General features: G+C 38.8%; 1 protein-coding gene across 1 annotated transcript; it reads left to right on the top strand.

The window, feature by feature from the left end:
* The first annotated feature begins 6145 nt into the window (after positions 1–6145).
* PCBP3 (poly(rC) binding protein 3) lies at positions 6146–44421 on the top strand. The gene is made up of 15 exons (XM_053471131.1): positions 6146–6188; positions 7971–8078; positions 23430–23541; positions 24257–24280; positions 24961–24993; positions 26400–26516; positions 27986–28117; positions 29518–29646; positions 31195–31338; positions 34065–34106; positions 36975–37053; positions 37408–37467; positions 40155–40207; positions 42844–43013; positions 44153–44421. The coding sequence occupies exons 3-15, from the start codon at positions 23473–23475 to the stop codon at positions 44187–44189; spliced, it is 1089 nt and encodes a 362-aa protein (XP_053327106.1). The 5' UTR covers positions 6146–6188; positions 7971–8078; positions 23430–23472; the 3' UTR covers positions 44190–44421.
* Positions 44422–60948: the final 16527 nt, after the last annotated feature.

The raw sequence follows: 60948 nt of genomic DNA, 5'->3' as shown, positions 1-60948 counted from the left end.
GCTGCTATTTGGGAGTAGTAAAGAGAGATTTGCATAATATGAAGCCTCCTGTCTTGACATAAAATTCAACCTAAACAAACAGAATCTTCTGACTCACAGTGAGAAGTCATAACCAGGGCAAGACTTTCTGTTTTTACTCATTTGGAAGTCCACATTGTAAACAATTCTATAAAATTAATCTTATTCATTTGGACTGCAGTGTCCTATTTAATCTCACCGATAGAGCGTATGATAGCTGGAGTATCCTGTTAAAGAGGACAGAAATACTGAACGCACCAAAGCTTTTTATACATATACATACCATTGCACCCACAGAATGTTCTATTGCACCCATATTGCAAAATGATGGACTTGCCACTGCACCCACTTGCACCTCCATTAATTGTACCTGCATCCATGTTGCAGGAATTGTTTTATTCTCCAGTTCTCCGGGTCAAGACCCGAATCCTCCGGGTTGCAGGAGCGGGGTCTTGACACGCCCTGCTCCCCGCCCATTTTCCATGTGAATGGGGGTGTTTCCCGCCGACGTCAGCAGAAACTTCCCTGACGTCATCAGGACCTCCCACTGACGTCGGTGGGAGTTCACCTGGCGGTGGGAGGTCCCGCTGACATCAGTGGGAGGTCCTGGCCGCGTCCCGCAAGGTATGATTATAAATATGTACAACATACATATTCCCCGGCTGCTGCTTTATGCTAATGATGTGAAAGTTACTTTATTACATGTGAATGGCTGAGCAGATGAGTTTTACAGCAGCTCTGGTGTGATTAGAGTTTAAAGGATAAAGAAAAATTTTTCCTCACTACAGTTGTTTTTTAAAATGGCGAGATTCTCCTCCTCTTAGTGTAGTTAAAATGGCGTCTGTTTTCTTTCGTTCATTATTAAGACAAATGGACAAAACTGTACATTTCATTACCAAAACGCATTTGTAATTTGACAAAGGCTGGTGGTAGAATTAGTGCATGGAAAGTGCTAAAATATCAGCATTTGAAATACTCTGGGGTGTCTAGTTTTCAAAAATATTGGTTTGATATTGGCGTGACGCTCCAAGCAGTTGTGTCCAAATTTGAAAACCGGAAATCCTTGGGCATATGGTAAAGTAATAGTGAAATAGAGGCTTAGGAAAAGTAGGAAACGACTGGCTGCAAATGGAGAAGATCAAGGCTAGGAATGGCTAGAATCGGACACCATTCTCCCTAACCACAGACTCCCCCAAAGGCCTATCAGTCTAAGAATTAGGCATGCTAGCAAAAAAAAATCACACTAACTACCATAAGTTTGTTGCATGTTCGCCTACATATATGAATGTGGGACCAAATTGGATTAGTAAATGGCACATCAAAGTATTTTGACCACTAGGTGGCACTGCTGCAGATGTATAACACTTAAGCATCTGCAATGGAATTAAACACAAAGCTTTATTTTCATTATATTTCAGCCTTACTAACAGTAAGTGTTATATAATGTTTAGTAGACTATTTTAAATGAAACATGTCAGTTATTTTAATAAGATTGAAAGAATGTACACAGGAACATGAAAAACATTGTGATTTGCTTAATTTTACAGTTTTGTCTGTTGAAAACCCTGCAAAGTTCTGGTCTTCCAGGACCTGGGGAGGGAGTGACATTTGCACCCTGGGCCGCTTGATGGTCAGTGATGGTCAGAGATGGTCATATGGTCTGCAGAAAGGGAATGTGTGGTAGTCTGAGTTTGTGTCAGCTACAGCGGGGGTGCTGGCCATTTAGATTTACATGCTCCCCAGTCCAGAAGGTGCCAGCCTTCCAGCGTCCAGGGGCAGGCTGGGCAGGGGGGGGCAATTGCCAGGCCACCCTGAATCCGGGCCGGGACGGCCGGCAGATGAACATTCAAAGTAGCTGCCGTGCGGCCACAAAGTTCAAAATTAAGCGGCTGCGAGCGGGATTGAAAGCCCCGGGTGCTGCACATCTGAGGGGTGCCACCACGCTGGCACGCCTCCAGAGACGATGCCAAATCCTGGCGCACAACACTGAAGCCACACCCACCGCTCACTGCACCGGAAGGACAGGACACAGAAGAAGAAGAACGAAGAGGAGGAGGACAGTGACAGAGGAAAGGTAGTAAAATATTCAGGGAGAGTGGATTAGTAAGTGTGTGAGAGTGATGGGTGTTATGCTGTAGTTTATGCTGAATGTTTGTGAATGAGAGTTTGAGATAGCATGGATGTGTAAGTGTGTGGGGGGTAGCATGGCATAGGGAGGCTGTAATCACATCCCTATCATGCCCAGGTTCCAGCATGTACTGGCTGCCTGGGCATGATAGAAGTGTGATTGCTGTTGTCAATTATAAAAAAATGTGTCCAATTTTGGTGTGTTAACAACACTTTTATTAAAAGTAAGTAACACACCAAAATTGGACAAAAAAACATCAATAACAGTATTAATATATATATATATATATATATGATTGCTAACAGTGATCACACTCCTATCATGCCCAGGTAACCAGTACATGCTAGAACCTGGGCATGATAGGATTGTGATTGCTTTTAACAATTATATATTCTGTATTTATCGGCGTATAACGTATTTTAACTAAAATATGAAGCTGAAACCCTACCTGCGTGTTATACGCCGATAAATCCTAGAGCTGCACGGTGTTAATAAGCCGCAAGAAGCTGCAGAATCTTCCCCTGCACAGCTCTCTCGCGCGCCCTCTCTGATGCCAGGAGCCGGGTGATGACGTCACTCCGGCCCCACCATCAGCACAAAAAGTAAACCCATACCAGATCTCCCAAAAGGTAGGAAGTCTGGATGGGCCTCTCAAATACTGGCAATATTGGCAATATATAAAATTAATGTGTGTGTGTCTCTGAGTGTGTGTGTGTCTGAGTGAGTGTGTCTCAGTGTGTGCGTGTCTGTCAGTGTCTGTGAGTGTGTTTGTCAGTATTTGTGTGTCACTGAGTGTGTGTCTGTCAGCTTTGCTGATCACTGAGCTCCTTCTTTTTGCATCACTATTATAATAAATGTTATAATGTAATAAATATTATTCCAACATTAAGTTCAGAGTTTCCAAGTCATTTATTTTAAATTTATTTTTTTTACTCAAATTTCCTTTAAAGTGAGGGTGCATGTTATACACCAGTGTGTGTTATACAGCGATAAATACGGTATGTATTAAAATATATATATATTAATATTGTTATTGATTTTTTGTCTAATTTTGATGCGTTACTTTTAACCCCTCAAAACGCATTGTTTTCAATGGGTTTAGGGACCACCCATTGTCCTTAAGGGGTTAATAAAGTATTTGAACGTTTTCTGGTTTATTTTTTTTCAGTTTTGGCCAAGTGAATGCTGAATTTTCAGTTTCGGTTCAGAATTTTCATTTCAGTGCATCCTTACTATATATTAAGCCAGTCACTGAAGTGGTAGGCCTACACCACATCAATGTTTGGCTTAGTATATAGTGATAGGGGTTATACTGCAGTATAGTCAGTGTCTGGCTCAATGTATAGTGATTACGCTGTGGCACCATCAATGTGTGCCAAAGTATATAATGATAACTGTTATGCTGTACCACCGTCAGTGTTTGCCTCAGTGTATAATGATAGGTGTTATGCTGTACCACAGACAATGTGTGCCTAGTATATAATGATAACAGTTATGTTGTACCCCCGTCAAAGTGCACGCCAGCCACTTTAATTTCATTAGGCGCCGGCAGAGTGACTGCCACACGACGTCCACTTTCAATGTCGCTCGCAGCTTCTTTGGAGGGGTGAATCGATATGGTGGTGTGCTTTGGAAGAGAAAGAAGATAAAGGCAAGGGTGGGGAGGAAGAGCGAGGAAAAATAGTACTTTTTAATTTTTTTATTAAATAAATCCGTAACTTTCTATTGTGTTCGGTTTTTGACGATGCTTTCAAAGTCTAAACATTATATTTAACGATACCTGCTCTAACTAATCTGAAAGAAGGTCCATATCAAATATACCAAGATCTGTCTTATGAGACCCAGAGCTGGAGAAGAGGATTTGCATCATCTTTACTTACTTTAAGACAAAATAATACCAAATACAGATGGACTACCTCATCTAACTTGAGAGTCTGGTGGGATGGCCTGAAAAGAACTTTTGACCTACAGCTAAAGTTAGAAGAATGGTGCAAGTCCTTAAATATACCATCAAAGATATAATACAACTTAATTTAAGGCTCCATTTTTTGGTTGGCGTTCTGAAGAAGAGCCATATATACTTAAATATGTTTTTTTTCTTTTTCTTCTTTTTTTTATAACTCTGCTAATATGGGATAAAATTCTGAATATATTATTAGTAACTGTAATTCTACAATAATGGAGCACTAGGAGCACTTTATGGATGGAGAATTAGCCTTGCTCCTGTCTGTTTGTCTCATAAGCATATAGCATACAATAATCTTGTTATGCACACACTTTATATAACCCAGGGAGCATCACTGTCCGGAAACCTCAATACTTCCTCAACAGCAGCAAAAAATTGGACTGAAGCGTTTGCTTGGACGCTGGCTTTGTTAAGTCCAAATAATACCTCTGCCTTGAGAATTTTAATGACAAATTAATTAATAATTAACAGTATATATAAAACAGTCTTTATAGACAGTCCTAATTGAATTAGACGGTTTAAAAGATGTCCCAATTAGGATATGGGGACAGTAGGATTAAATGTCAAAAGTTCCAAGTTGAAAAATGCGCAATTCCCAATTGTGGCGTTTTACCTCCCAAAGAACCTGAGAAATGGTTGGCATGGTTGGTATCACTGTACTCGGGAGATGTTGCTGAACACACACACTGGGTTGTGTTGTGTGACAGTGACATATACTAGGAGCTGTAAATTCGTACCTGAAGTACAATTTGTGGGATAAAAAACACAAAATAAATTACTACCACAACGTTTGAGAAAGGTCTTGTAGTAGAGTTAGTGCATGGAATTGGTTAAAATACAAGCATTTGAAATACCTTGGGGTGTCTAGTTTTCCAAAATATATGGTTTGATAGGGGTAAATTGCACTGGCCGGCTTCAAAGAACTCCATAAATAGCACATGGGGCAGAATGACCAGATTTGGAAAAAATGGTTTTGAAATAGCAAAACTCTACTTGTACTTATTGCCCTATAACTTGCAAAAAAAGCATTAAAACATTGGCTATTTCTAAATTCAGGACAAATAGAATCTATTTAGCAAGTTTTTTCATTAGCTTTTGTAGATGAGTAAAATATTTTTTCTAATAAAGGTGAGAAAAGGTGCAGATATGATTTTCACTAAATAGGAGAAAAGAAAATTACAGCTAAACACGAGCTCGGTAAAAGTGTTAAAACAGCCTTGGTCATAAAGGGTACAAAAAAATAGCCTGGTCTTTAAGGGGTTAACTGAGAAGCAGACAAGGAAAGAAGACACAGGGAGAAGCAGACAAAAGAAGACAGAAGGACAAGAAAAGGTAAGAAAAGAAGCAGAGTTGTGGGAAAGGGACATGGAACTGGTCGGCAGAGAAGATTAAGTGCCAGACGGAGTATAAGACAGAGTATGAGAGAATGTGAGAGAGAGCGTGAGTAAGTGTGAGAATAACAAAAACAACAAAATGCAAACAAAAATTCGGAGCTCTCTGTTTCGTTTTTGTTTGTTGTGTTGGGGTCTCTCGTCATTTTCAGACATTCGTATAGTTCCCAATTTAAAACTTTTCCCACACAAATCTTGTGGAATTGCCTACATTTTCTGCTTGTTTCCCTGTATTTATATGTACATTTCTGATTGCATCTCTTTGTGATTACGAATGTTTCTTGTATGGCAATACAAGTGTTTTGTGTTCGGTCATTAAGGGATCATGGCGGTTCCCCAGTTATAGTTGTTGCTAGCTTTGTACTTGACACGTTATAAATCAGCTGTTGAATGTTCGTTAGCAGCTGAAGGTTAATTGGAAGGTACAGCATTGATTTGGGATAGAGAAAACATTATTTCCTGCCCGCAGGATGTCCATTTCAGAACATGTGCTTGGATTCCCACTCTTGGATGTTCGCTCCCCTTCACGCCCTTCTGAAAGGATTAGTGAGATGACCACACACCACCTCCCTCTCACAGAATTGACCTTGCTGGAAGGCATGTCAGAGGTTACTTAAATGGTGAGAATGAGCAGGGTATGGAGCCTTGGATGCCACTGGTCTGCTCACAGACTCAACTGTGGATGGTGAGTCCTTGATTCTGCTTATTCTATGGCTGGACCATTAACTCAAAGCATCTCTCATAAAGCCTGTAAATTGTGTCTAACCAACCTAACCCTGTAACAAATTCCTGAAATGCAGCAGTTTGCAGTTAGACAGAGGTCCGTCTCAAATGTATCTTGGTCAGGTAACCTCTAGTGACTGGTAGAAGCTACCATTTATATACCTAAAATCTTAGGAGCAATATGAACTCATGTAAAATATACAAGCTTAATTTAGAAATAATATGTACAGAGGCCATGGTATTTTGTACTCGCCTTATATGTAAGTATATAGTACTTATAGTATGTAAGGTTTTAAAGTGAATGAAATGCAGTGTTCTACTGTTCAACTATAATACTTAATACTTTGTGAATTGTTTTTGCAGGACATCACTACAGGGCTGGAATCTACCACTAGTCTACCAATAAAATTCCTTACACATGAAATGTGTTGCATATATATTTATAATTATGCCTAAAAGAGCCAATATGTAGAATGATTATGATAAAAAATAGCAATATTGCTATGTTATTTTGGGAAATGTCATTATTTATCTCTAAATGTATACATACATAAGTTGTAGAATGCAACTGTTTTAAATGTTTTATATATTTACACTCATGCTACGTGCGCATTCTGTTCTAGTACTTTTTTCTAGTTTCAGCTGCCCTTCTGTATGTATAACACTGGGTGGACAACGACATTTCTTACCTATTTACCTTGCCCATTTCTTTCTTTCCCATCTGGTAAAATTCTTTACTATTTTTCCAACCCAGTGTTTACTGTGAGATACTGAACTGATTTTTAATAGATGCTGATGGAAGAGATTTTCTCAACAGCTGAGTGGGTTTAAGCTGGAACTTCTAATCCAGATTTCTCTCCATCGCTAAAACTGAGCACATTTGATATGAAAGCTGGCCTGGCAGTTAACCCACTCAGCACCAAGCGCTGATGAGGAATTAGATCATTTGTATCTGCCCCTTAAAACTGTTGTAAAATTGGCCAGTTGAAACCACCAGCCTCGTTTTATAGCTCAAGCCCATATTCACATTGTCATAATGTCAAGTAACAGCAGCTATGCATACTGGACTGGCTTTATTAATAGGCAGCGGGCGCAGGGTTTGTTCTACTACTAACCCTGTGTAGGATCGTCACTGAATATAGCATACGCGGTCTGGATTATCAGTAGATCAGATGTTTAAGAGGCATTTGACAACCCCCTCACCCTTTCCTAGGATAGCTGCAATTCACTGTTATCTTTTATTTTACATAAGCTTGTTAGTCTCTCTAGTGTAGGTTTGGAGTTGAACAATGTGTTGGTTTGAGTGTGTCTTGGTATAAAGTTGTGTTTGATGAATTTGGGTGTTTCAAATAGTGATTGAAACCACATTTCTTGACTTGGGCACATTGCACAATTTATTTTGGTTGCTGATTGGAAATGAAAATGGTTTCTGCCGCTTGCCCTGAATAAGCATGCCCTTGCAGACAGGCGTTGTGTTAGATGTAGACTCCACTGCCAGGGGCCATTGCCCCATTTATGCCTCAGTGGAGTCCAGTCACAGTAATGAGAGGCAGCTGTAGGAGATATTGTGTGAGCACCTACAGCAGTGAATCCCATTTACAGAAAACAAGGGATTTTGGAGGAAAATAGGTCACATGCGCAATGTCCCTTTACACGTGATGGCATCTTTGGGCCAATAAGGTTTTTCATCCTTTGAGCTCACAAAAAAAACCTCAATTGGAATTTACTTATTTTTTTCCTTCAGCATTTCACGTCTACTCCCAGCGGTGAAAGAGAGACTTCACCACTGCATACTTCACCAAAGGAAGCCATAAGAGATTGCCGATAGGGTCTACCACCACACAATTTAACGGTAAGGCATGGGGATGGATCCAGCTTTTGGAAATGTCTATATTGAACTACAAGGCAGAAAATCAAAGCTAGTAAATATAAATGCACTGTTTTACGGTTAGGGATTCACTGAAAAATTGGGGGACATGAAAATGACATATCTAAAGAATAAACCTTGTACTTGTGTGTTTAGTGTATGTATGTATATATATATATATATATATATATATATATATATATATATATATAATATATTTATTACAATTATTAATTAATTGATTATTTTACATTTTTAATTTCAATATTTTTTTGCTCCGTATATACGATCTTTATTTATAAAGGATGGTCGTAGAACAATGGAACGGGAAGGAAAAAAATTGAGAAGCACAAACAGCATTTTAGTGATTTGAAACAATATGTAATGATAAACAGATGTTTTTCACCATTTCAGTACCTCCAAATAAAGAGAATCTAGTAACAGTAATATAGATAGATAGATATTATTTCTGTGTGTGCATGTGTATTTTTTTAAAAAAAGCTATATATATATATATATATATATATATATATATATATATATATATACTATATATTTATCAGTTAATCAGTTATCAGTTATATATTTATTTCACAGTGCATTCTTTTTATGTGAAAATATAGTCTTTCATCTGGCCTGATTTTTTTTAATATGGAAACCCAATAATATAATCTCTTCTACCCTCAAGGTATTCTGCATTAACACATAGATTCTTGTATTACAATATATATATATATTGAGCTATATATGTATCAAATCATATTACTGATAAGCCAAGTGAACGTTTGTGTGTTCACCATAAGAAGGCACCTTTCTACATGAAATGTTACTGAAATAACCCTATCTTTATGAACACAATGGCGGAATCTCCATTTTCACTGGTCACATTTGTGGACCGATCCAAGTAGCTTTCCTTTGGTAATTTACTTGTTTTGTCTGCTTTACTATCAAAATATATGTTCCAATCTGTTGCATTATTAAATAAGCAGATATCATTAGACTTGTAATATACATTATTGTGTTACTTATATGTCTCCTTTCTTCGTTCAGCCATGCTTTTTGTAACCATGTTTCTTGCTGTGATTCATCATTTTTAAGTTAGAAATGTCTGTCTTTATCTATCAGTAGTTAAAATGGCTTCGGGAGTAAGAAAAGCATTAATTTCATATGAGGTTTAATAAAACAAACTATTTTGTTATTTTCCATTATGTATATCCAGTGTCTGTATTACGGTAGGAGATGCTGGCGGTGTTAAAGATGTGTATTTAATGTCTGTGCTTTTGAGAGCAGCATGGGAAGCATTAGCATTGGTATTTTGATGGATAAGGGGTATGTTGCTGAATTTTGTACATTGGAGGGGATAGTATTGTTACCTGACGCATATAATGTCCTGGATACATGATAATAGGATATGTGGCATGCATCTGAACAAGGGGTGAAAGATAAATATCTTACTTTTCCCTGAAACCACCAAATAAATTATAAGATCGCAATAGCAGGGCCCTTTCCTTCTCCTGTACCAGAATGTTTTAATGTGTCATTTTATATTGTCACTTATTTCCACTATCTCTCTTTGGAACAGCGTTACGAAATAGAACTAAATGTAATGTAATATAGATAGCTGTTATCTGAACAAGTGATACATTTTCAAGTTGAATAAACTAAACAAACCCTTGATATCCTTTATACCATTTGAAGTAAAATTAAGGGTTTTTGAGTCCATATGATGGCAAAAAAGACAACAAAAAATTAAAGCCTGCTACGGTTCATATTTTTGTGCGTTTGTCTTGTACAAGTCGACATACAAAACTAGGCTAATTAATTGTACAGAAGAACTTGGGCTGGTATGATGCTCTAATGACATTTTCAGACCACAATATCTTTAAGCCTAGGAGCACATAATAATTAGATCTGTCCTTGTGTGTATGTTATCAAAATATGTCACTATTCAGTGTTCCTCATGTCTGGGTATTCTAAAATGGACATGTTTAGAGTCAAATAGACAACGACTGTAGCAAATGAATCATGTTAAATAGCAACGCATACTACCAAGGGGATTTATATAATATATATGTAATGTATGTTTGTGTTTTATGAGGTAAAAAGATCCCCCCAAGGGCAGCTATCACTAACATAACACTTAATATAATAATTACCTACATTTTGTGTGTGCGGGGGGGGGGAGGGGATTGTTATTAAAGTTGCAAACTGTGGCAAATAGTGGCAAACGCAGCATCAATTCATTTGCTGTCCTTATGTGCTATACCCTTCTGCCCCACCTATATAACGGTAACCAGAACAAATTAGCTGTCCCAAAAAGGGGCAATAAATTAACAGTGATAAAAAAACCAATGTGATCATAAATATACCTGGATTTCTAAATTATATTTATATATCTTAAAAGCACCACTACATAGGTTAACTTAATGTACTGGTTGCCTATATGTAAAAATGGGAATCCTTATTTGCTACAAAAATGTTCTTTGGTAGACTTAAATGATTCAAACTCCTCCCATTAACTATAAAAGTATTTTAAATGCCGTTATGTATCATGGTTTTTGTTTTTCAGTGTATTTGATTTAGAGTTATGGTATAGCAAGTTAAGGAGTGTTTTACCTCAGAAGACCAGAGTCTAATAGTTAATGGCGAAAAGCTGCACAACTTTTAAATAGTGTATGTGCAATACATCATACCGCCAAAATGTTGATATTATTTCTCATGTAGACCGTAGCTTTAGTTTAAGGTTAAAATACATGATTTGAATGAGATGCAATATACATTTCAAGTGTGGTGTCTGGCTAGAGATATAGTTAAATAGGGCTTATGTATAGAAAGTGATTGGCTCAATCAATCCTGACCTCTTCATTCCAAATTGAACAATGGACTTGAAAGGTAAAGGTCTCATATACTATAGTGCCTTCATTGATCTAAGTACCATACTTTCCAACAGCCCTGGTTTCTGCTACGCAGTCCCTATTTCAGGCATAGTCCCAGGAAGTTGCCCCACTGTCCCGGTTTTGCGGGTAGTGGAGAGTATAGGCCAATTAAGGAGATCCTCTGAGGGAGGAAGTAAAAAAGCAATGCAGCACAGACCTCCTTTGAGGTTCACACATTGCCTCCTCATGACACTAGCATTGCTACGTGGCATATCGAGTCAGGCGGGTGGGTGGCCATCTCTCCTGCCCGACCACATTTCGGAGGCTGGTCCAACCCCTCTCCACCTCTTAACACCCCCCCCTACACAGTTGTCCCACTTTGGACATCTGAAATGTTGGGTGTATGAAACATATTGATTACACCGTAGTAGTTATATGATTTTAGGTCTTGGAGTGGGCTTTCTAAGGTTTGTGCACCTGGTAGTTTGGTGGATCTGTGCCCAAAGAAAAAAATAGCCTTCATGGAAGGATTCTTTTAGATCTCATCCACAGAAAACATACATCTGTCATTGAATGTTATTTTTAGTGTTCTACTTATTGAAGTTACAACGAACCTAAATCAACTGTTTCAATTGTTCATTTTGGGAATGTACTATGAGCAAAAAAGTCCAGCCCAAGTAATAGTTATAGTTTGTCGCAACAATAACGTGACATGGTTTTCTTGCTCTATATAACAGTTACAAGACAGAGCAGATGAGATATTTGAATCATGCTATACTAATACTACCAATAATCAATGGATATTCTTATTTACTGTAAATGTGTTAAAATTCAACACACTTTTTCACTGTAATGATTCTAACAATCTAACAGGCATTATTCACTCAAATACAATGGATACTTGTTGCATCCATATGAATCGTGTACCTAGTTCCAGCCAAAACCAGTGTTCTCAGAAAATAGTGTGGACATGTACTTTTAGGAGAACAAAATATGGGATAGAGTTCATCCTGTATTCTTTCACAACTTGAAGCCCAAAGAAGGACTGACAAGGGTTTTTTGTGCGTTTTACTTGCAATTCCACTTATAGCCTCATAGCATCAGGAATTAATAAGGAACATGGGCAGCATCTAAGCACTGACTGGATCCTTCCTATGGCCCCTTTATGGGTTTTCCATACCTTACATGAGTGCCTTGTCTACTAAATGTGCTTAAGGCTGCCCTGCTTGGCACTTCATTTGGCATTTGGCTAGATCAGCTTGTGTTACAATTGTTTTTGTCCCACCTGAAGATTGTAAACTCATTTGAGCAGGGCCCTCCTGACCTGTTGTTTCTGTAAGTCTAATTGTTATTTTATATACTACTTGTCATGTCCTGTTTACCCATTATACAGCACTGCGGAATATGATGGCACTATATAAAACAAAAATAATGTTCAACTGACCATTTAAACTCTATGTTTCTTCTAGTTTCCAAGTGGTTGTGCTAATTTCTGCTTTTGTATTTTGCAGAGCCATATTAATGTTTCAACATTCACTGGTAAATCTGAAAATATTTAAACATATATTGGTAATTCTTATATGAAATGGCTATACAAAAGTAGGGAGGTAGGGTGGTGATTTTAATAATATTTTGATTCAAAATGACGACATTCTATAACAACATAATTTTGTTAAAAGACAGTATTCAATTTGTTCATAGCTTTTATAACGTTGAGTGATAAGTTTGGATAACAAATGTAGAGTTTATATTGTCAGTTCAACATAAATTAGGTCACTCAAATATTTGTAGGGGGAAGTGTTTTTTGTACGTTTCCACAAGTACAATTATAATAGGTAAAAAGATGCTTTCTAGGTAGCTTAAAACAATATGTTTCCATGAGATCATAAGATATGAATGTAAATATGATCTGTGATAACATGCTGAGTGGTTACATTTTAGCACTTGACAGTAAATACAAATCTGGAAAAAAATTCACAATTCTAATTTCGATGTGAATGGCTATGGCTAATATCCAATTAGTTTATTGACATTTTTTCAAAATAGTAACACAGTGTATTCGTGCTAGGTATCTAAGAACATATAGTCATATAGTATTTTCAAGTTTTAACACTGGTATACATAGTATAGTACATTTTTTAATGTGTTTTAATCATTTAGCAATAAACCCCATAGCATATACAGTAAGAAAATCCCTTTTTTGCAGGGCTCAAGCTCATCTTGCATGAGTCCCTCTTAGATACTGAAAATGTAATGAAGTATCAGTGAATAGTGATGTGCTAAGGCATGACCCAGGACAATGACTCAGCCTCTCCTTACCTCCATGGCGCATCTTCCATTAAGAAATTAAGCACACAGTTCTGCATTGTGTTAACAGTTATGTGACAGAGAAACCCCCAAAAGCTGTAAGCCTAAATCAAACTGGCCTAGGCCAGAATACACCACTGGTTATTTTGTGGGGGGTATTGATACAGTCTATAGTGGTGTCCATTTTAGGTTCTATATCCTTAAAATCTCAGTAACAGCGGTCTGCCTTCTCTGTCTGCCATCTATGTCACCTGTTTCATTGAAACAATTCACTTTTTGATGACTGGCCAGCTCAATCAATAATATTACCACTAAAATTGGAGTCAAGTTGAGATATGCATAATATTCCCGTGCACCTTGTTCATATACAAACCTAACAATAACATTACTATTTTTCATTCAACTAAATGGAATGACTTAGAAGACCTAGCTGGGCACAAAAACTTGAACTTTGGTTATCTACCACTATACATAATGCAATTACAAACGGCTTGAACTGGCCAAGATCAGACAACCCCTCATCTGAGACTTGTTTAAGATCGACATGTGGTGTCCAACACAACGGTTGCCTGAAACCATGTTCTCATTACAAATGAAAACTATTGACAGGTCCCATGAATTTGGATGCCAACTAATTGGTATCAGGACCACTGCTCATCTCAGTGGAAAATAAATCATTTTAATGCATACTGAGGAGTACAGATGCGCATCTACATGAGTTTTTGGGAACAGAACATGCCCTGCGACTGAAACCGGTTGCAACTTGGCCATAAAGAGTAACAGGAAGGCAGCCTTCCCTTTATACTAATATAAGGCCTTGCTGTTTTCACCATGATCTTATAAAAAATACTTGACTGCTGTCATATTTTACAATTACATTTACCATCTAAGCATCCCACATATATCTTCCAATATGTTCTATTTTCTATATATTATATATTTGTTTATTGCAGATTACATACTACTCATAATATATATTTATGTAGTTCCAGTGTCTATTACAAGCCATAAAATATTCTGTATTGCAATTAATTAGTAATATTCACTACTGTCAGTTTTAATTGTATATTTACAACATGTCTTAATCTCTTTTATATTCATGGATAAGAAAAATCAGAATTTTAGATAAGAGGAAATTTGTCAGAATACAAAAAAGGACTAGGAGCAAGCAGAACCAGACATTTATTACTACAGACAGCAAGAGGACAAAGAAGACAAGCAAACAATAGGAAGTGAACCGGCAGGGGTATCACATAAATGGATAATAGAAAACAATCAGACAGCCCAAGCACAGTGCAGAACACGCACAAGCAGGGCAAATTTAGGCAAGAACATTATTATAACAATGTCATACTAAAGAAATCTTGCATAAGGTTGCAGCAGATCTAGCTTTTCTAATTGAGTATAATGTGTAATTAGCAATGTATATAAAATACATTATATATAATATAAACACATTATGTAAACACCACTGGTAATCTTAACTTCCTCTTCTTTGGCATTATGTCGCCTCCAAATAAAGTTGGTGCTTCCCTTTTGATAAATCTGATTGGTTCAGGTTAGCTCTGCGTAAATTGTTGGCGCTATATAAATAAAAGATAATAATAATAATAGTGTTAGAAGCCAAGTGAGGAAAAGCAAGGTGAGTTCTTGCCTGGTAAATGATATGTTTTGCAGTTCTTGCCACCAGTTGCATCAGAACTCAGCTTTACTGTAAAATAGCCCCTTAACCCCATTGTATAGCAACAATAATAATAATAATAATAATAATAATAATAAATATAAAATAACCACACTGTTTAATTAATGATGCTATAAACTGTGTGGCTGGGGACAGCTACTACCTTTCCCCCCAAACATATTTCTGTAAATAATCTGCCTAGTGATTCTCTCTTCTGTCATATATTGATGATGTATCCCGCGGGGTATAAACTGTATCATTTGTGGGCCTCTCACATAATGTCTGCTAAGTGACTCATTCCTCACAAAGAACTAAAGGAATTATGGGTAAGGAGGACAGATTCCAAAAAAAGGTTTGGTCACAAATAATACTTGCCCACTGAGGGATAACATAATGTACATTGTGATGTCCGTCTAAAAGCCTGAGGGACCATTTTGTTAAATTTTCAATTCCCATTACTGTGATTTATCAGTTTGGCATGGGAAAGATGCGTTTTCAAAATAAAATAATGTATACCAGAGCTTGACAACACTTTATATACATAGTGTTACTATTTATAATGATAAACTGCCAATTTCATATTTTGTACACAAACCAGACTGTAACATTACCACCGCTAAATTCAGTAGACTGATAAACTCTTGGCTGGTCACTGTGTAATATTTATTACATCATATTACCGTTCAAAAATCATCCTCGCACTATTTCTAAATAATACAACCATCAGTTTCAACATCCATCTTTGCAACCTTACCAACTGGTTAAGTTCACAGTATTTGTTATATAAATGCAAAACTGGGCATATAAAAACATAATAAATACATAATTAATATAAGGACTCCCTAAGAGACACCTGCAATTTGACTTTGTTTGGCACACGTTTGTCGTCATCATTGATTACATAAAGACATCATCAGACAAAGGAAATCTGCCATAACACATCCAAAGCATTTTATTTTGATACATTTTGTTACATCATTTGTATGACATCTTCAATGCCATCAATTAAATATTTGAAGGTAGTCTGCCATAGTATATGTTAAGTATCTTGTTTTGATTGTTCTTTGTTAAACCATTATGACTTATGCAGTGACATAATTGGTAACATATTGGCATCATCAAAAGAAACCTGGTGTACATGTGAAGCATCTTGATTTGATCATTCCTTGCTTTATTGTTATTATAGGATTAATGACATCATCAATGGAAACTTGCCTTACCACTTGTTAAGCAACTTGTTTGATCATTCCTTGTTTTACCATTATACCATTATTGATGACATAATCAAACACAGCTCATTAGCTGTAGCACAAGGGAACCATTTGTTGGTTTTTGTTTGTGACATCTTCATGATATAATTAAGTTATGTTCACAGAAAAGGAACATCTCATTTGATCATTCCTTGCCACACCAGGATAACATCAACGATAACATCAACACATAGTACATGGAGTATGTATGTATATAATATTATATACACACATGTATAAGATATACATTATTTATTTCTTGAACTTCCAGAATTCAATATTTAATGTGGACCACTGAGGTATGACTTCCTGACACCAAAACATCTGGGATCCTTTTTATTCTTATTTACATTATTCTATAAAGCACATATATTTGAAAACCTTTCAATGGTTCCTTGAAACATTTACTGGAGGAAATCAGCTGCATCATGTTGGGATGTCTTTTTGTTATTATATTAAAGAGAATTTTATAACGGGTGCCGTTCTTCTAGAATTTGTCACACTAGAACTGTTTTTTAGCAGTGGACCTGACCACACACATAATCTATCCTGTTATACCCTTCTTTGCCAAATTGCCTAATAGAGAACTTTGTCAGAAATTATGAAGGTCGGACTGGCCATTTGTGAATAATTTTGGACTGACATGGATGTGTAAGTTTTTTGGGGGGACAGAGATGGCACAGGCAGACTGGGAACAAAGATGGCACAGGCAAGCTGTTTGGGGGACTGACAAGCTGCTTGGTGGCAAAGATGGCATAGACAATCTGGGGCACTGACAATATGTTTGGGGACAAAGATGGCAAATACAATCTGAGGACACCAACAAGGAGTTTGGGGAAAAAGATGGAACATACAATTTGTTTGGAGGCACTGACAAGCTGTTTGGGACAAAGACGGCACAGGCAGGCTGTTTGGGACAAAGATGGTGCAGACAGGCTGTTTGGGACAAAGATGGCACAGGCAGGCTGTTTGGCACAAATATGGCAGAGACAAACTATTTGGGTCTAAGATGGCATTCATAGGCTGTTTTGAGGCAAAGGCGGTACATACAACTGTTTGGGGACAAAGTCGGGTGAGATCCCTACAGCTTACCGTAAGGACCCAAAGCACCCAATGATGGTATTCAGGAGTTATTGCGCAGTAGTGGAGTCAGACAGGGCCTGGTGCAGGGCAACTGCCCTCTCCCGCACCTAGGGTTGTGCGGCCACATACCAGGGCCCTGACATAGCAGCGCATGTTGTATCTTGCAGGCACCCTGGAGCACGCATGAGACATAGCTCTACAGAGAAATATGCAGGATGCTGCAGGGTGGGATTTGGGAAGCTAACCAGCATAATATAAAAGAGTCTAATGAAACATAACAAGCAAGAGGACTCAGCGAGCAAGGGGGACATAGCCAGCATGTGGGACAGGGAGAAACAGAGAGACCAAGCAAGAAACCTAGCGAGAGAGAAATACATGGGAAAGTGAATAAAGCATAACCAGCAAAGGGGAACAAAAGTAAGAATACGCAGAACACAGATTCTAAACATAACCAGACAAGACATACATGGTACAGGACACAACAAAGGACAGGGAACAAGGCAAGGAACACAAGGGATGGTGTGAGGACAGGGGAACTGTAGCGAAAAAGGAAAATATAGAGATAAGCAGCTCCACAGCCTAGATGGGGCCTGTCAGTGGCACTGTAGAACATGTTGCTTTTGTCATAGGTCCGGGTTGGGATTATTGTTGAATATGATATGAATATGAAAGGGGACATGCTAAGAGAAGGGTATTAAGATGATGGTGAAATAACAGATGGGTATAGAGATAATGAGATTTATGTTACGATGCACGAGGATGGAGGGGATGATTGCGGTGGAATATGGGGTGATAATATAGGGGGTGTAAATTATGGTATGGGGGTATGAATATGGTGGTTGGGGGATAATGATTGTGGTTGGGTATTGGAAGGAGTAAGGATGTTGGGGGTATGATGATGGTCAGGGGCAACTCTACATTAACACATCCATACAAACAGCCACTCTTACAACATAAACATACACACACACACACCCACTAATACTTTACACATACATGCATAAATACACTCACAACATACAATTACACATATATAAACACACAATCACTCTAAAACCATACCTGTACATATACATATAGACACCACTTTAACACCATACATGTATAAATACATACACATAGCCACTCTAATACCATGCACACACACACACACATGCTCTAACACCATAAACATACATGCACACGTAATCTAAAACCATACACTTATATACACAGTTACTTTAACAATATACACTTATATACACATATAGACATACAGACATTCACTCTCTCTGAAAATCCAGACAGCTCACACACGTCCCCCTCCCCCAGACTTCTTCTTACATTTTTAGTGCTAATTTGTTTTAAGAGTGCTACAAGTTTATTTGCAATGTTTATCTTAAATTATTTCAGTTATTTTTTAAAATAACTTTAAAACAGTTAAATTCATACTTTGTGGGTTTTTTTTTTTGCATTATACAAACTATACCATTGCTCTCTCAGTTGGTCTTAGCCTATTACATGATGTCATAGACCACAGTGATATTAAGAACTATGTGCTTTCCTATGTATCTTATTTAAGACTAATATGTTTTTCAAATATACAATAAAATGCTGGGTTTGTTTCTATTCTAAACAAAAAATGTTGTGGCCAGAACCTGACTGAAAATGGCACTATGAAATACGTGGTTGATATTTAGTTATTTCCAGGGTTGGTTCTAAGGTTCTGAAAAGAATAAGGTAGCCATCAATTCAGTCTCTATAATAATTTATACATGTCCACGCTTAACATTTTAGGGAAACAGTAATATATTTCCCATTTTCTGTCCCAAACATAGTGTTATATATATATATATATATATATATATATATATATATATATATATATCTTGGGATTTATTGCTCCCCAAACCATAATAATTATTTAGGATGTCTGAGATCAACATAGCGTTAGTTATCGTACAGTTACTCTAATCATTTAAGGGTATAAGAATACTTAAGATCTAGTTCCTTTGATGCATGACATGTAAATTATTGCCTTATTCTTTTAACGTTTATAGAGAGTAAAAGCCGTTAGCCTAAACTCTATACGTTTTATTATGCTTTGGGGCCTGTAGTTTAAAGTGTACATTCATGCTTACATTTCCCTAACACTGTCCCTTAAAGCAATCTCTAAATTAGTTTTTTTATCAATACTGTCTCTTCCCATACCATTTGCAACTTCTTCACTATTTAAGAGCAACGTTGTTGTCGGACTTTGGCAGCAAATTAGTTAATTTGTACGTGTAAATGGATGCGGTACAGGTCGGTGTGTGCGCCTCAGCTCTGTTCGGGTGGGTTAGAAAAGCCCAGGGTTGCCGGCTGTGCAGGAGAGCATGAAGCGTGATTAATCCAATAACGCTGATAAATCTCACCGCTCCAGCACATGACCCACTTTTTCAATCAATTGGAAACATTTACATAGAAGAGGAAAGCATGGACATTATTAAGTATAATTTCTAAGTATGTATGTATGTGTGTCTGTGAGTTGCTCAGATTTTTTTGTTTTTGTTTATTTTTTTGTATATATTACATATCAGTGTGTCCAGTAAACCCATTTTCAGTATATTATTTGTAGACCTTGATGTATGTGGTTTGACAAGGATGGGGATGATGGGACTGGAGCTCTCTATGCAGGTGATAAATCATGTCACTACAATTTATTTGATTTTACACTTCCCTCTAGATTGTAAGCTTGCAAGCAGGGACCTTTTCAACTAATGTATCAGTTTGTCTCCGTCCGTCAGTTCTAGTTTTGTCATTCCCATTGAATATATGTATTGTAAGAAGTGCTGTGCAAATTATTGGCGCTATAGAAATCAAAGATAACAATAAAAAATAACAATACTACATATCTAAGCTGTATTTGCATATTCGTCTATATCAACATATAAGTCCTTCATTCAGACTCATATAGACTAAATACACACTTACCAAATGAGAGTTTTTATTACAAAATATGAACATACATTTGGACGCATTAAAAGATTTAATGGCAGTTCTGGTTCTGAAATGTAAATAGTGGCTTTATACAATATGTTTAAATATGGGAAATTATTTACAAGGTGAGACTGTTAACTGGCATTTGTAATAATAAACTATGGCAAAAGGAAAGCTGGTCACATTGAGATTGCATATTAACTCCATTCATTCAGTTCCGACAGCTAGTTGACAACCGAATATACATTATCTACTTGGGTCTATCACAAATTGATGTTTTAAAACGTTCCATTTGGTCTGCTCATTTCAAAATATTTTGTTTATTTATCTCATTAACTATTTAATGATCTCACAAACCAAGATAAGTAAAAGTATAAACTTGCAAGGACTGTTCCTTATTTGTCACATACCACGGACACAGTGGACAGGATGATAATTCTTACATATTTAAAATCTCTTTGTCAACAACATTTGGGGTATAAAATGTTTTACTTGATGGTACCAAGCAAGTGAAAGTGAGAATATGAAGAATTTGCAACCTGACTGCCTGTTCAGCTGCACCTCTGGATAAACTGACACAGAGTTGTCCATGACTAAATACAGGTGGGGATAAATGTATTCCAACCTCACTTATAGGAAAATCAGAGGGTTAGTTACCCAAGTCTTATTATAGATGGTCATGTGAAAAAGAAAGTGCACCCTCTTTGAATTCTGTGGTTTTACATATCTAAACACAATAACAATCATTTGTTCCTTTTCAAATTAGGTAAATACAACCACACGTGTGTAAAGTATGATGGCTTCCTCGGCTCTGCCTTGCATTAGGTCATTGCTTCATTGACTCTGCCTCGCATTACTCATTTGTTACCCAAGTCTGTCTTATTGCAGAGATGGTGCCCTATGTTAATGATATAAAGAAAATGCAGACAAATTATCAATATATAGATCACCTTATATGTTCTATGCTAAATTGTTCAGGTGACAGCATCCATTTTAAAGATGGTGTCATGTCTGAGACATTCTTGGTTTTCTAAACTGTATTAAGCACCATGACTTCTGTAGTGTGTATTGTGCATTTCCCTTATCTTGAATTCTTGAATTCTTGAATGTTGAACCCACTAACATCAGTGTATTTCTTCTAGTGTATCTTCCATATTGAAATATTATTTCCTTGAAATTTGGTGTATTCCAGTCATCTATCTACAGAAAGATGCTCTTCTAAGCTTTGTAAAATGTTTTTATATGTATGTCTCCAGTGCCATAACAACAATATTAGCTAAAAAGCAAACAAAAAAATCCCAAATATTTATTTAACACAGAGACAAAGAAATATCAACAGATATACAGTAAAATGACTCATACAACTTCGTTACCACCAACCTGTCATTAGCTTCTGCTGTGTCAGTGATTTGCATTAGCATCAATGGAAACAACCTATGCTGGGTTGTGATTACGAGCTATGTGAGCTAACCTTGTATGTGCCTTGAACGGTAACAGTGGGTTTTTTTGTTTTGTTTTGTCCCCTACAAGTTTCTCACTTAAGAGTATGATTTTACCATGCAATTTTCATGTTCTCCAAAAATCTCGATTTGAAAGAGAATTTTAAATTCTAACTCTCTGATTTCACTATGCATTGTCAAAGCCAAACCCCAGTAAGGTTTTTACATTATATGTGACAGCTATGCACTAGGGAATTGCCCTTCATTATACATAGTGATATCAGGGAGTCGCAAAGTTCAACTCTTCAGTGAATAGTTCCTACTGAATAAATACCTCTCTTTTGGCCATTCTACTGTGCCATATTGTTTAACTATACTAATGGCATCCCTTTTCTTGATTGGATTAGTTGAGTATTTTCTTCCTGCTTTGGTTGGTATCAGTACGATGTCATTTAGAATACATTCAGTATGTTGATGCTGCCCTAAATACATAATTATGCACTAGTAAACATTACATTTTAGATTCCAGTGGTTATGCTATTTTAATTAAACGATTTAATATAGTATGCCCATGAAGAAATGTAGTCTCTGTTTCAGATCATGTGCAATTTCAAAAAATGCATCACATATGTTGCCTTCCAAAATACTAGTTATCAAAAGTTTCAGCCCATGGCCAATCAACCCTTTACAACTCAAAATGTTATATTGCACATAATAACTCTGCATATAAAGCCCACAGAGGGAGCCCATGCAGTAAATGTCTTCTAACGCCCCCTGCAGTGTGATATTTGGAGCTGCACACAAGCAAGTACTTAATCCAGCCAAGTTATTCAGCTGTCTATATACCTGTGAGATATTGACCACTCACCACCCCGTCTGCTGTTGGCACCGATCTAGTAATTTATGTTCTGAGACTTGCATGAGATTGTTTTGTTTAATTCCACAAGGGGAAAGCTAAACAGTTGCTAGTCAGTTGTTGCTTAACTACACCTTCGTTAGAAAACCTCTTGCTGTACAAAGTCTAAGTGAGTATTATGGACATTTTGGTTAAATAACAGTTCAAGGGGTATTGGTTAATTTTCACCCTGTCAGCGACTTGCAGGTCAAATCTGCACAATTACACTAGAGGAACTCCATATTTCTTGGTGTACTTTCGGTAAACATTTACAGCATACTGGGACAAATCCTATAGGTGAGCCAAGGTGGCACAGGAACCCAGCTAGCCATTAACAGTAATGTTTTATTCTGGAAGAATAGAGCTGTGAAAACTGGTGTTGGCAAGAGCCAAATAAGTCTGGTTCATCAAGATTGGAGCAATACAGAAGTCGTTTTTACATTATGATGTATACTTGCATTTTTATTAGTATTTAGTTATCAGTGGGTACTCTTAGGTAAATGTTCCCATCTGGTGCACAATATTTTAATTGAGAAAAAGTATATGTATCTAAATTTCTATATCTAAATAAATGCCCGGCATAAACAAACCAGCTTCACCGATAGTTTGTCTAATTAGACATTGCTTATTAGATCATTTGATGTCGTATGCAAAAGGCAGCATGGGGTTGGCTCAACAGAAATAAGGTGGGCCACAAATAATAACAATAAAGCTATGTGAGGAGAAAGCACAACAGTGCAAGCATTTATTCCCTCCCCAGTATTTAAATATAAATCTTCTACCTACATAGTTAATAATTTTTGAGAAATTAGAGGAATGGATAATAATACATCTTTTTATGTCCTAGGTGACCTTTCAACTGACTGTCCTGTATCTTGGGCATCTAGAACATGGAATCCAAAGTTTCAGAAGGAGGCCTAAATGTCACCCTGACAATCCGTCTCCTCATGCATGGAAAGGTGCGTTACTAAGGCCAAATATGTAGACTAATATGTGTCTAGTTTCTGATGTTGGTCGGAATACGCTCCTATAAAAATATTTTTGGTGGATGAGACCAGGTGGATATATAATCAAAAGATCACAGTTATATTGCTTATCTTGGATGGTCAAGATTGCCAAGTTTCTCTAGGGAATTACAAGGTCTCAAACTGTTAGAGCCATTTTAATATCTATTTTGTTAAATAAGAAACAGAAATGTAATAGGATGCAATAAATACATGTATGCCACCGAATTATTGACTGTTTTGTGCAGTAATCTCTTGTAGATCATGTTACACCTTTATGGAGATTATTCAGGTTAAAAGCATCTTTGTATATTCACTAAACGAGGGAGTTGTAAATTAGTTGAGAAATTATAAAAGGTCAATCCAGATAAATTTCATTGGCAAGTAGGCATGAGTTGGCACATCATGCTGTGCCATTATAACACTTTCACAGCCCTAAGCATAAATTATTAGTTTTGGGTTAGTTCACTATTTGAAAACCGTCATAATCAGACTTTGAAGAGAGTAATAGAATTTGCTACATGCTAATCCATTCCAAATGTAGTCTGAACCAAACACACAGTCTCCATAAACCTACTGTCCGGTTACTCTGACATACAGTTTAACTAGAAAGGATATATAAGTATATTTACATAATTTTGACGTTGATATCATGTGTTTTTGTTTGCAGGAAGTAGGCAGCATCATTGGAAAGGTAAGAACTGCACTTAGTTCATGGATTTATGGAGTAAAACTTAATGTAAATATATATATAAAATAGATTCATTCAAATCTAAAGAACATGCTATGGATATCAGATGTAGACAAAAAGAAAAAACATGAAAGCAAATTAAATGATTGCAGTATTTGTGTCAAATGGCTTAATTGCATTAATCAATATAAACCATAACCATAATGTTGGTATGATCCATTGTGTCTCTTAGTATTCATTTGTCAGCAGAAGTTAGGCCTGAATTGGCCACAGGTACATTGAGCAAATATTGAGTAAGGCACTACCCTGGAACTATTTTTTAAATACAGAATGCCTGTACCAGAGTCTATGAGTGAAGTCCTGCTTCCTCTGGTCTTTTGGGTCAGTTGTCTTTTTCTCTGGACAGGGGAGCGACTTTTGGATATGCCCACTTTTCTTCCAACTTCAGATAGAAATTATTCCAGATGAGGAAATTAGCCTACCCTGGGAAGTCCCAGGTATACTAAATACTAACCCTATGGGCTGGTGTGCCTGTTTTTGGTACCATTCTGACCTTGGCAGCGATCTTTTGTCCTATGCAACCAACCTGGCTCCACAAATGATGTTTGCTTTGGTTATATAGATATAAATTATTTTCATTGGTATTTTACACAAAAAGTAGTCTCAATATTTTATTGTTTCAGAAAGGAGAAACAGTGAAGAAAATGCGTGAAGAGGTGAGTAGAAGAAAACAGTAAATATGTATATGGAATTGAATATGTTCATTACCTTTTTTCTCAATACCATTTAATTCTTTTTCACGTGATCAACTTGCATTCACTGGTGAAACAGAGGTCATGTAGCCCCCTCATTGTGGGGGGACCCTCTCCAGTGGGGACCCCCAACACCTGCTCCTCCAGTCCCCACCCCAGTATACCGATAGGCCAGTGAGCCATGCTCCCTGAGTCCCAGCACACTGAGTCTGAGCACTGGTATGACGCCATTTACCGGTGCTCAGACAAAGCAACTGTGAGGGGGGGAAAAGTACAGTATTTTGTGTGTGTATGCATGTTATTGTGTATATATAAGTGTGTGAGTTAGTGTGTGTGTTACTGTGTGTTACTGTATGTGTGTGTAAGAAGAATTAAAAAAGCCAAAGACCCTCTCAAATCTCATAAATCAAACAATATCAGTAAAGCTTCCACAATGAGTACATGTAACATAGATAAAAGCACAAGGAACAAAAAATAGTGTAGTATATCAAAAATAAAAAATATTTAACATAATTCTCAGTTAAAATTGAATTTCCTAATTAAAGTGGCAATTTATAAAAATGTATGCAATGCAAAAAACTCCTCGATGGGAACAGGTTGATGTAGTCCCCTCGATGGGGCTCTCACCCTTCTGTGACTCTTTCTCATATGGAGGCTGAGCAAACAGAAGCAAACACCTGAAATGACAAATGTGTCTAAGACAAAGCCAAGGTCTAAGATTTGGATATGTACATCAAGGGACACATGGTACTTTCAAGCCCTGTTTGCTACACATACTAACCCCCTGGGAGATATGCCCAGTTTTAACAGCGTCAAGTCATTTAAGTAACTATAAAGTCCCTAATTATTTTTTTTAATGGTATTTCCATTATGGGTTTCACCAATCTGCCTATATTGTTTTTATGATATAACACCCAGACTTTGGACATTATTATATAGCAACCAGTCTTTATTATATAACACTTTTAATTTTATTTTTTATATTTCATTTGTAGTAGTGGGGACTTGGTGTTGATAATAGCAACTGAGATTGCCATCACATACGTTGTTAGTGGAGTTTATATATGTACTTTTTTAGTATTCTTTGTCTTGCAAAAGTCAGAAAATAAATGTTATTTAACTGAGATAAAAATGTATTATTCATTAATCATTTTGGTAGTCTTTGAAAGCCATTTTTTCTGCATTGGCATACAGGACATTATTTGACATTCACTGTAATTATCCAGTTTACAATGCTTCAAAAATCTATCTACTATGAATGTTTTAAAAAATGTGAAAAACAAGTTTAGAATCGTGCGGAACAGTGCAACATTATACTGATATAGTTATTCAAGAGCATTTGTTTCTATAATGATGTATTGCCTTTATAGAGTGGAGCTCGAATTAATATTTCAGAAGGAAACTGTCCAGAGAGAATTGTAACCATCACTGGGCCTACAGATGCGATATTCAAAGCTTTTGCCATGATTGCATATAAGTTTGAAGAGGTGAGGGGTTGATATCATTTCTACAGATATAGGTTATGCCCTTCACTCATAGAGGGCATCCTTATGTTGTATTTTAGCCTATTAGGCACACATTTTCACCTTATCCATTACTGCCTGATATCATGAGATATATATATATATATTTATATATATTGTATATGCACACTCTATATGGACAAAAGTATTGGGACACCTGGCCATTACACCAACAGAGACATTAATATGTAGTTGCCCCCTCCTTTGCAGCTATAAGAGCTTTCACTTTCCTGATAAGGCTTTCCACGAGATTTTGAACTTTCCATGAAAATGTTTGCCCGTTTATCGAGTAGAACATTTGTGAGGTCAGGCACCGATGTTGGCTCGCAATCTCCATTCCAATTAATCCCAAAGGTGTTTGACGGGGTTGAGGTCAGGGCTCTGTGCGGGCCAGTCATCTTCTTCCACACCAAACTCACCCAACCATGTCTTTATTGACCTTGCTTTGTGCACTGGGGCACAGACATGCTGGAATAGAAAAGTGTCTTCCACAAACTCTTCCCACAAAGTTGAAAGCATAGCATTGTCCAAAATATCTTGGTATGCTGAAGCATTAAGATTTCCCTTCACTGGAAGTAAGAGGCCTAGCCCGTCCCTTGAAAAACAGTCTCATACCATTATCCCTCCTCCACCAAACTTTACAGTTGCACAATGCAGTCTGTCAGGTAACATTCTCCTGGTATCCGCCAAGCCGAGACTCGCCCATCAGACTGCCTGAGAACCGTAATTCGTCACTCCACAGAACACGTTTCCACTGCTCCTGATTCCAGTGGCAGTGTGCTTTATACCACTTGATCTGACGTTTGGCATTGTACTTGGAAACCCATTTAATTAAGCTCTCTCTGCACGGTTTTTATGTTGATATTAATGCCAATGGAAGTTTAAAACTTTCAGCTATGGAATCATGACCCTGATGTGTGACTTTATGTGGTCTTCTGCTCCGTGGCTGAGTTGCTGCTGTTCCTAAACACTTCCAGTTTCCAATAATACCATTTACAGGTGGAATATCTAGCAGGGATGACATTTCACAAACTGACTTCTTGCAAAGGTGGCTTCCTATTACAGTATCATACTTCACTGAGTTCACTGAGCTCTTTAGAACAACCCATTTATTTCACAAATGTTTGTAAATTAAGGCTATATGGCTAAATTCGTGATAATGTACACCTGTGGCACCTGAATTCAATAATCAAGAGGTGTGTCCCAATATTTTTGTCCATATCGTGTGAATTGATTGAATGCTTACAATATGACTAGCACAGTTCAGCTCATAAATACTCCTCATATATATGTGACACATTGTTTTCTGTATTTACGGGAAAACTCTATCCAGCGGGAGGCCATATAGAATTGTCAGTTTACCTTTCACTTTATGAACTAAATAACATTACTTGAAAATCCTGACATAAGATCTGGCTGCACCCTTTCCTCAGGACATTATAAACTCGATGAGTAATAGCACCGCAACCAGCAAGCCACCGGTCACCTTGAGGTTGGTTGTACCTGCAAGCCAATGCGGCTCCTTGATTGGGAAAGGAGGCTCCAAAATCAAAGAAATTAGAGAGGTGAGTTCAAGATATTAATACCGAGCTTAAATCACAGAAAAGCTGGGATTATATAGCTAGGATGGATATGATCAAAGTGTCTGTTAATGTCTGGCATGTCAAATTAAATTGGGCAGAGGGCCAGTTTGAATCCACAGACACCTAATGGGTGTTGCACGTTTATAAGTGTACTTAGTACTAGTTATGTTTAGTAAAATGGTGGACAAGTAAAAACATTTTCAGCTTGACAGGGACTTGCAACATTCAAAAATTCACAGGTATTTACACAACTCACAAGTCACTGCATTCATAGACATACATTCACAGACACTAACAGCAGCCACACGAACACAGCACCACTCACAGACAGAGTGCATAACCAACACACAACCAACAGGCACTCACAAAGAACTTCACTACCTCTCCCAGCAGCTGGCTCCTCTTCTTCACAATAGGAGGACCTTCTAAGGTACATTGACTGCCAAATCCTACCTGTTGGAACAATTGTCTGTTTTCCATCCTGCAACTTGGGGGCTCCACAGAGTTGAATAATCATTAACATCAGCTAGTGAAGCAGGATGAGATAGAGGGATCTATTCACTAAATGGGAGTTGGTAGGAAAGTGTGCAGAAGATGTGTGGTTTTAGCTCTCCATCACGTTTCTCCAGATAGAATGGCTAAGATGGCCCTGCATAATTTTACCCCTTCAGAACTGGGGATTGGGGGATATCATACCTGAAAGACAGGAGTTCAAGTAATTTGAACATATGTTTGTTAAAGCTTGAATCATGTTTTCTTTAAAAAAAACCACAATTATTAGTGCTCATATTTAAAAAAAAACTATACTAAAATAGAGACAACTAGATTTTTTTCAATGGCACTTAGGATTTATTACACATAGTAGGTGCCACTGCTCAACAATGACCCAATTTATGTTCGCCAACATTCCTTGATTACAGGAATACCTCACATATATGGTTTTTTTAATGTTCTAGAAGGCCACATTCATCCTTATATACATATTACCCTGTATTTACCCTGTATTTATTTTTTAAATACAACCTCAAGCATTTGGCTAAAGGGATTTTTTTACTTGTAGTGTAGTAAAATATATTATTTGTTTTCCCTTTTTTGCACTGTTCCCAGTACAATATGGATTGAAATCCGTTTGGGGACCTCAATTTGTTTTTTCTTTTTGATTCCCAACAAAGTGAACTGCATTTCATAACTTATGTTTTTATAAGATGAGCATATAAAGCTATCCTCAAATGATAAGATCAAAGGGCACATTACTTTTAATGTTTTACAAAAGACAAACAAATGGCGTGAACTCGTATTACCTGCTGCCAGATTTTACATTTGTAAATTAAAATAACATTTCACATAATAACATGAATGCGCTATGTTTCTCCCGGTGTTAGTCTACAGGTGCCCAGGTGCAGGTGGCTGGAGATATGCTGCCCAATTCAACAGAGAGGGCAGTGACCATATCAGGCACCCCCGATGCTATCATCCAGTGTGTGAAGCAAATCTGTGTGGTGATGCTGGAGGTACAGTGTGTCGTCGCAGGGGTAAAGTATACACACCCAGTTCAACGAAAAATAGACATCACATCAATGCAGACAGCATACATCATACTGATTAAAGTGATCTTGCACCACCTGGATTCTTTTACCATCTGTGTGAGATGTCAGAGCTGATATTTTATACACTGGGGAGAACAGCTTCTCAAGCAAAAATAATCAGCACAGTTAACATTAACATTCTGGATTAAGGAGGCAATTTCCAAGTTTAAGTAGATTAAACTTTGTTATGAAGATTCTGCGCTACTCCATGTATTTCTGATAATGCTCATTTACTCAAGAAGAGTTTCTAAAGTTGAATATCTCTATCTAAAAGTACACACTCTTAAACATAACATATGGAGTCATAATGCATGGTGCACGTTACAGGTCTCGGTGCTCACAGCGTAAAGCATAAGCTAACCATTACATTGATTTAATTGTGTTACCCCTGAAACAAAGCAGCCACATGTGCAATGTGTGTTTTATTTATGATTTGGCAGCTGTAGTTAGGATGAGAGGTTTAGATCTAATGTAAGGAAGTTTTACTTTACTTAGAGGGTGGTAGATTAGTAGAGCAGCATCTCAGCAGAAGTAGTAGAGGCTAATACAGTGAGGGGATTTACACAAATTCTGAGTTTATAACAAGACCAAGGGCTGATTAAGGTTTGAGTGTTTACTCAGACTAGATGGGCTGATTTCGTTTTAATCTGCTGTTAGCCTCCCATCAGACATGGTAGAGGCTAAGACAGTGAGGTAATGTAAACATATAGAGGATAGACATAAAGCTATCCCGAATCTAAGACAACATTGAGCACTAATGAAACCAAGTCTTACACCAAGAAACATTGGCAGGCTAGATGACCCAAATGGTTCTTTTCTGCCTTCAAATTCTGTTTTTGTGTCAAATCCTGTGTTTCTATGTAGTTAGAACGTCAACACCATTTTGACTGTTTGGTTTTATAAAGCTTAGAGAGCTTTCTTCGCAAACTTCTTAAGCAGTACTTTAATTAGAAATGAGTAGCCTGCATCCACAGGCTGACCGGCTAGATTCAGCCTAACCTGGCACACTATGCACAATGGAATGGTTGTGCAGCTTGCACACAGGCATCTTAATAAGCTTACTGGACACAGTATGCCATAGAGAGTCATCGAGTACGCAGAACAAAATGGTTCAGAATGTAGAAATGCTAGCTGCATTTTCTCCCTCTTCTGGTTGCGTGCGTAATTGCAGGTTAAAATAATATTAAAAGCTGGCTGTTGCCTCAGGGATAAGTTCTTTAAATTATAACCGTACAGTGGGCATTTGTCTCTTGTGCCTCTGGCAGATTGTTGCTTGCTCAAATGGCGAAAGCAAGAGAATGTGCAAGTATTATCAAAACCATAAACATTTCTTTAGTTGATACTGTGCAGTAGGTAGAATTATATATTTATTGCACTCTATACCTGGTTTATTTTTACTTGTCAATGGTGGGTCTATCTGTTACTGGGGAATTGCATTAATATTATGTCTCCCTCTCCTATCCCTTTTCCTAGTCCCCACCAAAAGGTGCCACCATCCCTTACCGTCCAAAACCCGCCTCCGCCCCTGTCATTTTTGCAGGTGGCCAGGTAAGAGCGGACCCGCTGGGTGCCTCCACTGCCAACCTCAGCCTATTGCTGCAGCACCAGCCTCTGCCCGTTAGTTTGCAAAGATTTTCTTGCATGTTATTTCATCCTTCAAATTACTCATCTAACATAAGCATTGAAAACCTGCCAGCTCACTACACAGACAACTATATCAATCAAACAAAAAAAATAGCAGACTTGGTCCAAAAAGATCATGACATAAAAGGTACAAAAACACAAAAAACTATGCAGCCACTATGTTGATTGCTTGATATTTAGTACTGCATTTGTTTCTTTTAATGATGACAGGTTCCTAATTCACAACCCTTACATTCTGAGTGCATTAGGCAAAACTGCTCCATTTCTAATGTACAGGAGATGTAGTAAAAGGTGGCAACTAAATCACGGCACTCCTATTTAATGGGTTCTTATGTAATTTATCCACGGAGGTCCTGTAACGAGAGACCCTCCCCTATAAGTTTTCCTACAAAATAATCATTAGCAAATTGCTCTGGTGTTGATGTGAAATTCATCACATGGTGCTAAAGTTATATATAGCTGGCAGGCTGCTCAGAGCTAATGTTCACTCATCCTTTGCATGAATGGGAGCGTGTAGGTGAATTAGAAGGAATTGGAAGAATGATTAGAAGGTATCCACTTATTACATCAATCATCTTTGAAAAGGTTTATAATATAAAATAATTAATCAGTGTTTTGGGCCATAGAAAAGGATTTAACATCAAACGTCACACTTGTTTTTCCTATTACTTCAGAAGTTGTGCCAGGTACAGAATATAGATATAGATAACCAAATCCTAAGCTAAATTTGCATGAAGTCTTTCAACAGATCTAAATAAAGAGAAATTATATCCAAGAAAGAAGTGAAGATTAATCGTCACCAGTATTTTTATGGATTTTCCCCTAAATTGTGAGCTTGAAGCAGAGTTCCAGTAATATGAAGTCTCTATGCTCACAGATTTAACTATGGCTCATACAGAGCTGCACCCTGCATGGTGGCTTTGCATAATTAAATAATCCTGTAAGGCCACATATATACTATATGACCAAAAGTATGTGAACGCCCCTTCTAATTATTGAGTTTAGGCTTAAAGCCACAGCCATTGCTAACAGGTGTATAAAATTAAGCACGTATGCATGTCATATCCATAGACAATCATTGGCAGTAGAATCGGTTGTACTGAAGAGCTCAGCGACTTGAAACATGGCACTGTCATAGGATGCCACAAGTCCGTTTGTGAAATTTCTGCCTGGCTAGAGCTTCCACTGTTGACTGCTATTATTGTGAGGTGAAGGCATCTAAGGAATACCAATAGCCCATCACAAAGCAGTAGACCACGCATACTCCCACAGCACAGCCGGCGAGTGGATCACTAACTACAGGATTCCAAACTGCTTCTAGAAACAACATCAGCACAAGCACTGGGAGCTTCATGAAATAGGTTTCCATGGCCGAGCAGCTGTGCACAAGCCAAAGATCAGTGGAAACATGTTCTCTGAAATTATGAATCAGGATTAATTATCTGGAATTCTGATTGACTAAACTAGGTTTGGCAGATGCCAAGAAAACACTCTACTGGAATGGATAGTGCCTACTGTAAAGTTTGGTGGAGGAGAGATAATGGTCTGGGGCTATATTTTAGGGTTCGTGCCCCTTAATTCCAGTGAAGGGTAATATTAATGCTACAAAATACAAAGATATTTTAGACAACTGTATGCTTCAATCTTCATAGCATCAGTTTGAGAAGGCCCTTTCCTGTTCCAACATGACTGTGCCCCTGTGCACAAAGCAAAGACATGATATGACAAGTTTGTTGAAGAGGAACTGGAGTGGCCCGCACAGAACCCTGATCTTAACCCCATTCAACACCATTGAGATGAATTGTAATGTGGATTGGGAGCCAGACATTCTTATCCAACAACAAAAATATTCTTTTAGTTCTTTTAGTGCAGAAATTCCCTCAGACATACTCAAAAATCTTGTGGAAAGCCTTCTCAGAAGAAAGTAGCTACAAAAGAAGAGCCAACACCATATTAATATTCATTGTTTTAGAATGGGATGTCCAACAAGCTCATACAGGTGTGATGATCAGATGTCCACATACTTTTGGGCATATAGTGTTTGTTTATTTTTACAGACCATTGTAATAATTGTCATTACCAAAATAGGTAGTCAGTGGTGTACTTTGGAGACTGCCCTGACCCAGGGCAGCACCCCCAGCCGCCCCCTCTGCAGTCGGCATCCTGGATGCATTAAAGGCCAGTGCATGCCTTGAAGACACGACGTGCTGGCATTTGCAGGTTATGAAGGCTGTGCAAAGCATAAATAGGCTGGTTTAGGAGATCCCCTTATTTCTGGCAAATTGTACCGCTTGAGAGCATTGTATAGCTTGATCTGCTCTCTCCCCTTCTGTAGCACGGGTACTGCTGCCCTCTAGACCTGCAGCCTGGATATGTCAGTACGTAGAGTATTAACACAAAAAGCATTCCAGCTTTTTATTTTAATATAATATAAATACGATATTTCTTGGATATAATTTCACTTTAATGCTTACTGTCATCATGTATGAATGATATGTTTTATATGTATAATATATCTGAGCAAAATGTCTAATTGGCCAGGGATACAGCTGTAGAGAACAGAATTATTATTATTATTATTATTATCACATAATATATCTTATAGTTGTTTTCAGATTCCTGTAGCATCTGTCCACATTCCCTTTTCCCAAAATGTACGCTACCATACTGATATTATTTTATCTCCCTATCTGTTTCAGGCCTACTCAATTCAAGGACAATATGCCATTCCTCACCCTGATGTGAGTTCTCATCTCTCTTTATCTTCAGCTACCTTCTTCCTGGCTCTTTCTTCCCCAGCATGCTGTTGCGATTGATAATTAATATTAGATCATAATATTAATATGTCTGAGATGGGAGCTCTATATCTGTTACATTGTGGGCCGCCATGAGACATGTGTTACTCCTTTATAGAGAATAATTACCCGTTATATAGCAGTCTTTTTGCAACAAACGCATTATCATATTAAGTCACAAAATGATATATCCACGTCAAAATAGTAGATGAAGCTATGCAAAATAATATAATAATAACAATATTGAACTTTAGGAGTTTTAGGAGTCACATAAGGAAATTGCTGTATTATTCCCAGAACAAAATGTCCAAATAGGTTTACTGGCCCAGCTTTCATAGAGTAAGTAGAGTCACTTTCAAGACCCAAGAGGCCCCATTACATCTTGATATAGCTTGGTCTACTAAAAGATATCACAAGCCTTTTGGACTATTGTATCACATAGGGAAACTGTCCCCTTATTATTGTGATAATGCAGAACAGCTGTTGTGCTAGTAGACTTGCAAGCATTAGTTAAAAAATTATAAAATTTCAAAGTAGTACTGTTACTATTAGCTGTATAGATCTTGGTTAACCAACACATAGCCCTCCAGCTGTCATGATGTTTTAGTAGCCTACAGCTAGTTGATCATCATAGGGGTATCATAGGAGCTACGTGTTCAGCAGGGTCACACTACACTCTTAGGTTTGCAGAGGCAAGAGATAAAGCCCAGCATTATTTCTGATGTAATTGCCCCATTGTGTGTGGACAGCTTTTTACATGTGATATACTTACCGCCAATCACTGGGGATCCCCATGTGCATATGCAGAAAGCACTCCTATTGATTTCAGTGAGAGCTCTTTCCTGCCACTTATTGGCTGCTTCAATAAGTCAATCAGTGACAAGAATTGTCAGAAAACATTAGCTGTGCCTCTAATTGCATTAGGTAGCTCTCCAGCTGCTGTGAATAAACCTACCATTAAAATTATAGACTGATCATGTCTTTGTCAGTGGGCAAACATACAAAATCAGCAGGATATCAAATATTCCTTCACTGTATTTCTATATGCAAATAAACACACACTTTAATCTTTCTGGAGGCGTGGGTTTGACACAAGAGGAACTACCGCCTGTCAGCTCTCAACGTGACCAGGGGGGCAATGAAAAAGGGCATACAAAAAAACGTACAAAACAGCATTAAAATACACTGACTTACTCACACTCTATCTCACTCTCTGTCACTGTCTCCCTACCTTCTTCTGCACCCCCAACTCTGCTTCTTCTCTTGCCTTTTCTTAGTTTTATGTCATATTTCTTCTGTCTTCTTTCTTCATCTGCTTTTCAAGGTATCAGCTCCATTACCCAGGCCTCCCAGAGCATTTTGGCAAAAGGGCAGAGCCTCCATGCATACCCTCTCACTCGATTGTTGGTTGTTGACTGTAGCTCCTCCCTTTTGCCGAAGTACTCCAAGAGGCCAGAATAATGCTTCTCTTTCTCCGCAAATCTGTCTGCAATATTCTGGAGTATTTCCACAAAAAAGTGGAGCCACAGCGCTCCATGGGTACAGTCTCTCTCCCGTTCCTCCAAACAGGGGCGAGGGTGTGCACGGAGGCACCAACAATTCATGGAAATGCTCCAGGAGGCCTGGGTAACGGAACTGGTACCAGGAGGAACTGGACAAAGAATGCAGGTAGACATTGAGAGGGAGCATAAGAGTGGATGAGTGTGAGAAAGAGTGAGTGACGGACAATGAATGCAGTTTCCAAATGGCAAAAGCCCTCCGAATTTCCTCCAAACTGAAAAGAGAAGAAAATGAAGTCTCTTGTCCAAAAATAAATAGACAAACATTTTTCGGAATCATTTTTGATCCATTTGCACAGGTCTAGTTCACATTAGCAACATGTAACAATGTGTGAATGAACAATATTGTATTACTTTACAATGATGCATTAAATAATTGTTCATTTACTACAGGTCATCTAGTGTTAGCGTATTAGATGTGTAGCTTGTGAAAGCGCACATTTAAATGAGTAGGAAATTGTGTAGGAAATTAAGCATGTCTGGTATTCTTTGCTTTTGGTGTTTTTTTTGTTTTATTTTTGGTCTATTTTTTTCTGGTGAAATAGAGTTTGAGGCTCTTCAAAAGTGGTCAGTATCTATCTATTTAGTGTTAAGCCTTACTGTTCCAGGTTGCTAATCCTGTATCTGGAAGATCACATAATCCTTCTTACTTCATTCCAGACATGTTGTTCCCCATGGTACACTTTAATAATACTGATACCACACGTTATTAAAACTACAGTCTGAATGGTTACACCCTATGTTTGTTTCAATGTCTCCCTCTCTCTCTACAATCTAAGCCGGGGTTCTGTGTGAACAGTGGCTAAGTCGTAACCTACCCAGGAGCCCTTGTGTCTAAATGTGAACCTAATGGCACCCTACATAGTTTTTTTTCATAGAAACATTACAGGTCCATTTATTTAATTTGGGTGCCACTGACCTAGTGATAGTTAATGGGGTTCATGACTGATTATATATCAATTTAAGTAATAAAACAGTTGATATGTTAGCTGTGTGTAAGGTGCAGCCATTGGTCCATTGATTGGAATTGTGTCAGGTTACTCATGTCACATTATGGTCATGATATAAGAAGATTAAGGATATGTTCGCTCTCTTAACAGGGTTATATTCTCTCATCTTGGAAGTGGCTGCATGTTTCATGGCCCCCCCAATTATTTGCTTTATTTTATTATTTGACTCTGTTTTCTTGTGCCTGTGACTTCTTGTATTCTCTAACAATAACCTTCTTAGTTCTAATGTCCCTCCTACCCCTCAGCAGTTGACCAAGCTCCACCAGTTGGCCATGCAGCAAACCCCCTTTACTCCCCTTGGACAGACCACCCCTGCTTTCCCTGGTACGTACCCAACTTTCCCGTTCTAGAGTCTTCCTACTCTTTTCTTCTCTTCTCATGTCTCAGGCGTTTTCATTTTTCTTTCATTCATGTTTACTATGTAATATATTTTTGTAATCACCTCTAACTTTAGTCACTAAAGTCACTAACTACATTGTAAGCACTGCACCTAATGTCATATCGTGTATTCAAAATGTGTAGACTTCAGTTGTTCTTTCTTTAGTTAGAGAAGTCCTAAATTATTCTATCGGACACAAAACATTTTGCATCAATTTCTGAGCTTTTTTAGAAGATGGAAGAAAATGCTGATCTCCTCAAGGGCAAGAGGGTTAAATCTATTTCTTCTTTGCTCCTTAGGAGAAAAGCTGCCCTTACATTCCTCTGAAGAAGCTCAAAACTTGATGGGCCAGTCAGCAGGTAAAATGTGGATCTCAGGTTTAGTTACATGAGAGGACAATGCCCAAATAAAGCATGCAGTTAGAACCGTTTCAGTTTCTATATATAGAGAGCATACAGAGGTAGATTTACCAATGGGCTATGCAAATTGCGTAGATGTTGGTATGGGTTTAGCAATTGGCGTAGATGTTTCAATATATAATGCCAGCTCAGCCGTTCTTGCTGGAGAAATCTACTAGCGCTGGCCCTTCAGAATAAATAATGAGTGAGAGAATAGAAAGCAAACTGTCTGTAAACTCTCCTGTCAACTCTCCCTTCAGTGAATACACCCCAATGAATCAATGGATGTGTGGTTTTAACAGTTGAGTTTGTTGATTAGATTATATGTGTGTATTAACACAGTGATTAGTTAAGGGGTCTACATGAGTTCAGTTAATTGATGGATGTATATATATACACATGATGACAGATGTATACATAGAGAATAACTTGATTGTGTCTTGATATTTAAGTAATAATTTTATATATCTGTATTAGTTCAGTAGAGTCATAAAGGGATAAAAGTAGAGGATAAACTACCTTTTAATTAAAAGCTTTGGTATACGAGTTCATTGATTGGACTGGGAATCTGAATTAACTTTTTAGTGATTACTTTTGCTGTGTTGTATAAGTTAATATCATTTGTTGATATTTGGTATGATGTTGGTATACTTTTGATGTGTTCAGCAAAGCATGTGTTGCATCATATATAATTTAATAGTTTAAATTGTATAGTGCACATGGTTTTTATTTACTATTACTCTATATTTATATGATTTGAACAGTGCTGCACACTTTTTCACTTTTTCCCAGTGTCTTTCGAACATCACAATAGACCTTGTTCGAGACAATCTAGTACTGAAGTCCCTGGTTGTATTTTCTGTGTTTTCACCCTGATATGATAGTTGACTAGTCACTGGCTGGCACTCTGGGGGTCATTTCAGACACATACTCATGGTTTGCAAAGCTGAGTGTAGTACAGTTAATCTTCTTTATATATATATATATATATATATATATATATATATATATATATATATATATATATATGTATTAATAGTTTTGAAATGTGCATGTAGTTTACATCCTGATGTTACACATGATTGCATTTCTGTGCTGTGATTAGATATTTGTTGTGCATGGGCTCTGTGCATTCATTAGATTTGTGTACAGGTTATATGTTTATTATACACATTTTCTATGTGTATAATGGTACTAAAATACAATTTCTCTAACTTTATGTTTGGAAAACATTGATTTGTCCAGGGAGACTATCATAAATTATAAAGATTTGTATGATTGAGGACCATCCACTTATAAGTCTGGTCTAAATTAAGGAAGCGTTTACTTAAAATGCGATGTTGAGTTTGGTTTGGTGAATTTATTCAAATAGCTTGAAAAGCAATTGCCCTCCCCTCCATAGCTCACCCCTGCATATAACCCCTTAATGTTTAATCATCAAACTTTTAATGTTTATCTGTGAGAAAAATCTGGTACACATTAAAATTCTGAACTGAAGTATGCTGTCCCAGTCACTGTATGCAGTGGTAAAGATGATCTGGTCACAAGAAGATAAGAGCTGTTCCGTCACATTTCTTATAAATGTGAAGGGCAACAAACCAGCTGTTTTTTGGGGTGACTAGGCACTAATGATGTCACATCAGAGCTTTCTCCCTTACAGATAGGATATTAGGTATATAAAAATTATCACTTGAGAGCTTGGAGTTGATTCTTATTTTTTGTTGTTGTCTATGGATTACTTTAGGTCATATGCATACTAATATATAATGAATATAAAATGGTGTATAGTTCAAAGGTTATATAATTATAAGTATTCTATGTTGTTCTAGGTGTTTATGATAAGAACTTGCTCCCTCTATCTATCCTGTCCCCCGATACAGTTTTCATTTATGACAATTATGCTGTCTGTCATGCTAAATATGTTATCATGATGGACAAGTTTTATGACTTATTTTACAGAATACTTAATAAATTATGTTGCCGAAGCCCCTAATTTTGACTATTTATTTTGTAGCATTTGCATGTTTGCTCACTGCTTTGCAAGTCTGCGGATTTGTAGACTACGCTAGACTCAATTGACTTGATATCAGTAATGGAACAGTGAAACATGCAGTATGCTGATTTAATGGATTTTCTGGGTTATCATGATGCATGTTTAGTAAAATTGTATTTATTCTAAGTTCAAGTGTGATTTAGAGACTTTTGCCTCTTGAATTGAGATTACATGACTTTTTTCCCAAATCTTGGAGCCATCAACTGTCTGAAAAAAAAGAGAAGATCAGGCACATGTAGCAGATGACTTTGAGATCTAGATTCATGCGAGAGATAGTTAGGACATATTTGTTTTTTGCATAATAACTTAGATCTCTGGTGATAAACAGTTGTGAAATTCAGACTCTAGTAAGAGAGGTCCTTTCTCACATGAATGATGCGTGATATCTCTAAACACAGGTAAGAGACAGATGTAAGACCCAGTCTCATGTAGACACAGGTGGTAAACACTGATATCAGGTAAGAGACAAAGAGGAAAAGTTAGTAAATGAGAGACAGCTATGCCTAATATGTTCAACTAATAGACAGCAGAGATCTAAAGTGAGATACATTTGTGAACCTCCATGTCACTCTAACATGTTTGCTTCAAATATTAGGTATGGATGCCAGTCCCCAGGCAAGTACTCATGAACTCACCATACCCAATGATGTGAGTATCTTTTTCCCTCATACATACACTTAAATGTATGTTCGTGGCTGATGCACATATTAGTAATAGGATATAGTAAAGTATATATTATAGAATATCGTCCTAAGTGTTGGAAATATATATACAGTGGCAAGAAAAGGTAAATGAACCTTTTTGAATAACCTAGTTTCTGAATTACATGTTCATAAAATGTGATCTGATCTTCATCTAAGTCACAAGTGTAGACACAATGTGCTTAAGCTAAAAAACACACAAGCAATGAAATTGTTTGAATTGAACACACCCATTAAACATTCCCTTTCTCAGTAATAACCTCAAACAAGCACTTTCGGTGGCTGCAGATCAGACCTGCACAACGTTCAGGAGGAATTTTAGACCATTGTTATTTACAGAACTGCTTAAGCTCAGCCATATTCTTAGGATGTGCGGTGTGAAGGGCTCTCTTAAGGAAATTACATGGCATCTCTAATGTGTTAAGGTCTCCGCTCTGACTAGGCTACTCCTAAAGATGGATTTTATTTTTTATAAGCTATTTTGTAGAATATTTACTTCGATGCTTAGGGTCTTTGTCTTGCTGCATCACTCAGCTTCTACTGAGCTTAAGCTGACAGACAGCCACCCTGACATTATTCCATATGATTCCTTGATAAACTTGAAAATTCATTGTCCCCACGATAATGGCATGATGCTAACCAGTTCCTATGATTCCTTCAAGCCTTTAGCTGTTACTCTAGGGTTCTTTTATTACCCCATTGAACATTCTGGGTGTGCCCTTGAAGTCATCTTGGCTGGGCGCTCACTTGTAGGGAGAGTTGCCACAGTACTAAATCAGCTCCACTTAAAAAACTATTAGCCAAACTGTGGACTGTTGACTATGTAAACTCTTTGAGATTAATTTGTAACCTTTACCAGCTTTATGCAAATCATTCATTCTTGATCCAAGTTCTTCAGAGATTTATTTTTTGTGAGGCATGGTTCAAATCTGCAGATGCTTCTTGAGAACAGCAAAGTTCAAACTGTGTGTTTTTTAATGACAAAGTAGCTCTAAAACTCCCCCAACTGATAAGACTCCAGGTTTGGTAACTCCTGACTCCAAATAGCTTTTGTTGAAGTATTTAGCCTAGGGGTTGACATACTTTTTCCAACCCACACTGTCAATGTTTAAATTATGTATTCAATATGTACAAGAACAATACAATAACTTGTGTGTTATTAGTCCAAACAATTTGTATTTGTTCATTATTGTAACTTAAAATCATATCATATGTTAAAACAAATGTATACATAAATGCTGGGTTCACTTTTTTCTTGCTCTTGTATTTCTATAGGTTAATCCCATTAATGGCAGTATAACATTTGGCAAAAAATGATCTCTCTTTGACATTAGAGAGGAAATTCCATATTTTTTCTTACTTCCTATTGATACCGGCCTATATAGATGATGCCAGCATACAGTATTGATACAAGCAGTTTATAAAATGTTGCCACCACAAATCACAGTTATATGGTCCCTTACTGTATTTTTATTTAGTTAAAGTAAAGAACTGTTTTCAAGATACAAAGATATGGCGGTTCCATCTTTTAAGCTTAGTTTTGCAGGCTCTTAAGGGCTTTTGTCATTAATAACATTTGGTGGTAGACTCATTTATCCTACAGGTGAAATAGACAGAGACAAAAAAGATAGTAATAAAAATGGTGAAGTACAGCAAGTTGTGTAATACAACTTACAATGCAAATACAATACTCTCTGAGTGGGTGCTGTTACCTTACACAAACTTCAAGTAGAATAATAATACAAATTTATAAATTCATCGATTGATTGAATAGTGTAATGTGTCTGTGACAATGAACAATAAATTGGGATGTGTATAACCAATTTAAAAATTCGTTTTCAAGAATATTGTGCTTTTGTTTTTTAAACAGTTCTAGTTTTAAGTTAGCTGGGTATTAGCCGTTATTATATGTTCTAGCTAATGAAAGTCTATGAAGTAGTCTATGGAGGAGCAGACATCATCAGCATTGTCATAAATAATCAGCTAAGTATGTTGTTTGAGCAGGAAAAATCACCCAACATATAACATGACCGACAACAATGGAAACTTCCAGGTCTGCTTAGGTTAAAGAATATTATATATAGATATATGTAGGACTGCAGAAATCTTGTTACGGTGGCTGGAATACATCAGGTATTGTCTCCTGAGGAAATCAACTCTGTCTACGAGCAAAGAACATATTGAGAATTTAGATACAATTTTATGTTGCTTCTGTGCACTTCTGCCTATGCGAGAAAGCATCTCTTCTCATGACACAGGCAAAGTTGTATTCTATAGTTGAGTATTTGTATTGTCATGTTGTCTCCGTTTTGTAAAGATCAATGGAGGATTCTGATTCATATACCACTTGCTCAATACATGTTTCTGATATATGTCCCATTTGTATGTGAGAGCACTCTTATTTTTTTTAATTATTATTATTTTCCTCAAGGCTTGCATCCCAGTTTTTAGAACATCTCTGTGGCTGGAACAGGTAGACTGTTGTCCCAGTCTAGATGCTACTTTCCACTGCTGTACATGGTGCTTGTGCATTTCTTATGTGTACCCAAATTAAAGCATGTTTCAGCTTCTCTCCTTTTCCAGCTAATAGGCTGTATCATCGGACGCCAAGGGACAAAAATCAATGAAATTCGACAGATGTCTGGAGCACAAATCAAAATTGCCAGTGCCATGGAAGGGTCAGCAGAGCGCCAGATCACCATTACTGGGAGCCCAGCTAACATTAGCCTTGCACAGTACCTCATCAACGCCAGGTGAACCACATTGTTCAGATTGGGGCTTATGCAAAGACATATACTTTCAAATCAACCCTCTGATAAAAAGCACATTATGACCAAACACTGGGTACAAACTACTAATAAAAGTGTGTCCCCATCACACCGCCATTTTATAACCACTCAGATAACTTCATAAACAGGGCTGGTCTTAGACATCCAACCCAGGAAAGGATATTCCCTTGCTCCCCCACCAATTCTATTATATAGATAGCAATATTTTTAAAAGAATTATTGTGCATTTACACAGTTTCATTTCTAAACCCATTTCCCGCCATTTCTACACACAGCTACATGACTTGCATTATTGGAACACACTGCAATACAATCTTATTTGGCAAACTTTCTGAGCTCCTAGAAAAGATGGATATCAGGGGAAGAAATAAGGATACAGGGATTTAATGGCCAAAGAGGGTCTATCCTTCCTAAAGAGGAACGTTTTTTTTCTCATTCTCCTTTTATTAAAAGACAGCGATGACGCATTTGTCAATAACGCATTTGTCACAGCAAGAACAGGGTACAGCCAGTACATTAACAACATAGTAAACAGCCCCTGTGTGAACCCCTTACAAAGTATAATAAAAAAAAAAGCACCAGTCTGCGTTTTACAACCCTGAAGCAAATACATATGATGTGTATATTACATCTATTAAAAATACATTTTTCTGGTAATTTTTTTACCACAGCTGGAATATTAGGGGAAGGGATTTGTAGCCAAGTATCATGAGCTGCTCACAGGAGGCAGTATCACACAGCGAAAGGCATATTTCCCACATGTGTTCAGTGGGAATACTCGCAATATTCGAGGTTCAGGCTCAAGCTCCTTGGTGCGTTTTATTACAGGAGCTTCTGGGTGAACCCACTGCACCTGTCTCAGCGCACACTATGCTGTGGCACGTGATTTAAGCACCTCAGACGGCTGCCCTTTATATATAAGGGTATGGGGAAAATAAGTTTTATTCTATGTTTTTTTTTTGCTTTTGTACCATTATATCATGCAATGTGATTCGTTGTTTATTTCAAAGCAGGAATTTATGAATAGCTTAACTTGTGCTGAAAAAATTTAAAGCATAATCTGTTTATCTACTTTTTCTTCCTCACCTATGCCTTTTTTTTAGGCTGACATCTGAGGTTACTGGGATGGGCACACTGTAATATTCTCCCTGGAGTCCTGCCTCTCTGACCCTTTGTGATTACCGCTGACTCTTCATCCATCTTCAACAACAATCTTCTCATTATAATTCATGCATAATAGACTGTTGTAGTGCAGGATATGAACAAATAAATAAAAAATAACATTGTGTATCAGGTGTGCCATCATGAAAACACACAAAACACAACATGAAACTGCATTAGTGCCAGTATAGGACCAAACCAATACATGTGCATACACAGACATTACTTTGGGCACCATTCATTTATCAATTCATGATTGTAGGTTCAGGAAACATTTAGTGCATGTTTTCTTCAAACGTTTTCAGTGAAATAACTTTCTTTTCATATATTTTGCATACTTATTGTATGCTTATATTAGCCAACACAATTGTCTACCCATACCTGATAAATGTGAGTTATTTGCAATATTTTAAGAAAGCTGTCAACATGTGTACAGTATGTTCCATGTTCATATGATAGCCATATTGCCATGGTATACTACATGTTCACATCCTGCCCCAAACTAATTTATTATGAACATCACAGTTCACATATTACCATAGAGGTGTAACACGGTCTCTTATCCCTTACAGTTTACAGGGGACTAGGATTTGTGTTATTTCCCATAAATCATCAATATTCTCCAAATTACCGATAGGATAGTTTTTAATCAAAACATCAACTCGCCACCTTTTGAAAGATTACTTATATAAACACAATGTTACCTCCCTCTGCTCCAGACACGTCTCTGATTTTACCGTTTCTTGATTCCGTATTGGGGCTTACTTAGCGTCTGGTGTTTCTGTTGTGGAATGAACCTTAGCTAATTTAACTATAATATGTATGATAATGTTGTCTTCTTGCTACTTGGGGATTATTGATGTGTATGCACTTAATGAAATATTTATTCAGAAGCCTGAAAATATATTACTTTGTGACCATTCATGGCTCTGTCCACTTATTTCTAATTACACGCTACAGTCATTTCACTTTTTGATTGGACATTTATCTGGATTGTGTAAAATTGCAGCTTAATTTTAGAAGCGATTGGATCAAATACTATATATACTATTACAATCTTAATGAATGTGTAATGCTCATTGGAGATGAAACCAAAACTCTCATTAAGTTTACTAAAGTTATTCTGATTTATATTTTCCAGTTGTGACATCAGCTGATCTCAGAACCACTGGAACTCATGCCTTTTTTTCCCGTGATCCTCAGTGAAGGGTACATTCTACCACCAGTACACAATTTTACACAGAGCATGCTTTTTTCTGGCACACGCATTGAACCAAATTTAAACGTGATGAGGCAGCACAACAAAATGTTTTTTTTTTTTAAATTAATGATTAAGTGGAATAAAAAAAATGCCTAAAGGTATAATTTTTTTAAAGGGTAACCTGGTATTTTGACTTACATTGTTTACATTCCATAAAATAGCACTTTAAGTTTAAGAAAAATTACATTTATGAAAAACTACACATTTGAGCATACTGGCCAACTGCAAATACAAAAAAATCACACAAAAAAGTCCATGTGTTCACAGTACTTTCCTTCCATTTTAATTGTCAATGGATTTTTTTTGGAATATCTCTAACCATTTTACACTACAGCTATGGAAACCAGCAGGTAGTGTGAAAAGAGCAAAACTATGGCCAAGGCAGACATTAGGTTTAGCATACATTATGTATTAAGGTTAATAAAAAGTAATTAATTGGAGAAAAGTACCAGTATATGTTAAAAGTTCTGAATTAAAGAACTGTAGTATGTATTGGCAAACACTAGATGGCACTTTAAACTCAATAAACATTTTACCAAACTCATTTGGCATAATCTGATAATCTATTTCTGAAAACTGGAAAGAACAGACATTTTCCATTTATCTACAATACATGTAATTAATGTCAGAGTGTTTTCCATACTTTTTTGTAAGTACAGAAAGTATATATATATATATATATATATATATATATATATATATATATATTTATATATATATATATATACACAATCAGTACTTACTATAACTTTAACATGGATTTTTTTTCATAAAACCACCAGACACTCTTAAGGATTTTACATTTCACTTATAGTCCTGGCACTTCATATGTGTGGTATTTTTTTTAATTCTTGCAGCTACCTGCCTACAAGAACCGAGCCAGCTAGAAACAGGCACAAAGATCTACCCTATTCATATCAGCTAAACAATAACCCGATATTATAAATCTAACCAATCCAGGGCTAGAAAATCATATATACATATATATAACCCAGCATTTCTAGTTCCATAATACGTTTGCCTGCTGCACTATGATCCTTGCAGTTGTGTTCTAACTCTGTAGGGGTGTTATATTTCCTAATTCAGGCCAAGAAATGCTCTATTAATTAAAACTAGTACACCATTGAAGCCTTGGAACTGGTGAGCAACCCATCCCTGCCATGTCGCACGTGCTTTCGAGATGGGATTCAAAATGCATTGTTATACAGCAATCATCTCTGTCAGGTCGGAAATCCAGGCGCTTGTGTGCAAATGACTAAAACCAACTTCACCGGGCAATAATTTTATGGCAAACGCAATAAAAAAAATCCTAAACCATCAACAAATTTCCCTTGGATTTATTAAAACCTAGAAGGTTCCAGGAGACAACCCTATTTATTATGAGGTTGGGTTGGTCTGAGGGTGCTTTAATGGTTTGCACGGTAATAATAATTAGCACGTCAATGCATTAGTGGCATTAATGTATAAACTACACATGTCAGAGATACAGTGCTTGTCCTAAACATAGTCACTGTTCGATGTTTCATGTGTGTGCATGACGCTGTTGGGTGAGACAATAAAAATATGTGGTTTGTAGCCCATTTATATTCGTGCAATGCTTAATTGGTACAATTTTATATCCAGCACTGCTCACATAATAATTACTACACACCCCAACATATTGTTCCCACACTATAATACTTTACCTTGAGGAACATGATTTATTTTCATCTGCACTATAATTAAGGAGAATTTAGTTAAAACCGAGAAAGTGAAACATGCACATGAAAATATAAATTATGACAGTCTTATTCCAGTAGTAGTCAATGAGGAGGTAGAGCCTACACTGGAAAAGTTACTCTCATACTTCATGGGGGCCTTAACCAAATATATTTTCCAGTTGTTGTTCCTTGGAAACTGTTAATGGTACCTACTAATTAAGTGAGTTCCAAGGGAGAACTGGAAGTCATTTTCCAGTGAATCATGAGACATTTGGGTCTGCCCCACGAAATAATTCTTATATGTTCAGAGCCTTAAGAAAGCATCCATGTGTTAGTGGGAGAAAGTAATCATGTTCCAACGGCTGTCCGCTGGGAACATAAACACACCCATTTCTTGTGTAAATTGTTGCTAATTTCGGTCTGCTGTTCATTGTTTAGGATACGGCTCCCCACGTTACATTCACAAACGTAAACCACAGGGATTTTGCTCTCATGATTAAGGATATTAGGAAAGGAGCTTTGGAAAATCTTTATGCCCCCCCCCCTCCCAGATTGTTTGCGTTTGGATTAGCAGATGTTCTTTTTGGTATATAGTTTGCTTGAAATACGACATAAATCATGACATATTGTGATTTATTTTCAATACCACCCATTTCGACCCCCTTGCTTTACTGTCAGACAACACTGTTATACATTTAGATTAAGATATGTGCACTAATACAGAGAAACTTATTTAATCATTTGGTCCTAGTAGCTTATTATCATAATAATATATCTCCAAATCCTACTAACTGTATAAAATCATTTTAAATAGACAGGGTGTTTACGAATATCCTAATATATGTTTTATTATCAACAGGACTGAATTTAGCGAGCAAACCAAACTCGAAAACCTTCACTGCAGCTCTGACCTTGGAAGACTGCCATGTTTATAACTTAATATGTGCTGGATTTACTGGAGTGTTTTCTTAGTGCATTGTGGTTCTGCTGAGCAACACACACATTTGTGTATGAACTGTAGAAACTAGAAGTCTTTTCCAGACCAATATTCCAAGATCAGCTGGAAATAATAAGTAAGGCAGTCATGGAACATGCATGGAAACCTGTAAAATAGAAAGGAAAATAAAGACCCCGTAGAATATAATTAGAAAAGGGGAAATTATCTCATTCAGGAGTAACAGGTGAGTCATGTGCAATTTAAGGGTGAGGTTCTGGCTACAACTTTCACTGGAAATGTCACAGAGGTGAGGTGGCAACGGGTACAACTACTACGCAAAATAAAACTTTAAGCAGGAAAGAAACAAAAAAAAAAATGTGAGTGAATGAATGGATTATCTGTCAAGGTAAACCTAGTGGTGCCCATGGGTCTTTAATCTCAGTCCAGTGGATACTAGGCATTTGCATGCAAATAAAAATGGTCAATTGCTTTTAATGTCAATCACAATTTGTAGTTCCCATAATGCAACGGACCAGGAATTTGTCTGCAACTCAGGCAATACACATAACATTTAACTTGCCTCCATGTGCTAAAGGATCCTGTATAGGAAATGCACTGTTATTCCATATGCAATATGACGTGAAGCCTAATCACAGTTTAGGTGTGCGGATTACACCATATATCTTGTGTGTCCCCAAGCTGGGATGTAAAGCAGCATTTGTAATAATTAACCAAAAGGTACAAGGCAGCAGGAGTCCAGTTGGTTTCGAATTTAAAGGTACCAAGGCTAAAGAATACAAAAGAAAATTAGGCCACTATGGGCCTACCAACAATAAAAAAAAAGTGGCAGATCTGATCCCAAGTAAGTTGTGTGGCTGCATTCCAGTAGAAAAAAAACCACAATGCATAAAAAAGGTTTAATAGCTTTAAAACACTGAAAGCCACAAAGTAAACAATTATTAATGTTAAGGAGTCTCCAGGTTGCTCAATCTAGGAAAGCAACACGAAAGAGTATTAATGGGCTAGAATTGAGAAACACCCTATTAATTATAATTCAGTTTCTTATACTCATAATTTCCAGACATTTTCTGGTATTTCCTATATGCCAGTTTCATATGGTTATGCTACGGGGATTTCATTCAACATCAGATTTCCAGATGTCAGGTTTCCAGTGGTCTATCAGGTATATGCGCCTGATGAAGTTTTTGGGAAGACAACAAAGATAATTTGATGAGATTCATGACCCCAGGCACTTATTTGGGGTCTCGGTGTAGAGTCTGGACAGGTATACCGTATAGTGGAAGCTAAACATTTGCACTCGAGGTGTCGCTATAAACACATTTCCAAGGCAATATGAAATGACCCTGCCAAATGGCCAATGACTTTGAACACAGGGTAGCAGAGAAGCACACAGTATTTCTGGTGAGAAAAAGAGGGACTGTAGCTGCTTTTAACCTACCCTGTGAATGGCCATGAACTGAACTTCAATCCTTCAGCTTTAATTATACAGGGAGGGAATTTTAAAAAGCGTGAAATAGGCATATGGCTATCCTAAATCTAAGACGAAACCAAGAACTGACCTGAGCTTTATGTTTTTGCATGAGTAAAAACAGACAGACTTGATAAACCAAACAATTCTGATTTCCTGTCGAAATCTATGTTTCTATTACAGTAACACAAATTGTGTTGTGTTTTACCTATTTTTTTTTTTGTTACAAAACTCCAAAAAATTACTCTTCTCCTAATCATTTTAAGAACATTCTTTGCTTTACCATATTTCACCAACTGTATGACATTTAATATCGAATAGATTTTATTATGGATCATTTAAGTAAGCTCACTGTTTAGGCTGTGCTGAAACGGAAACAATTCGAAAATGAAACAATTACCATGTACATGAGTCACTGACGCCTCGGTGCAAGAATTGTTTGGTGCCCCGGGTGGGTGTGGCTATACTGCTGACTCCTCCCCTTAATAAACATAACACTTCCAACCACACCCATCTTCTATGGCGACCACTCCTCCTCTTTAGGCCCCTGATAACATTTCACCCTCTTCCCTCAGTGCCATCTTTGTGCCGAACAGCTTATCAGGATCAACAGCGACTGCATACAAGATTGTCCACTTTCTACAGTTCTTTCTCCAAATAATGCCCAAACATTATATTCAATACACAGTATATATAGGGCCTTCGCTACCTCTAGGCAAGGTAGGCACAGATCAGTCGGGGCTCCTCCTCTGGGGTTGACTGGTCTGCCCGCTGATGGAGGAGCCGGGCCAGTTTGGGCGATCATAGATCTCTCTCTTACTGGCAGTGTACCTGAGTAAAGCACCAATACAGGCAGGGGATGGTAAGGCTCCGGTACAGGGAAATTTTTCTATGCGTAGTATACAAGGCAATACAAGCAGCTTTGTATAAGGATATGGTCTATAAAATGTGAAAATATTTTCACCTTGTAGATTATATAGGATGGGCCTGCGGGGATATTGATCATTGGCCAAAGAGAGGGTTCTGCTCAGGGCCGGCCTTAGGGGTGTGCGACCTGTGCGGCCGCACAGGGTGCCATGGCAACAGGGGCGCCTGCCCGGGACTTAAATTAAAGCATAATTTTTTGTTTTGTTTTTAACTTTATTTAACATCCTCCATTTTAAATAAATATAAATTTAAGTCCTGGCCAGGGGCGCCAAGCGGTCGTGAAGTTTTCAGCGCCCGCTCGGCGCCCCTCACTCTCCGTGACTCCGTGATCGGGAAGAAGGACGCCTCCCGCTCCCACCGCAGGACTTCGGCAACTAAGTAAGTAAGGATAGAGAGAAGGGGCAGAGGGAGGGGGCAGTGAGAAGGGACGGGGGGAAGCAGTGAGAAGGGGCGGGGGAGGCAGTGAGAAGGGGCTGAGGGGGGGCAGTAAGAAGGGGCAGAGGGGGGCACCAGAGGAGTAGTCTGCACAGGGCGCCAGAACACTTAAGGCCGGCTCTGGTTCTGCTGACTTGTATCACTGCCCTTGGATAAAAAATATTTTGGCTCTTGGCAGTGACTTTTTGTTGCAGCAGCGATAAAAACAGTGGATCAATGAGGAGCCACCCACTCTCTCCCTGCTCTAAACTATTATACGTCATGTGAGTAGATTGGCTGGAGGCTAGCCTTGATAAAAAAAAAGACTAAAACTGGAAGTTTTTTCTATTTGGTCATCCTATATTATTGTCCAAAATGATGACCTTAAGAGCAAGATTATACTTACTTTCCAATACACATAATGGTACACCACACAACTGATTCTAAATAATCCACCGATTTACATTGCTGCATCTGACAAATCATACGTGTGTGTACTTTTGTTATTCATAGGGATATTCCGTGTTACCGGGTTTTGGGGGTTCTGGTGTCGATGTTAACAATGCAGAAGACTGTGTCGGAGCAAGAGTTAATAATTGATGGTTAATAAGTTTAACAACTGCCAATGACAAATCCTTTCTTTTTCAAGTTTTATTGTAATTGAATGTGAATGTCTGTCTTTCCCACTGTCTTACAACCATCGTATGCCAACCCTGGTCAATAACAAGTATTTAAAAAATAAGTTTTATAAATATATTGATTGATCTAAGAAAAGATTCTACTTAACAGTTCGGCAATTCTTGCAAGAGGGACTCACTAAGGTTTGTTCTTAAGAATACCAATGAAGTCTTACAAAGTCACCTGCAAGCTCCTGATTACCAGTCTCTATCAAAACTAGAGGGTCCATTTCATTTTTCTAGCAAATATAACTCTCACTGAGAAGAGCTTGGTGCTGGCATGCCTCAACCTTTAAAGACATTTGTAGAAAGTACAGCCAATATGTCTCTTGGACTTTTTCCAAATCCCAGGGAAACCAGTGGCATGGAAAATGTGAATAAAGAGAAACAATGAAGAATGTTCGTAATCAGTTTACTCTAAGAGCCAAAATTACACCTTTCCAGCCAAACTGAAAGAAACATTAAGAAATCAAATTCTGTGCCACGTCATGTCTATATTGTGAGATAACATGTTCAGTTCATCACAGTGACATTGTCTTTTGGTCATACATTCCATTTTTGCCAAGCAATGAACAACTGGTTTGTGAACTGAAATTACAAAAGTTAAACACTGCTAAGATTGTTTATTAACTTTTAATTTTAATGCAAAAAAAACTACCTTAAATGGGTAAATTAAAATATTATACACCCTTGGTTTTGTCTTATAGAAAAATAAGGCTTTTGGCTGTGGTTTTGATCCTATTTTTTAAGGAATCTTTCAGAGTACGTCATAGTTTTGCAGTATTTGCTTGTGCCTTAACTTAACATCTCTGGTTTTCTAGCCTCGAAACTCACCAATTAGACTGCCAATCCATTGTCTGATTTGTTCAAAATGATATCCACCATAAAACTTCAAAGATTGACTCTTTTACAAGATTCAATTTGTTTTACTTACTTTATGATATATAGCATAAGGAAACACCTAATGGAACATAAAAAAGTTACACATCATAGCCACGACAGATTTAACCTAAATGTAACATCTTCATATTGAATTCACACTCAAAATGCAAATCCAACGTGACAGAACGTCTAGTTCTGAAGTATTGTCCTAGGTCTGTCGGAGTAACATATTTTTTTTTCTATCCATAATCCAAAGCTCTGTAAATCAACAATAATGAGTTTACTAAGTCATTTAGAAGAAGAAGAATGTATTTTATTTCTAAACAGATTTCCTGATGTTTACGTACACATTACAGTGTTTAGGTACTATAGCTATATATGAAATAGATATTGGGGCTACATATGCCCAGACATATTCATTTTTGTATCTAATATTTTGGGAGAAACAAATTGTATTTAGTGAAAAAGTTGAATGAATCAGGGATATGTGGCCCTGAGGCTTCGATTTATAGATGATACACTTGGTCTTATTGAGCGGGGCACAGGACAAATGACACATTTCTTCAAAGTATGTCTGTTTTTAGTAAAAAGAAAACTAACTTCACTTTTGAGATTAGTGAAGTGGAACTCCCTTTTTAAATCTACTAATACTATTATTTTGTATATATAAATAAATATTAATGTCATGTCAATTGGATATCTTTTTGTTAATTTACAATACATTTTATTCAGCTCTTATTTGGTTTTAGGCAAACTAACTTTTCAGCATGTTTTGAAATATTTATTCAGATATGGTCTTTATATTTTTGCTATTTGGTAAACAAATGTTTTTCATATTCTCTGGAATGCTGCTTGGTTCATCTTGGTGATGCTGTACCATCTGTGTTTGTTTATTCTGAATAATACCAAAGGTACCCCCTAGATATTTAGGTCATGGGGGACTCAATTGCAATATGTCTATCTCATGTATGTTTACAATGTATTACTGTATTAACCATTACCACTTTTGCTGGAAGGTTGTTCCACTTATCTAGCTCCCTCTCAGCAACGTAAAACCTCCTTGCATTACAAACTTTACCCTGGAAATTGCTAAGGTAAATAAATCAGTTACTTCTTTAACAATACATTATAGTGTATAGTTTTAGCTGATGTCCAGAGATAATCAATTTGCACATATGTTTTTGATTATTGATGTATATTTTGATAGTCCAATTTTTAATTAAATCTGTAGTTTTGGTTTTAAATAGATTTCTCATTGAACATTATTCTTTTTCATTATCACCCTTGTTATGCTAATCAGCTTCCATGTAGGTATGATATACCTTTTTGTACTTGATGTAGACAAGAACCTATAGTATTTAAAATGTAATAAATGTGTTTTTGCAACTTTCTCTCTCTCTCTCTATATATATATACGGTATATATATATATATATATATATATATATATATATATATTTAGACAAAACCTAGGGCAATAAGGCTCAGAATCAGCTATATTTGTGCCAAACTGTGGTTTATCTACAAGTGGAAAAAGCCTCCATTACCCACTTGGGAGGGGGGTGAGCTAGCCACTGATAAGGGTAGAGCTAGCCCCAGGGAGTACAAAGCCTTATGGTAGTGGAATAAGGTGGGGAGTGGGCATGCTTTAAACCATATCCATATCTGGGAACTCTCTGGGGTTGACCCAAAGTCTCCAGGTACACCCCTGCTTTCCATCGTCTCAGGGTCAACTTACATGTCCACTCCCCCTTCTTTGTAAATCCCTCCCACTTATCGCCAAGTCCCCGTGTTTTTACAGGGCGTAGGACCCTTATGCAGGCTGCAAACCTGACACATTGTACATATCTAACTTACTAACCTACTGTTAGTTTATATGTAGGGAACCTATTAGTCAGGTTAAATACATATGGTGTAACTGCTTTGTGTTCTTCCTTACTCCCAGCCACTTCTCTCCTGCTCCCCTTGGGGCTGTTTGGGGCTAGTCCATGCCTTCATGCAACTAGCAGCTTTTTGAAGTGGTGAGCCCGGCCAACACACGGAACTTGCCCTGCCCAACATATTGACTTCACCCAATTTGTTTGGTATATTTCTGAGGCTGGATAAGTCCCACAAGCCTGGTAGACATGGTTCCTAAAGTTTTACTGCATACCCCTAACATTTTATGCTGTATTGATCACTGTGGACATATTCCTCATGTACATTGGTTAGAAGCATTGCTGAGCATTCATGCTTGAGTTAAGTAGCAGTCCAGATGGACACTAATTTTATATTATTTTTTTAATTAAATCATATATTTCTCAAAAATCGTGATGAAAACACTTACGAATTCCAAAGAATTCTATTTATGCCACTGTATACACACACATGTATCCAATTGTCTTTTAAACATTAGATTTATTTGGAAATTTATTAGTAAGAATCACATTATAAATCACCACAAACCTTGGACCCTAGAGTTTTATCTGCTTTTTTGATAAGTCTTCCAGTGATTTCTGAATAAGTTCAGTTTACAAATATCTCCCTTTGCTCATAAAATGTGTAGTGGGGGAGACATGAAGGCACACGATTATTTTTTATATTCTTTTCAGTCTAAATAAAAAAGGACTGCAGTTTCCCTTCTTTGTATTTTACCCCTTCACAACCGTGAATGTAGGGGAATGTCACATGGTCCTTAAAGAGTGTGGCGGAGACCTGTACTCGAACTGAGTAGCTCCGCTTAAGAAATCCTCCTTGCTGTGAATGCTCCATTGCTCAAGGGATTAACCCCTCATATTCCCCGAGATTTATAGGTAAGACTCATATTAGCCGAGACTTACTGTAGGGGTAAAACAGAACTCAGTTTATTAAAGACAGCACAGATATGTATACACAAACCTAATTATGGGTATAATCTCATCGCCCACTCGGGTGATACCGCGGGAGCAGCTTCGATCCCGTGGTTCCAATGGACTGCATTGGAAACTTCCCCAGGAATAGTCCGCGCAGTAGCCGGGCCAGACTTCCATAGCCGCGGCATGGTAAACCCGGTCCTAAAGATTGGTAATAAAACCAGGGTTCTTAAAGTATCCTCAAAAGAGCGATGTGGTGGGACAAAGGATGTCCGTAGCAACGCAGTTTCAATTGTCGCCGGGCATCAACACGGTTCTGAGCTGCCGTACAGTTCCATGAATTCGTGGTTAGGGATGGGGTTTAACACATGAAAACAGGTATGGGGCCAAAATAACATAAGGAATAAACAGATGGGCTGTCACAAAGACCAAGAAAGTATTCCTTGCACCATGGTCTTTTTGCAGCAGCAGGGCTAAAACTTGTGGCCCCTTGAATGTGACGGCACTCTACTGGGATTTTAATGCCAAAGTGGAAGGGAATTCCCTTTGTGCGGCATACTTCTGGGGGCTATGGTTTCAAGGGAAAAGATAGATTAATTAAGAAATGATGGTTAAACAGAAACCTAGTAAAACATGACAAGTGATCTGGTCTTTTAGTGTAAATAAAACATGGACTATTGCACGAGAGGACTGTGCTTAAGATCTTTGGTAGTGCCACGTATAGCTTCCAGCTACAGAATTTTGTCACAAGTATGCATGTCAGTGGTGTGTGTGTTAGTGTACGGTACAGTATTAAACTGTGTGTGGGTTAGTATACAGTATTAAACTGTATGTGTGGAAAAAGATAGCTAGAAAAATATTCCAAGTAAGGTTAGGGTGTGATGATGTGATGACAGAGTATGTGTTACAGTTAGTGTCTATGTGTAAGAGTGTGTGTTTGGATGAGGGTGTATGTGTAAATATGTGTAATTGTGTGTGTGTTAGAATGAGTGCATGAAGCCCACGGGGCTCAAAATGGGCCCGAGTGGGCCGTTGACTGAGTGCCGAACAGGGATAGGCTCTGTCGGCATTTTTTGAATGTTGGGGGAGGGGTTAACGGTAGGTATTTAAGGGTTGGCGCCATTGAGTTAGGCACCATTTTGTGTACTTACCATCTTGCTGTTTGTCATCTCCTGTCATCTCCTGCCATCGCTTGTCATTTCTTGTCATTTCAATTTCCTTGGTCTTTCCTTCGCTCTGGTGTGTTTGTTCCCCCCACCCTTTTTTGTCTTACCTGCAGGTCGTCATGGATCCGGAGCTGGAGAAGATCCTGGAGGGAGTTCGCCTGGCAGCTTTGCAGCGGGGTCCTGGGTGGCTGATGGAGCAGCTGGGACCGGTACTTCAACAGGCCGGAGTTCCGAAGAGGCCTGCGCGGAGGATCCGGCCGCCGCGTCGTCTGAGCCAGGACGGGGCCCCTGTGGCTGAAGAAGGAGCGGTCGGCACGCCTGTCCGTGCTGCCGGAGTTGAGCCCGGTCACTCGCGCTCCTCCGGTGGCGCGGCTGCAAGTCGCGTGCGGAGTCGTCGACGGAGGCGTCCACCTCAGAGGCTGAGCCCCAGCGGGTGCTCGCCTCGTCATCGGGAGACCAGTGGCGTGGAGCGGTCGGCAGTGGGCCGCGGCGGCGCGGCAGGCCGCTCCAGGGCTGGCAGCGTGCCCAGGATTGGCAGCGAGGTGCAGGCCGGATCGGAGTCGGAAGCGCGGGAGCCCAGCCGAGCTACGGGAGCTGAGCCGGTGATGTCATCCAGCGGTGATTCTTCAGGTAGCGGTGTCAGCACCAAGCGTGGGAGGAGTGACGGCCGGGTGCGTCCTGCGCAGCGGCCTGCTTTACTTCATTCGGGACGGAGCAGCGCTGGACAGTACAGGCGAGTGGAAAGGGCAGCGGGGGGTGCTGGTCTCGGCCCTGCCGTTTTTGCTTCGGGGAGGGGTGGGCATACTAAGGATTCGGTGGGGGATGGCAGTAATGTTGTGTTAGGAGCTGCAGGGGGTGACTTAAGTGGGGGCCCGGGTGTTAGTGGGGTTTTATTGCAGTCTAGGGGGGTAAGTCCTGCATCCTCTAGGGGTTCCTCGGCCCGGGGTGCTGATATTTCCGGTGTGGATCGGGGTGGTCAGGGTGTTTTAGGTAGGGTTTCCCGTTTTAGGGCTAGTTCCCCTGGTGTTAGGGTAGGTTCCTCTCGAGGGGGTTCTCGGCGTCGTTCGGTTAGTAGGAGTCGGGTTCGTTGCTCTGTTTCTAGGGGTTCTTCCTCTTCTGAGGGTTCCCGGGTTGTTATTAGGGGTCGTCAGTTGGATAGAGAGGGTGGTAGGCGTTCTCGGAGGTTTAGGGGTCGGCGTAGTGGGGAGCGTGCGGGTAGGGGTGATGGTAGTCGGTCTAGGGTGGAGAGGGTTAGGGGTCGTTCTGCAGTCTCCTCGTTCAGGCGTTTGTCTACCTCCAGATCCCGCTCTGGCGATAGGAGTCGGAGAACGCCAATGGAGCGTCCTGGGAGTGTGGCTTTGGAGGCAGCCTCTCCGAAGGATTTGGCAGCGACGCATCCGGATGCTACGGCCCAGCAGTCGGGTCCGGCAGTGGGCCAAGCTGGTAAGTGCTTAGCGCAGCGTAGCGCGGTGATTCCTATGGCGCAGGATCAGAGCGGCTCGGTGGCAGGTCTTTTGGACGGGTTGCGGGCTTTGGTGGCGTCTTGGAGTAGTGGCGGTCTTGGCGGTTCACAGGAAGGTGTGCAGCGCGCGTGGGTGCCAGGGTCGGCAGGTTTGGGGGGGATAGGGTATCAGTTTCTGGGGCTGCCGAATCGGCCCCGCCGCCTGGCAGTGAGGCTGCTGGTGAAGCCGCTACGGGGGGGTCTAGTGTCGACGTGGTGGCTGACAGTGGGGATGTGGTGCTTAGTAGTGTACCGGAGTCGGCGCGGCAAACGGCTTATGTTTCTTTTTCTGGTCCTTTGGGGGTCCATTTAAAGTTAGAATTGAAGGAAAAGATTTGGAAGGGTGAGTTCGTTGAATTGTTCTCTTTGCTTCCTCTGGAGGAGTCTTTTGAACCAAAAGAGGATGATAAGAAAGAGGATAAGAAAAAGGAGGAGGATGAAAAGAAGCGTAGGTACCGGAAGATCCCTAAGACTTTCGGTAATTGGCTCCGTGCTTTTTGTATTTTAGCAAGTGTGATTGGGGAGAAAACACCGGAGAAATGTTCGGCATTATTTTGTTATGTGGACGGGATTTGGGAGGCTTACCGGGTTTATGGGGGTTGGGCTTGGTGGCGTTACGACGAACAGTTTCGTCAGCGCTTAGCAGCTAACCCAGGTATGCGTTGGGATCAAATGGATCTTCCGCTTTGGCTTAAACTCATGATGGCGCAGAAGGCGTCGCCCTTTCCAGGGGGGGCCGGTGGAGGGTCTCAGGGATCCACACCGGCCGCAGGAAAGAAAGGAACTTGTTGGCAGTTTAATGACAGCCAATGCAAGTGGGGAGCCTCATGTAAGTTTAAGCATGAGTGCTCCGGGTGCGGAGGGTCTCATAGCTTGTCCAAGTGTTTCAAGCGGTCCAAGTCAGGCGGTTCAGCCGGGCAGTCTGGGGCTAAGGGGGAAAACTCCGGTGAGACGCGACGCGATGCTTCCGTGGCTAAACCGCTACGTTAAGCGGGAGGATGCGGCGTTCCTGGACGCTGGTTTCGCGCATGGATTTCCTATCCCTTTTTTGCCTAGGGAGGCTAGGCTGTCTCGACGTAATTTGAAGTCGGTGGCTGCTTTTCCTGATGTCGTACGTAGCAAACTAGTTAAGGAGGTTCAGTTGGGCCGTATGGCTGGCCCTTTCGTGGAGGCCCCGTTGGCCGGTTTTCGGGTTTCGCCGCTTGGGGTTGTTCCGAAGCGTGAGGTGGGTAAGTACAGGTTGATACATCACCTGTCTTACCCTAAGGGTTTTTCTGTTAATGATGATATTGACAAGGAGCTTTGTTCCGTTTCTTATACCTCGTTTGATAAGGCGGTTGATCTTGTTCGGGATGCTGGCCCCGGGGCTCTTATGGCTAAGGCGGATATTGAATCCGCTTTTCGCTTGCTCCCTATACATCCGGATTGCCATCACCTTTTGGGGTGTTGGTTTGATGGGGCCTTTTATGTTGATTTATGTCTCCCTATGGGGTGCTCTATTTCGTGTGCCTATTTTGAAAAGTTCAGTACGTTTTTGGAGTGGGTGGTTCGGGAGGAAGCTGGTTCCCGGGCGTTGGTGCATTATTTGGATGACTTCTTTTGTGTGGGCCCGGCTGGTTCAGGGCAATGTTTGCATTTGTTGCGTTCCTTACAGCTCGTGGCTCGGTCCTTTGGGGTTCCGTTGGCTGCCGACAAGACGGAGGGTCCTTGTACCTGCATCAGTTTTTTGGGGCTGGAGATTGATTCTGTTGCCGGCGTGTGTCGTCTTCCAGCAGATAAGTTGGCTGCACTACGGGCCGGGGTTGAGCTGGTTCGTTCAGCTAGGAAAGTCACGTTGCGGCAGCTTCAGTCTCTCCTGGGTCGTTTAAACTTTGCGTGCAGGATCATTCCGGTGGGTCGGGTGTTTTCACGGTCGTTGGCTCGGGCTACTGCTGGTGTGCGATTGGCTCATCATCGGATTAGGGTGTCTAAGTCTATGAGGGCTGATTTGGCTGTCTGGGAAGTTTTTCTTTCACGGTTCAATGGGAAGGTGTTTTTTCAGTTGGAGTCAGTGTCGGCGGACTCGTTGTCACTTTACACGGATGCATCTGGTAGTGTGGGTTTTGGGGCTTATTTCGGTGGGCAATGGTGCGCGGCTCGATGGCCTAGTCATTGGTTTGCTAGTCCTTTAATTAGGAATTTAACATTTTTGGAATTGTTCCCTTTGGTAGTGTCACTAACGTTGTGGGGTTGGCAGATGAGAAATCGCCGCGTGGTTTTCTTTACGGATAACTTGGCAGTTGTCCATTCCATTAATTTGTTGTCGGCGTCCTCCCCTCCCGTGGTAAGGTTGCTTAGGTGGTTTGTGCTTTTGTGTATGGAGTTGAATGTGTCTTTCAAGGCTAAGCATGTCCCGGGTTATTTGAACGTGATTGCGGATTCTCTCTCTCGATTGCAGTGGGAGCGGTTTCGGAGGGTGGCACCTATGGCAGCGGAGGAGGGCTTGCCTTGCCCGGAGGTGATGTGGAATCTCGGGACCGCATGCTTGCAGGATGGGTGAGGGCTTCCTTGGCTCCGGCTACCTGGGCTGCGTATGAGAAGGTTTGGCAGGATTGGGAGGTGTTGGCTAGAGAGGTTGGTGAGGCTGATAATGAAGGGGCCCGGTTGAATATTTTATTGTGGTTTGTGGCGAATTTGGCTTTGCGTGGGGCGTCTCCATCCCGAATAGACAGATGCATGGCAGCGCTGGCCTTTATGTTTCAATTGCGTGGTTGGGGGGATTTGACGAAGTCCTTTTTGATTCGGCGGATGCTGCGTGGCATGAGGAAGGGTAGGCGGCGCCCAGATACTAGGCGTCCGCTGTCAGCTGGGCTGTTGAGGAAGTTGCTTGGGGTTTTAGGTGGCATTTGTAAGGATGATTATGAGGTGGTTTTGTTTCAGGCAGCCTTCGCACTAGCCTTTTTCGGTGCGTTTCG

Source organism: Spea bombifrons, chromosome 7, assembly GCF_027358695.1.
Source record: "Spea bombifrons isolate aSpeBom1 chromosome 7, aSpeBom1.2.pri, whole genome shotgun sequence".
In the NCBI taxonomy this organism is placed as follows: domain Eukaryota; kingdom Metazoa; phylum Chordata; class Amphibia; order Anura; family Pelobatidae; genus Spea; species Spea bombifrons.
The sequence above is the reverse complement of the archived record's forward strand: the minus strand, read 5'-3'. Positions and strand labels throughout refer to the sequence as shown.

What these genes read in the sequence shown, in the direction of transcription:
- PCBP3 (XM_053471131.1), top strand. Translation starts at nt 23,473, where the DNA reads ATGGAATCCAAAGTTTCAGAAGGAGGCCTAAATGTCACCCTGACAATC. An exon ending in GTCTCCTCATGCATGGAAAG is followed by an intron (nt 23,542 to 24,256) that starts GTGCGTTACTAA and finishes TTTTGTTTGCAG; the next exon opens with GAAGTAGGCAGCATCATTGG. An exon ending in AAATCAAAGAAATTAGAGAG is followed by an intron (nt 28,118 to 29,517) that starts GTGAGTTCAAGA and finishes TCCCGGTGTTAG; the next exon opens with TCTACAGGTGCCCAGGTGCA.